This window comes from Giraffa tippelskirchi, chromosome Y (genome assembly GCF_054371585.1).
Source record: "Giraffa tippelskirchi isolate mGirTip1 chromosome Y, T2T-mGirTip1v1.2.pri, whole genome shotgun sequence".
NCBI classification, from domain to species: Eukaryota; Metazoa; Chordata; class Mammalia; order Artiodactyla; family Giraffidae; genus Giraffa; species Giraffa tippelskirchi.
Genome location: NC_137290.1, coordinates 26,528,587 through 26,600,675, shown reverse-complemented (window position 1 = coordinate 26,600,675; position 72,089 = coordinate 26,528,587). Strand labels below are relative to the sequence as shown.

Here is a 72,089-nt window from a genome sequence, read left to right as displayed (position 1 = left end):
CCCTAACCCTAACCCTAACCCTAACCCTAACCCTAACCCTAACCCTAACCCTAACCCTAACCCTAACCCTAACCCTAACCCTAACCCTAACCCTAACCCTAACCCTAACCCTAACCCTAACCCTAACCCTAACCCTAACCCTAACCCTAACCCTAACCCTAACCCTAACCCTAACCCTAACCCTAACCCTAACCCTAACCCTAACCCTAACCCTAACCCTAACCCTAACCCTAACCCTAACCCTAACCCTAACCCTAACCCTAACCCTAACCCTAACCCTAACCCTAACCCTAACCCTAACCCTAACCCTAACCCTAACCCTAACCCTAACCCTAACCCTAACCCTAACCCTAACCCTAACCCTAACCCTAACCCTAACCCTAACCCTAACCCTAACCCTAACCCTAACCCTAACCCTAACCCTAACCCTAACCCTAACCCTAACCCTAACCCTAACCCTAACCCTAACCCTAACCCTAACCCTAACCCTAACCCTAACCCTAACCCTAACCCTAACCCTAACCCTAACCCTAACCCTAACCCTAACCCTAACCCTAACCCTAACCCTAACCCTAACCCTAACCCTAACCCTAACCCTAACCCTAACCCTAACCCTAACCCTAACCCTAACCCTAACCCTAACCCTAACCCTAACCCTAACCCTAACCCTAACCCTAACCCTAACCCTAACCCTAACCCTAACCCTAACCCTAACCCTAACCCTAACCCTAACCCTAACCCTAACCCTAACCCTAACCCTAACCCTAACCCTAACCCTAACCCTAACCCTAACCCTAACCCTAACCCTAACCCTAACCCTAACCCTAACCCTAACCCTAACCCTAACCCTAACCCTAACCCTAACCCTAACCCTAACCCTAACCCTAACCCTAACCCTAACCCTAACCCTAACCCTAACCCTAACCCTAACCCTAACCCTAACCCTAACCCTAACCCTAACCCTAACCCTAACCCTAACCCTAACCCTAACCCTAACCCTAACCCTAACCCTAACCCTAACCCTAACCCTAACCCTAACCCTAACCCTAACCCTAACCCTAACCCTAACCCTAACCCTAACCCTAACCCTAACCCTAACCCTAACCCTAACCCTAACCCTAACCCTAACCCTAACCCTAACCCTAACCCTAACCCTAACCCTAACCCTAACCCTAACCCTAACCCTAACCCTAACCCTAACCCTAACCCTAACCCTAACCCTAACCCTAACCCTAACCCTAACCCTAACCCTAACCCTAACCCTAACCCTAACCCTAACCCTAACCCTAACCCTAACCCTAACCCTAACCCTAACCCTAACCCTAACCCTAACCCTAACCCTAACCCTAACCCTAACCCTAACCCTAACCCTAACCCTAACCCTAACCCTAACCCTAACCCTAACCCTAACCCTAACCCTAACCCTAACCCTAACCCTAACCCTAACCCTAACCCTAACCCTAACCCTAACCCTAACCCTAACCCTAACCCTAACCCTAACCCTAACCCTAACCCTAACCCTAACCCTAACCCTAACCCTAACCCTAACCCTAACCCTAACCCTAACCCTAACCCTAACCCTAACCCTAACCCTAACCCTAACCCTAACCCTAACCCTAACCCTAACCCTAACCCTAACCCTAACCCTAACCCTAACCCTAACCCTAACCCTAACCCTAACCCTAACCCTAACCCTAACCCTAACCCTAACCCTAACCCTAACCCTAACCCTAACCCTAACCCTAACCCTAACCCTAACCCTAACCCTAACCCTAACCCTAACCCTAACCCTAACCCTAACCCTAACCCTAACCCTAACCCTAACCCTAACCCTAACCCTAACCCTAACCCTAACCCTAACCCTAACCCTAACCCTAACCCTAACCCTAACCCTAACCCTAACCCTAACCCTAACCCTAACCCTAACCCTAACCCTAACCCTAACCCTAACCCTAACCCTAACCCTAACCCTAACCCTAACCCTAACCCTAACCCTAACCCTAACCCTAACCCTAACCCTAACCCTAACCCTAACCCTAACCCTAACCCTAACCCTAACCCTAACCCTAACCCTAACCCTAACCCTAACCCTAACCCTAACCCTAACCCTAACCCTAACCCTAACCCTAACCCTAACCCTAACCCTAACCCTAACCCTAACCCTAACCCTAACCCTAACCCTAACCCTAACCCTAACCCTAACCCTAACCCTAACCCTAACCCTAACCCTAACCCTAACCCTAACCCTAACCCTAACCCTAACCCTAACCCTAACCCTAACCCTAACCCTAACCCTAACCCTAACCCTAACCCTAACCCTAACCCTAACCCTAACCCTAACCCTAACCCTAACCCTAACCCTAACCCTAACCCTAACCCTAACCCTAACCCTAACCCTAACCCTAACCCTAACCCTAACCCTAACCCTAACCCTAACCCTAACCCTAACCCTAACCCTAACCCTAACCCTAACCCTAACCCTAACCCTAACCCTAACCCTAACCCTAACCCTAACCCTAACCCTAACCCTAACCCTAACCCTAACCCTAACCCTAACCCTAACCCTAACCCTAACCCTAACCCTAACCCTAACCCTAACCCTAACCCTAACCCTAACCCTAACCCTAACCCTAACCCTAACCCTAACCCTAACCCTAACCCTAACCCTAACCCTAACCCTAACCCTAACCCTAACCCTAACCCTAACCCTAACCCTAACCCTAACCCTAACCCTAACCCTAACCCTAACCCTAACCCTAACCCTAACCCTAACCCTAACCCTAACCCTAACCCTAACCCTAACCCTAACCCTAACCCTAACCCTAACCCTAACCCTAACCCTAACCCTAACCCTAACCCTAACCCTAACCCTAACCCTAACCCTAACCCTAACCCTAACCCTAACCCTAACCCTAACCCTAACCCTAACCCTAACCCTAACCCTAACCCTAACCCTAACCCTAACCCTAACCCTAACCCTAACCCTAACCCTAACCCTAACCCTAACCCTAACCCTAACCCTAACCCTAACCCTAACCCTAACCCTAACCCTAACCCTAACCCTAACCCTAACCCTAACCCTAACCCTAACCCTAACCCTAACCCTAACCCTAACCCTAACCCTAACCCTAACCCTAACCCTAACCCTAACCCTAACCCTAACCCTAACCCTAACCCTAACCCTAACCCTAACCCTAACCCTAACCCTAACCCTAACCCTAACCCTAACCCTAACCCTAACCCTAACCCTAACCCTAACCCTAACCCTAACCCTAACCCTAACCCTAACCCTAACCCTAACCCTAACCCTAACCCTAACCCTAACCCTAACCCTAACCCTAACCCTAACCCTAACCCTAACCCTAACCCTAACCCTAACCCTAACCCTAACCCTAACCCTAACCCTAACCCTAACCCTAACCCTAACCCTAACCCTAACCCTAACCCTAACCCTAACCCTAACCCTAACCCTAACCCTAACCCTAACCCTAACCCTAACCCTAACCCTAACCCTAACCCTAACCCTAACCCTAACCCTAACCCTAACCCTAACCCTAACCCTAACCCTAACCCTAACCCTAACCCTAACCCTAACCCTAACCCTAACCCTAACCCTAACCCTAACCCTAACCCTAACCCTAACCCTAACCCTAACCCTAACCCTAACCCTAACCCTAACCCTAACCCTAACCCTAACCCTAACCCTAACCCTAACCCTAACCCTAACCCTAACCCTAACCCTAACCCTAACCCTAACCCTAACCCTAACCCTAACCCTAACCCTAACCCTAACCCTAACCCTAACCCTAACCCTAACCCTAACCCTAACCCTAACCCTAACCCTAACCCTAACCCTAACCCTAACCCTAACCCTAACCCTAACCCTAACCCTAACCCTAACCCTAACCCTAACCCTAACCCTAACCCTAACCCTAACCCTAACCCTAACCCTAACCCTAACCCTAACCCTAACCCTAACCCTAACCCTAACCCTAACCCTAACCCTAACCCTAACCCTAACCCTAACCCTAACCCTAACCCTAACCCTAACCCTAACCCTAACCCTAACCCTAACCCTAACCCTAACCCTAACCCTAACCCTAACCCTAACCCTAACCCTAACCCTAACCCTAACCCTAACCCTAACCCTAACCCTAACCCTAACCCTAACCCTAACCCTAACCCTAACCCTAACCCTAACCCTAACCCTAACCCTAACCCTAACCCTAACCCTAACCCTAACCCTAACCCTAACCCTAACCCTAACCCTAACCCTAACCCTAACCCTAACCCTAACCCTAACCCTAACCCTAACCCTAACCCTAACCCTAACCCTAACCCTAACCCTAACCCTAACCCTAACCCTAACCCTAACCCTAACCCTAACCCTAACCCTAACCCTAACCCTAACCCTAACCCTAACCCTAACCCTAACCCTAACCCTAACCCTAACCCTAACCCTAACCCTAACCCTAACCCTAACCCTAACCCTAACCCTAACCCTAACCCTAACCCTAACCCTAACCCTAACCCTAACCCTAACCCTAACCCTAACCCTAACCCTAACCCTAACCCTAACCCTAACCCTAACCCTAACCCTAACCCTAACCCTAACCCTAACCCTAACCCTAACCCTAACCCTAACCCTAACCCTAACCCTAACCCTAACCCTAACCCTAACCCTAACCCTAACCCTAACCCTAACCCTAACCCTAACCCTAACCCTAACCCTAACCCTAACCCTAACCCTAACCCTAACCCTAACCCTAACCCTAACCCTAACCCTAACCCTAACCCTAACCCTAACCCTAACCCTAACCCTAACCCTAACCCTAACCCTAACCCTAACCCTAACCCTAACCCTAACCCTAACCCTAACCCTAACCCTAACCCTAACCCTAACCCTAACCCTAACCCTAACCCTAACCCTAACCCTAACCCTAACCCTAACCCTAACCCTAACCCTAACCCTAACCCTAACCCTAACCCTAACCCTAACCCTAACCCTAACCCTAACCCTAACCCTAACCCTAACCCTAACCCTAACCCTAACCCTAACCCTAACCCTAACCCTAACCCTAACCCTAACCCTAACCCTAACCCTAACCCTAACCCTAACCCTAACCCTAACCCTAACCCTAACCCTAACCCTAACCCTAACCCTAACCCTAACCCTAACCCTAACCCTAACCCTAACCCTAACCCTAACCCTAACCCTAACCCTAACCCTAACCCTAACCCTAACCCTAACCCTAACCCTAACCCTAACCCTAACCCTAACCCTAACCCTAACCCTAACCCTAACCCTAACCCTAACCCTAACCCTAACCCTAACCCTAACCCTAACCCTAACCCTAACCCTAACCCTAACCCTAACCCTAACCCTAACCCTAACCCTAACCCTAACCCTAACCCTAACCCTAACCCTAACCCTAACCCTAACCCTAACCCTAACCCTAACCCTAACCCTAACCCTAACCCTAACCCTAACCCTAACCCTAACCCTAACCCTAACCCTAACCCTAACCCTAACCCTAACCCTAACCCTAACCCTAACCCTAACCCTAACCCTAACCCTAACCCTAACCCTAACCCTAACCCTAACCCTAACCCTAACCCTAACCCTAACCCTAACCCTAGCCCTAGCCCTAGCCCTAGCCCTAGCCCTAGCCCTAGCCCTAGCCCTAGCCCTAGCCCTAGCCCTAGCCCTAGCCCTAGCCCTAGCCCTAACCCGACACCCGACACCCGACACCCGACACCCGACACCCGACACCCTAACCCGACACCCTAACCCTAACCCTAACCCTAACCCTAACCCTAACCCTAACCCTAACCCGACACCCTAACCCGAAACCCTAACCCGACACCCTAACCCTAACCCTAACCCTAACCCTAACCCTAACCCTAACCCGACACCCTAACCCTAACCCTAACCCGACACCCTAACCCTAACCCGACACCCTAACCCTAACCCGACACCCTAACCCGACACCCTAACCCTAACCCGACACCCTAACCCGACACCCTAACCCTAACCTGACACCCTAACCCTAACCCGAACCCGACACCCTAACCCGACACCCTAACCCGACACCCGACACCCGACACCCTAACCCTAACCCTAACCCTAACCCTAACCCTAAACCCTAACCCTAACCCTAACCCGACACCCTAACCCTAACCCTAACCCTAACCCTAACCCTAACCCTAACCCTAACCCTAACCCTAACCCTAACCCTAACCCTAACCCTTAACCCTAACCCTGACCCTGACCCTGACCCTGACCCTGACCCTGACCCTGACCCTGACCCTAAACCCTGACCCTGACCCTGACCCTAAACCCTGACCCTGACCCTGACCTTAAACCCTGACCCTGACCCTGACCCTGACCCTGACCCTGACCCTGACCCTGACCCTGACCCTAAAACCCTGACCCTGACCCTGACCCTGACCCCTGACCCTGACCCTGACCCTGACCCTGACCCTGACCCTAAAACCCTGACCCTGACCCTGACCCTGACCCTGACCCTGACCCCTGACCCTGACCCTGACCCTGACCCTGACCCTGACCCTGACCCTAACCCTAATATACATGTTTCAATGCTATTCTCTCAGAACGTCCCACCCTCACCTTCTCCCTCAGAGTCCATAAGACTGTTCTATGTATCTGTGTCTCTTATTCTGTCTCGCATATAGGGTTATCATTACCATCTTTCAAATTCCATATATATGCATTAGTATACTGTATTGGTGTTTTTATTTCTGGCTTACTTCACTCTGTATAATGGGCTCCAGTTTCATCCTTTCATCCCTCTCAATAGAACTGATTCAAATGTATTCTTTTTAATGGCTGAGTAATATTCCATTGTGTATATGTACCACAGCTTCTTTATCCATTTGTCTGCTGATGGACATCTAGGTTGCTTCCACGTCCTGGCTACTGTAAACAGTGCTGTGATGAACACTGGTGTACACGTGTCTCTTGGTTTTGTGAATTTTAAGGCAGATTTTCAGTATTCTCTTTACTCTCATCAAGAGGCTATCACCTTGTTGGTGATGTGGGTGTGGGGTGTGGATGTAACGGCTGGATGTAGGGGTTTGGATGGAAATGAAAGAGTTGAGGCTGCTCAAGGTTTTAAAGAGAACCCTCTCTCTCTGTTTTGTGTCCATCTGTAACCTTTTACTGGTGGGCTCTTATCCCAAATTGCTAGAACACAAAGCTTGAGGGTCAGGCTTGGGCCAGCTCTGCTCCTTTTAGTTGTGTGTTTTCCTTCTCCCTATCCTGGCACCTTTACCCAAATAAGAGAAGTACCCAAGGCATTTGGAGTTCACAAGCCTTCAAAGATCTGATGCTTTCCCTTGTATAGGCATCTGTGGTTCCACTCAGATGCAGACCATTGTCTTGACTGCCCCAGGTTTAGTGTGATGCAAAGATGTGGCATGAGCGCGGTTGAAGTATTTATTTACCTCAGCACAAGGAACACATCAACATGGCCGTGGAGCATCTGGAAGCTTCTGGAGCAGACTTGCCTCTGGAGCAGACTTTTACCCACCCTGCCTGGGATGCAAGCTGAATGTCCATGCATCTTTCTCCTGAGCAGTGTTTAGACTTCTCACTGATCTGTCAGGCCCAGTGGTTCTCCAGTCAGCCAAGGAGGATTGTTGACGTTACACAGGATCCAAGGATGAGACACTGTGTATCTCACTACTACTACTCATGGCAGTTGTTCAACTGTATGTTACCCTTTTTCTCTGAGTGCTTTCCCAGGAGTACACATCTTGGCCTGATTTACTTTCTTGTAATTATAAGTAACTTTCTAACACCTTTAGTTGTATAGGAGTCCTTCTATTAGTTTCTAGTGACAACTTATCTCTTATATAGATACATTTTTTAGTGTATTCCTTGGGAATGTGAGCTCTGTGTTTGCTTGCTCTGCTATGCTGATATCCCTCCTCCCTATTGAAGTTTGGCTTTGCATTTCCCTAATGGCTGATTACACTAATGTTGAGCAGATTTTGTGTTTATGACTTTCTTGGTCTTTTCTCTATCTTCTTGGCAAAAAGTCTATTGAAATCCTTTTAAATATTTGAAAATGTCTATTTAAAATTTTATATTATTTTTAAGTTTGGTTAGTTACCTCTTGTTGAAATACACAAGTTCTTTAATGTATGCTTAAAACCTTATCAAATGTATATAAAATACATGCAAAATAAGGCACATATTTTCTTCTACACTGCTTTTTGTTTTCATTCTTGTCAGAGTGGGTTAGTTGATGCACAAAAACCTTCAGATCTACTGAAATCCAATTTATCTGTTTTCCTGTGTTGCCATAGTTTTGACATTATATGCGAGAAGCTATAAAAGCCACACATATTTTGCCTTATGTTTTCTTCTGACAGTTTTATAATTTTACTTTGACACTTAGCTCTTTGATATGTGTGAATTAATTTTGTATATGAAATAAAGTAGGATTCAATTTTATATGTAGATGTTAAGGGATTGTTCTTTCCCTTTTAAATGTCCTTGTCAAATGTCAGTGGAATCATACATGTAAGTTTGTATTTCTGGGCTTCCAACTTTATTCTGTTGATCTGTATGTCTTCCTTATTCAGAATCATGCTGTTTTAATTGCTATGATCTAGGCTTTATTCCTTTTACCTACATTCTTTTTTCTGTCTAGTCCTCAGACTATATAATTAATTCTCTATCCATATTCCATTAGCTTAATGGTCAGCTATTGAGATTTGCTTAAGAATTCACCAAACAAGACAAAATAAAATGACTTTCCTTGACTTTAAAAATTAGATTTGAGGAAAGTCCCAAGATGGTGGAGAAATAGGAAAAGGAGACTACTTTCTCCTCAACAAATTCATCTAAGGATCAGTTGAATGTTGAACAGCTTCTACAAAACAACTTCTGAATGGTGGTAGAGGACACCAGGTACCCATAAAGACAGCCTAAACTCTTCAAAAGGAGTTAGGACAAAAATAGAGGCAAAAAGATAGACAAAAGAATTAGAGAAGGACACTCATCCTGGGGAGGGGCTCAAGAAGGAGGAGAAGTTTCCATACAATAGGAAACCCTTTCACAGGCATGTCTGTGGGGAACTTTGGAATCTCAGAAAGCAACAGAACTGGGGGGAAAAACACAGAATATATGCCTTACTGCAAATACCAGTGGAAAAATGGCTCAGACACTCGTGTCCACTGCCAGTGAGTAGAGGTTTTGCAGGGAAGCACAGGCTATATCATGGGTTCTTATGGTAAGAATCAGGCTTGAAGACCCAGAGGACAATCTGAGGGAGCTAACGTGACATAGTAACCCAAACCATGGGAGCCAGAGAGACATATGCATACAAAAAAGTTCCTTTCCCATGAAAGACTCAACACCACATGGTGACCCCTGGTGTGTTCATAGAAAAAAGTGATTACACTTTAAAGAATACCATAGAGGAGCAAGCCAGATGTCATTTAGAGCCCTCCCTCCCATGAGGCAGAGAAGCAGGTGTGAGACAGCCAGAGTGGGAAGGCAAGGGGCTGCCACAATCTAGGCCCCAAAGACTGCATCTTCCAGCAAACTGTGGACAGGCTGCCAGTTGTTAACCACATCTTCCTGGGATCCTGGATGATTCACGACTGCCAGGAATTTCACAACCTGAGATCAGCCCCGCAGGGAAGACATACAGCACACCTGGGACTGGTACACCTGGGAAACCAAGGTGCTGTGACTGGGGAGGTGCATAAGATGCACAGCCCACTTGGGACAATGTGCTTCCCAGGCAACCGGTCACCTGAGTGACTTGGACCTGGGGAGGGCACAGAACACACAGCTCATCTAGGCCTGTGCTCTTTCAGAGCACCTGAGAAACTGAGAGGTTTAGGACATGCACGAAATTCAGGGTCCACTAGGGACTGTGCACTAACAGAACACCCTGGAGCCAGAGAAGTGTGGACCCAGGAAGTACATGTCGCCTTGTGCTGTGGCAATCCCAGTGTAGTTGATCTACTTTGGGCTCTCCCTACACATACCAGTGATATTTATTTGCAGTGTCCCTCCCTCTCTACAGCACAACTAAACAAGTGAGCCTAAATAAGTGGTCACCTTCACCCCCTTGTTTCAGGGCAGAAGTTAGACACTGAAAAGACTTTCAGAGGAAGCCAAAATAAAAAGAAGGGTGAATAGATCTAAAAGTGACAGGTGAAACAGATTAAAATGCTCATTTAATGCTAAGATGGTGCATTTGAGGGGCAACTATAGAACTTAAGAAATAGTACAAGCTGGCATAAGGGATCATCTGACACTGAACTGATCCCATACTGCCCACAACAACTCCAGAGAAATTCCTAGGTATATTTTTGCCATTATCACTTTTTAATTTTTTTTTAAAAAAAAAGTTATCACTCCATCAAATTTCATTTTTATAGCCTACTATTATCTTTCAAATCCCCCCTATTTTTAAGAAAACAAGTTCTATATATATATATTTTTAATTTTTGAGATAGGCTTTGTTTTGTATGTTTTATATTGCATTTTTGATAATCAAACCTCTATTATAGCATTTTATCTTTGCTTTTTTGTATTCGTAATCAATTTTGTACCTTTACAAATCTAATCTTCATATCCACTTTTATTTAGGGTTTGATTACTGACCTGCTTGTTCTCTTCCCTTTTGACTCACCCTTTTCTCCTTCAGGTCACCTCTATCTCTTCTTCCCTCTTCCCTTCTCTATATAACACTATAAATTTCTCTGGATGTTCCCAGCTTTGGAGAGCACTTAGGGATTTGAGTACTGGCTTGATTGTTTTCTCCCCTTTTGACTCTCCCTTTTTTCCTCCTGGTAATCTATATCTCCCTTCCTTTTTCTCTCACCTGTACAACTCTGTGAATTCCTCTGAGTGTTCCTGGCTGTGGAGAATTGATTCACCATTAAACTAAAAGTTTTATCTTCTGTACTGTATGGATGGAGATGTCTTGAGGCTACTGAAGAGAAGGACCAAAACCCAGATGCAGGAATCTTAAGAATTTTAGATTATCAGAGAACTTCTGACCCCAGGGAATATTAGCAGAGAAAAGGTTACCCAAAAGTCTCCATACTTACACTGAAACCAAGCACCACCCAGGAATCAATAAGTTCCAGCTCAAGACACATCACACTAATTCTGCAGCAAAATAGGAATACAACCCTGCAAATTAAAAGAAGCCATTATAAACACATAGACTCCCCCATAAAACTCATTACTGGACACTTCATTGCACTCCACCCACAAGAACACTGACACAATTTCCCAAACTAGGACATCTTGACAAGCCACTGGTCCAACAGCACCCTCAGGGAGGAGACTCCATAATTAACAGGAACCACGACCATCCTATCTACAGAAAGGGCACCCCAAAAATCAATCAAAACAAAATGAAAAGGCAAAGAAATATTAAGCTGAAGGAACGTGATAGAAAATCACCAAACCAAGCGAAAGAGGAGATATATATCTGAAAAAGAATTCAGAAGAATGATAGTAGAGACAATCTAAAATCTTGAAAACAAAATGGGGTTACAGATAAACGACTAGAAAAAAGGAGTGAGGAGATGCAAGAAATGTTTGACAAGGACCTAGAGGAAATAAAGAAGAATCGATCAATAATGAATAATGCAATACATGAGATTAAAAGTACTCTGGAGGGAAGTAATAGTAGAATAACTGAGGCAGAATAGAGGATAAGTGAAGTGGAAGATAGAAGTGTGGAAATAGATGAAACAGAAAAGAAAAAAGAATGAAAAGAAGTGAAGACAACCTCAGAGACCTCTGGGACAATATTTAATTGCCCAACATTCTAAAAATAGGTGTCCCAGAGGAAGATAGAAAGGGAATTGAAGTATTTACTTCAGGTGAAAATAATTGAATACTTGCTTAAAATGGGGAATGAAATAGCCACAAACTCCAAGAAACCCACAGAGCTCCAAACAGGATAGACCCAAGATGAAACACCCCAAGACACATATTAATCACACTAACAAAAGCTAAACACAAAGAACAAATAGTAAAAGCTGCAGGAGATAAACAACAAATAATACACAAGGGGATCCCCATAAGGATAGTAGCTGATCTTTCAATAGAAACTCTTCAGGCCAGAAAGGAGTGGCAGAACATACTCAAAGTGATAAAAGAGAAAAACTTACAACCAAGATTACTTTACCCAGAAAGATCTCATTCAGATTTTAAGGAGAAAGCAAAAGCTTGACAGACAAGCAAATGCCGAGAGAATTCAGTAACACCTAACCAGCTCTTCAAAATGCTAAAGGATCTTCTCTAGACAGGGAACACAGTAAAGCTTTATAAAAGCAACCCCAAAACAACAAATAAATGGTAACTTGATCATACTTATCAATAATAACTTTAAATGTAAATGGATTCAATCCTCCAACCAAAAGACAAAGACTAGCTGAATACTTACAAAATGAAACATCTAAGTATGCTGTCTACAAGAGACCCACCTCAAACCTAAGGACACATACAGACTGAAAATAAGGGGATAGAAAAAGATATTTTATGCAAATGGTGGCCAAAAGAAAGCAGAAGTAGCAGTACTCATATTAGATAAAATAGACTTTGAAATAAAGGCCATGATAAAAGACAAAGGACACTACATAATGACCAAAGGATCAATCACTGAAGAGGATATAACAATTATAAATACATATATAGACACCCAACATAAGAGAAGACTTTCCTCGTGGCTCAGACAGTAAAGCGTCTGCCTACAGTGTGGGACACCCGGGTTCAATCCTTGGGTCGGGAAGATCTCCTGGAGAAGGAAATGACAACCCACTCCAGTATTCTTGCTTGGAAAATATCATGGAGGGAGGAGCTTCTATCCACAGGGTTGCAAACAGTCAGACACGACTGAGCGACTTCACTCCACATAAGAGAGCCTCAATGCATAAGGCAAGCGCTAACAAGTTTGAAAGGGGAAATTAACAGTAAAGTAATAATAATAGTGGACTTTAATAACACACACACACCTATGGATAGATTAAGCAAGCAGCACAGCAAATCAGCAAGGAAACACAAGCTTTAAATGATACAATGGACAACTTTGACCTAATGTGTATCTATAGGGCATTTCATTCACAAACAAAAGATTTCACATTTTCTCAAGGGAACATGGAACTTTCTCCAGGATAGATTACATCCTGGCCATAAATCAAGCCTTCATAAATTAAAACAAACAAACAAAAAAACTGAAATCATTTCAAGTGTCTTTTCTGATCAGTGTGGTAAGTTTAGATATCAACTACAGGGCAAAAAACCTATAAAAAGCACAAACATATGGTAGGTAAACATCACACTTCTGATTAACCAACAGAACACCGAAGAAATTAGAAAAGAAATCAAAATATGCATAAAAACAAATGAAAATACAACCCCAAACCTGTGGGATTCAGTAAAAGCAGTGCTAAGAAGGAGGTTCATGGCACTACAAGCCTACATCAAGAAACAAGATAAACATCAAATAAAGAACCTAATTTTATACCTAAAGCATCTAGAAATGGAAGAACCCCGAAGAAGTAGAAGGAAAGATATCATAAAAATCAGAAGAGAAATAAAGGATACTATAGCAAGGATCAACAAAATTAAATGCTGTTTCTTGGAGAAGATAAATAAAATAGACAAATCGTTAGTCAGACCCATAAAAAAGGGAGAAGAACCAGTTCAATAAAATTGGAATGAAAATGGTGAAACACAACAGACAACACAGAAATACAAAGAATCATAAGAGAGTACTATGAGCAATCATATGCCAATAAAATGGACAACTGGGAAGAAATGGACAAATTCTAGAAAAGTGTAACTTTCAAAAACTGAACCATGAGGAAATAGAAAATCTTAACCAATACTTCACAAATGCACAAATCAAAACTGTAATAAAAATCTTCCAACAAACAAAAGGTCAGGACCAGATGGCTTCATGGGTGAATTCTACTAACAATTTACAGAGAAGCCAACACCTATCCTACTCAAACTCTTTCAGAATATTGCAGAAGAAGGTAAACTCCCAAATGCACTCTATGAGGGCATCATCATCCTAATACCAAAACCAGACAAAGATGTCACAAAAAGAAAAAAAAAAGCCAATATCACTGAATGAATGTAGATGGAAAAATCCTCAACAAAATTCTAGGAAACATAATCCAACAACATATTAAAAAAAAATCATACATCATGACCAAAGGGGCTTTATTCCAGATTTGCAAGGATTCTTCAATATTTGCAAATCAATGTGATGCACCATATTAACAAGTTGAGAGATAGAAAACATATGATTATCACAATATATGCAGAGAAAGCCTTTGACAAAATTCAACACTCATTTATGATAAAAGTCTCAGAAAACAGGAATAGAACGAATGTAGCTCAACTAATAAAAGCCATATACAAGAGCCCCACAACAAACAATATCCTTAATGTGAAAATTTGAAAGCACTTCCTCTAAAAACAGGAACAAGACAAGGGTGGCCATTCTCACCACTACTATTCAACATGGTTAGAAAGCCCTAACTCCAGAAATCAGAGAAGAAAAAGGAAAGAAATCCAGCTTGGAAATAGGAAGTAAAACTCTCACTCTGTTTGCAGATGACATGATCATCTACATAGGAAACCCTAAAGATACAACTGGAAAATTACTAGAGCTGATCAATTAATATAGTAAAGTTGCAAGATATAAAGTTAATACATATAAATCTCTTAAATTCTTATACACTAACAATGAAAAAAACAGAAATTACGGGAAAGATGCAATACACCATTGTAATGAAAAGAATAAAATATTAAAAATTTACCTAAGGAAACAAAAAGACCTATGTACAGGAAACTATGAAATACTAATGAAAGAAATCAAAGATGATACAAATAGATGGAGAAATGTACCATGTTCATGGATTGGAAGAATCACTATAGTGAAAATGAGTATACTATCCAAAGCAATCTATAGATTCAATGCAATCCGTATCAAGTAATCAATGGTATTTTTCAACAAACTAAAACAAATATTTTCACAGTTTGTATTGGAACACTAAAAACCTCGAGTAGCCAAAGCAGTCCTGAGAAATAAGAATGGAACTGGAGGAATCAACCTACTTGGTTTCACACTGTACTACAAAGCTACAGTCATCAAGACAGTACTATGCTCAAAGAGAGAAATATAGATCAATGGAACAAAATAGAAAGCCCAGAGATCAATCCACACACCTATAGACACATTTTTGACCAAAAAAAAATGAAAAATATACAATGGAGAATAAACAATCTGTTCAACAAATGGTGCCAGGAAAACTCGTCAACCATGTGTAAAAGAAGGAAACTAGAACAATTTCTATAACTGTACCAATAAACTCAAATGGATTAAAGGTCTAAATGTATGACCAGGAAGTATAGAACTCTTAGAAGACAACATAGGCAGAACACTCTCTGACATAAATCACAGCAACATCCTCCACGATCCACCTCCCAGAGTAATGGAAACAAAAACAAAAATAAACAAATGGGACCTAATTTAACTTAAAAGATTTTGCACAATGAAGGAAACTATAAGCAAGGTGCAAAGGCGGTGTTTAGGATGGGAGAAAGCAATAGGAAATGAAAGAATTGACAATAAATTAATCCACAAAATATACAAACAGATTATGGAATGCAGTACCAGAAAAATGAAGAACCCAGGGGGAAATGGGCCAAAGAACTAAAACGACATTTGTCCAAATACATATAGATGGCTAATAAACACAGGAAAAGATGTTCAACTTCACCCGTTTTTCAGTTCAGTTCAGTCACTCAGTCAAGTCCGACTCTGTGACCCCATGAACCACAGCACACCAAGCCTCTTTGTCCATAACCAACTCCCGGAGTTCACACAAACTCATGTCCATTGAGTCGGTGGTGCCATCCAACCATCTCATCCTCTGTCATCCCCTTCTCCTTCTGCCATCAATCTTTCCCACCATCAAGGTCTTTTCAAATGAGTCAGCTCTTCACATCAGGTGGCCAAAGTATTCGAGTTTCAACTTCAACATCAGTCCTTCCAATGAATATTTAGGACTGATCTCATTTAGAATGGACTGGTTGGATCTCCTTTCAGTCCAAGGGACTCTCAAGAGTCTTCTCCAACACCACAATTCAAAAGCATCAATTCTTCCACTCTCATCTTTCTTTGTAGTCCAACTAGCACATGCATACACGGCTACTGGAAAAACAAAAGCCTTGACCAGACAGACCTTTGTTGACAAAGTAATGCCTCTGCTCTTTAATATGCTGTCTAGGCTGGTCTTAACTTTTCTTCCAAGGAGTAAGCGTCTTTTAATTTCATGTCTACAATCACCATCTGCATTGATTTGGAGCCCCCCAAAATAGTCTGCCACTGTTTCCACTGTTTCCCCCATCTATTTGCCATGAAGTGATGGGACCAGATGCCATGATCTTAGTTTTCTGAATGTTGAGCTTTAAGCCATCTTTTTTACTCTCTGCTTTCACTTTCATCAAGAGGCTCTTTAGTTCTTCTTCACTTTCTGCCAAAAAGGTAGTGTCATCGGCATATCTGAGGTTATTGATATTTCTCCTGGCAATCTTGATTCTAGCTTGTGCTTCTTCCAGCCCAGCGTTTCTCAGGATGTACTCTGCATATAAGTTAAATAAATAGGGTGACAATATACAACCTTGATGTAATCCTTTTCCTATTTGTAACCGGTCTGTTTTTCCATGTCCAGTTCTAACTGTTGCTACCTGACCTGAATACAGGTTTCTCAAGGGGAAGGTCAAGTATTCCCATCTCTCAGAATTTTCTACAGTTTATTGGGATCCATAGAGTCAAAGACTTTGGCATAGTTCATAAAGCAGAAATTATTAGAGAAATTCAAATCAAAGCCACAACAAAGTATCATCTCACATCGGTTAGACTAGCTGCTATCAAAAAGTCTACAAACAATAAATGCTGGATAGAGGGTGGAGAAAAGGGAACCCTCTTACACTGTTTGTGATAATACAAACTGGTACAGCTTCTATGGAGAACAGTGTGGAGATTGCTGAAACAACTGGATATAGAGCTGCCATATGACCCAGAAATCTCACTGCTTGTCATACACAGAGAAAACCAGAATTGAAAGAGACACACATATTCCATTGTTCTTTGCAACACTGTTTAGAATAGCTAGGACATGGAAGCTACCTAGATGTCTATTGTCAGTTGTGGTACATAACTTCCTCTATAAGGAAACTGTGGTACGTATACACAATTGAATATTACTCAGCTATAAAAAAGGATGCATTTGAGTCAGTTCTAATAAGATGAATGAAACTGGTGTGATGTAAGACTGAAAGAGAAATGCCAATACAAATACAGTATATTAACATATATGCGGAAGTAAGAATGATGGCAACAGCCATCCTATATGCAATGCAGACATAAAGAGCAGTTTTGGACTATGTTTGAGAAGGCAAGGATGGGATGTTGAGGGAAGAGCATTAAAATGTGTATTTGGTTACAAATAGGAAAAGGAGTATGTCAAACTGCATATTGTCACCCTGATTATTTAACTTATATGCTGAGTACCATGAGAAACGCTGGGCTAGAGGAAGCACAAGTTGGAATCAAAATTGCTGGGAGAAACATCAATAATCTCAGATATGCAGATGACACCACCCTTATGGCAGAAAGTGAAGAAGAACTAAAGAGCCTCGTGATGAAAGTGAAAGAGGCAAGTGAAAAAGATGGCTTAAAGCTCAACATTCAGACAACTAAGATCATGGCATTTGGTCCCATCACTTCATGGCAAATAAATGGGGGAAACAGTGGCTGACTTTACTTTCCTGGGCTCCAAAATTACTGCAGATGGTGATTGTAGACATGAAATTAAAAGACGCTTACTCCTTGGAAGGAAAGTTATGACCAACCTAGACAGCATATTAAAAAACAGAGACATTACTTTGCCAACAAAGGTCCGTCTAGTCAAGGCTATGGTTTTCCCAGTAGTCATGTATGGATGTGAGAGTTGGACTATAAAGAAAGCTGAGCGTGGAAGAATTGACACTTTTGAATTGTGGTGTTGGAGAAGACTCTTGAGGATGGACTGGTTGGATCTCCTTGCAGTCCAAGGGACTCTCAATATGGTCATTGGAAGTTCTGATGTTGAACTGAATGTTCATTGGAAGGACTGATGTTGAAGTTGAAACTCCAATACTTTGGCCACCTCATGCGAAGAGCTGACTCATTTGAAGAGACCCTGATGCTGGGAAAGATTGATGGCAGGAGGAGAAGGGGACGACAGAGGATGAGATATTGGATGGCATCATCGACTCGATGGACATGGGTTTGGGTGGACTCTGAGAGTTGGTGATGGAGGGAGTTCTGGCGTGCTGCAGTTCATGGGGCCGCAAAGAGTCGGACATAACTGAGCAACTGAACTACCCTGAGTGAAATAGATGACCAGTGAAAATTTGATGCATGAAGCAGGGCACTCAAAGCAGGTGCTCTGGCACAATTCAGAAAGATGTGGTGGAGAGGGGTTCAGGATGGGGGGGTCACATGTGCACCCATGGGTGATTCATGTGGATGTATGGCAAAAACTACCACAATATTGTAAAGTTAAAATTATCTTACTGTTAAAATTAATTAATTTAAAAAATGGGTTTGTATTGGGGAATTTACTGTTTTCCCATGATATTTCTAGCTCTGTATTTGCTTTTTCTCACCTCCTGGAATACAGCCTAAGGTTAAGTGTGGGTTGGAATTCGAGTTTTTTCAGTTCTTTTCTAAGAATGTGTCTAGTATCGGGCGTATGTGTGAACTTTTTGATTTCCTGTTATACACAGGTACTTTTCAAACCACTTTTTCATATGTATCTTTCCTAACCTCTGTACCTAGTTGTATTTTCTATCTGTGTGCTGGTGCTTATCCTGTTTGTTATTTTATTTTTTTTAACCTGAGGTAGCTAAGTGCTGTATATTTGCCTTTAAAATTTTTGACAAAATCTCCTCTTCTTTGAAGTAAACTTTAAGGCAGAAGGCAGAGACAAGTCCCCAAATCAAAATACACATTCTTTGAGAAGTTTCTGTTTTCCCCAGTGTTACCAGTAGGATATATCAAAATTGGGTTTGGTGCCCCCAGAGTAAATCAATAAATTCATACAATAAACTTTCTTAGAAAGAGAACAGCTTCATTAAATGTTTCTTTGTAATTTTTTCTTTGATTCCAGAGCTCTGAAAAAGTTTATTTTGACAAGTTTTGCCAGTCTAATGATTCATTTACAGAAGAGATACAGTGTTTTCTTTTTTAAAAAATAACACTTTTTAGATTTGCTCGATCTTCATTGCTGCAGATGAACAGTAACCAGGGGTTACTGTCTACTTGTAGTAAATGGTCTTCTTATAGTAGCTTCTCTTACTGTGGAGCACAGGCTATAGGGTGCTCAGGCTTCAGTGTTTGTGGCATGTGGGCTCAGCAGTTGCTGTTTCCAGGCTCTAGAACACAGGCTCAGAATTTGTGGTGCATGGGTTCAGTTGCTCCGCAAAATGTTGGATCCTCCTTGTTCAGGGAATGAACCCATATCTCCAGCATCAGTAGATGGATTCTTTACTACTGAGTTACTAGAGAAGCTGGTGATGTGCTTTTAAAGTACGTAACTTTATCATTTTTGGCAAGACCACTCCAGTGGTTGATGAGTAATATTATAGTATAAACTAAATGCTTTGTTTTATTATTCATTGTAAACAATTTGAATCACTTGTGTGTGGCTATAATGATTGTGCATGCTGTTTATATTTTTTTAATAATTTAAAATTTTAAAGAATATAAACTTTTAGAAACACTTGGAAAGGCAAGATATGAATCTATGCAGAATTTCAGGAAATTATTTTTTAATCAAAATTTTGATTGCAGTGACTTTTGGGGTTCTAAATCCTTAAATAAGTATAGCCTTGTATGCATAGATTTGGATAGACGAATCTTAAATACATTTTCTTGGTCTTTAAAGTATTGTAAATTTTGAAATAGATTTTTACTGTTTAATTGTGATATTAATAATGTATTAATATTTTTGTTGATTCATTAACCTATGTGAATAAGTTCATAATCAGTACTCAGTATTATTAACAAATGTGGAAAATAATTTGAACTGTTTAAATTTTTAATTAAATTAAAATCTTTAATTAAATTTTAAATTAATTTTTTAAAAATTTTAAAATAACTTTAAATCATTATTTTTAAACTTTAGTTTTAGTAAGCCACATATGCTTTTAATTTTTCAGTGTGTTGAATATCTTTGTTCCTACAATTTATCTGCAAATTTATATAAACAATTGAAGCAACTTTGTGAAGACCATATCAAAGCACAAATTCATCAATTTAGAGATATCCTTTTGTGAAACTACAGGCTTTAAATTATTTTCCTTTCCTTTCATACATTTTAATATTATATCATTTATAATTTCCATAAATGATAAAAAATGGGAAATTTTATTTTTAATTTTCATTTTTCATATCTAAAGATTCTCTAGGGAGTTAATATAAAATAACCTTTCCCCCCATATTTATTTGTTTTTCCTTTTTTGTCAAAATTTGTATGTCAGATCCTGCTGAGTGGAATAATTCATTTGATTGTGTATACTTAATGAATTTCATTACATGTTCTGTTGACATTTAGAGATGCTTAGATTTCTGCTTATCATTAAGCAGTTCACTAATTATTGTTTTTAAGACTTTTATATGCATAATGTACGTTGTTTTATAAACTTTATATATATACAGACTTTTTCTTAACATTACCCCATGGATTCTCTGGATAGTGTCCATTTTCTAAAGACAATGGATAAATGCTGGCAAAATCATGGCAGACATATGGTAGGAGTAAAAAATATATTTATTTGAAAGTAAAAATATAGAATGTGCTAAATAATATATGTTTTAAAAAAAATCAGAAATAAGTTAAAATGTGTATAGAAGTGCTTTTATGGTAGTCATTTATTCTCAATTCTTCAAAGTTCTATTCATTCATTTAAAATTTGAAAACTCAGGGTTTCTTTCAAAGAAAGATAATTATATATATTTTTAATTTATTTATTTATCTATTTGTTTACTTTACAATATTGTATTGGTTTTGCCATACATTGACATGAATCCGCCATGGGTGTCAATGTGTTACCTTTCCAGAACCCCTCTCCCACCTCCTTCCCCAACCCATCCCTCTGGGTCATCCTGGTGCACCAGCTCCGAGCACCCTGTATCATGCATCAAACCTGGACTGGCGATCTGTTTCACATATGATAATTTACATGCTTCAGTGCCATTCTCCCATATCATCTCACTCTCACCCTCTCCCATGGAGTCCAAAATACTGTTCTATACATCTGTGTCTTTTTTGCTATCTCGCATACAGGATTATCTTTACCGATTTACTAAATTCTATATATAAGCGTTAGTATACTAGGCTACAATTTCATCCACCTCATTAGAACTGATTCAAATGTATTATTTTTAATGGCTGAATAATATCCCATTGTGTATATGTACCACAGCTTCCTCATCCATTCGTCTGCTGATGGACATCTAGGTTGCTTCCATGCCCTGCCTATTATAAACAATGCTGTGATGAACATTGAGGTACATGTGTCTCTTTCAATTCTGGTTTCCTCCGTGTGTATGCCCAGCAGTGGGATTTCTGGGTCACATGGCAGTTCTATTTCCAGTTTTTTGAGGAATCTCCACCCTATTCTCCATAGTGGCTGTACTAGTTTGCTTTCCCACCAACAGTGTATTAGGAGAAAATCCACACCCTCTCCAGCATTTATTGCTTGTTGACTTTTGGATAACAGCCATCCTAACTGGCATGAAATGATATCCTATTGTGGTTTTGATTTGATAATCAGTGATGTTGAACATCTTTTCATATGTTTGTTAGCCATCTGTATGTCTTCTTTGGAGAAATGTCTGTTTAGTTCTTTGGCCCATTTTTTGATTGGGTCATTTATTTTCCTGGAATTCAGCTGCAGGAGTTGCTTGTATATTTTTGAAATTAATTCTTTTTCCATTGCTTCCTTTGCTAGCATTTTATCCCATTCCGAAGGCTGTCTTTTCACCTTGCTTATAGTTTCCTTTGTTGTGCAGAAGATTTTAATTTTAATTAGGTCCCATTTGTTTATTTTTGCTTTTATTTCCATTATTCTGGGAGATGGGTCATAGAGGATCCTGCTGTGGTTTATGTTGGAGAGTGTTTTGCCTATGTTTTCCTCTAGGAGTTTTATAGTTTCTGGTCTTACGTTTAAGATCTTTAATCCATTTGTGTTTTTTTGTGTGTGTGGTGTTAGAAATGGTCTAGTTTCATTCTTTTATAAGTGGTTGATCAGTTTTCCCAGCACCACTTGTTAAAGAGATTGTCTTTTCTCCGTTGTATATTATTGCCTCCTTTGTCAAAGATAAGGTGTCCATAGTGGGTGGATTTATCTCTGGGCTTTCTATTTTGTTCCATTGATCTACATTTCTGTCTTTGTGCCAGTACCGTACTGTCTTGATGACTGTGGCTTTGTAGCAGAGCCTGAAGTAAGGCAGGTAGATTGCTCCAGTTCCAATCTTCTTTCTCAAGATTTCTTTGGCTATTTGAGGTTTTTTCTATTTCATACAAATTGTGAAATTATTTGTTCTTGTTCTCTGAAAAATATTGTTGTTAGCTTGATAGGGACTGCATTGAATCTATAGATTGCTTTGGGTAGTATATTCATTTTCACTATATTGGTTCTTCTAAGTTCTAACCATCTCACCTATTCGAAATACATTCCTCATCTGTCTTTGGTTTCCTCAGCTATTTGATCATGTTTCTTACTATAGCTTTTAAAAAGTTTAGTTATTATCTCCTTTTATCATTTCTAATAGTATGAATAATTTAAATTTTATATTAATATATAACTGAGAAATAACATTGTAAATTTAAGATGTAAAATGTCATGATTTGATGCATTATATGTTGCTGAATTGCTCCATGTTATATATAGCATTAGTTAAAGCCTCTATCATATGACATATCTATGGTGTCTTTTTATTGTGAGAACATTCACAACTTAATCTTAGCAACTCTTAAAAATACAGTTAGATATTATTAAATGAAAACTCCATACTTTATATTAGATATTCACAATTTATTCATTTTATAACCAGAAGTTTGTATTCTTTGACCAGTGTTACTACTGTTTTAAAATTAAAATCATTAAACATATTAATAAATTAATATAACTCAAATAAAATATTTTCACTTAATTTTCTAGTATAGTAGAATCAGTAGATAGAACCCACAAAATGAAAATTTTAAAGAAATTATTTATTTATTTATAAATAAATTTATGTGCTGGGTATTCATCGCTGCATGCAGTGTTTAGCTGTGGCTGGCAGAATCTTCTCTTGTTGCAGAGCATGGACTTTAGGCACATGAGCTTCAGTAGGTTTGGATCATGTCTTAGTTGCTTTGCATCATGTGAGATTGTTGTTCCCAGACAAGGGGTCAAATTTGTGTACATACATTGTTAGGAGAGTTCTTAAAACACTTGACCACTGCTTTCCTGAAATGAAAGGTTTTTATTCCATCAATTTTAAAAGTATAAAGGGAACTTGAGACAAAATGTTTGAAAATTGCTGTTCTAGCCTATGTTCAAACTGTAATTATCTTAGATAATATATTCATAAGAAAAAATTATCTCTGTTGCTATTTGTGTCTCCAAAAAAAGTTACAGGATCTTAATATTTTTATGTAGTCTTGACATAAGTAATGGTTGCAGTTAAATATAATTCTTATTTTTGTTTTACTATCTGAAATTCAGTATTTTTTATGTTTTCATTCTAAAGTTGTACTCAGAGATTTTTCAAAGTTTTTTCTTTTTTGTCAAACTATTTTTAGCACTGATACTGATATAGCAGTAGTTTTTTTTAATTAATTAATTTTAATTGGGGGACAATTACTTTACACTACTGTGATGGCTTTGCTATACAATGACATGAATCAGCCACTGGTGTTTTTATTTAGATAATATTTTTATAAACTTTCTTCATGTATCTCCAGTAATTTTTACCTTTTAAGGAGGAATCTAGTCAGAACTAATGTGAAGTGAATAAAGATTGGAGGATTATCTTTCCAAAACAAATATATTATTATATAAGTTTGATTTAGCAGTTTGATAGTTGAATTTACAATTGCCAAAGCTAATGTGCCTTTCTTTAATATTAGATGTCATTTGTTGTTGTTGTTTAGTCACTCAGTTGTGTCCAGCTTTTTGCAACACCATGGGATTTCCCAGGCCAAAGATATTGGCATGGTTTACCATTTCCTTCTCTCTGTATGCATGCTTGCAAAGTTGCTTCCATATGTGTAACTCCTTGCAACCCTATGGACGTGGCCCACCAGGCTTCTCTGCCCATGGGATTCCCCAGAAAGAATACAGAAGTGTGTTGCCATTCCCTTTTCCAGGAGATCTTCTTGACACTTCTTGACAGTATGAAACTATGAAATCCATGTCTTCTATGTCTGGCAGATGGATTCTTTATCAGTACCACCACATTCTATAGGTGAATAATAACTTAAGGAAAACAAATGTTTCATATATTATGTTTTCTCTTTATTATATTTTTGACAGATGATGATTAGGAACATTTTTCTGTTCCTAGATAGAACTTACATGTTTCAGATTTCAATGTTGTCCTCCATTTGGTAAGAATGTCAATAATTACTTTAACAGAATTGTTATATATAATTTATAATTATGTGTTTTATCTCTCCTAGATGAAGTAAATAATATCAAGCGAAAAACAGTTTTGAAAATCTGTTTCTGTGTATCTATCGTAATATTTCAAAGTATGTTTTAAAATTATAGTAGCAAAGCTGTAGGTATTTATGCTTTTCATTTAGTATTCATTGACTGTCTTATTTAGGAAACTTACTAGGTTTAGAATAATATCCTAGGGTAATGAATCACATTTCACATGCTTTCTTATAAAAAAAAGTGAGAGAGTCACTAAATCAACAAACAGTTGTGCTTATTAAGGTTAAAAACATGTGGAACCTAAAATAAGACAAGTTTAGTAAACTTTAAATTTATTCTAAACATTGCTTTTAAAAATTGTCAAGCAACTTCTGCAGCTGAATTCCAGAAAAATAAACGACCCAATCAAAAAAATGGGCCAAAGAACTAAACAGACATTTCTCCAAAGAAGACATACAGATGGCTAACAAACACATGAAAAGATGCTCAACATCGCTCATTATTAGAGAAATGCAAATCAAAACCACAATGAGGTATCATTTCACACCAGTCAGAATGGCTGCTATCCAAAAGTCTACAAGCAATAAATGCTGGAGAGGGTGTGGAGAAAAGAGAACCCTCTTACACTGTTGGTGGGAATGCAAACTAGTACAGCCACTATGGAGAACAGTGTAGAGATTCCTTAAAAGACTGGGAATAGAACTGCCATATGACCCAGCAATCCCACTGCTGGGCATACACACCGAAGAAACCAGAATTGAAAGAGACGCGTGTGCCCCAATGTTCATTGCAGCACTGTTTACAATAGCCAGGACATGGAAGCAACCTAGATGTCCATCAGCAGACGAATGGATAAGGAAGCTGTGGTACATATACACAATGGAATATTACTCAGCCATTAAAAAAAATACGTTTGAATCGGTTCTACTGAGATGGATGAAACTGGAGCCCATTATACAGAGTGAAGTAAGCCAGAAAGAAAAACAACAATACAGTATACTAATGCATATATATGGAATTTGAAAGATGGTAACGATAACCCTATATGCGAGACAGAATAAGAGACACAGATGCATAGAACAATTTTATGGACTCTGAGGGAGAAGGTGAAGGTGGGACGTTCTGGGAGAATAGCATTGAAATGTGTATATTATCATATGTGAAACAGAACACCATTCCAGGTTCGATGCATGAGACAAAGGCTCAGGGCCGGGGCAATGGGATGACCCAGAGGGATGGGCTGGGGAGGGAGGTGGGTGGGGGGTTCAGGAAGGGGAACACATGTAAACTCATGGCTGATTCATGTCAATGTATGGCAAAAACTATTACAATATTGTAAAGTAATTAGCCCCCAACTAAAATAAATAAATTTATTTAAAAAATTAAAAAAAATAAAAAAAATTGTCAAACTACATATATGTCTGACAATATATTTTATTTTATTTTATTTTTTTTATAAATTTATTTATTTTAGTTGGGGGCTAATTACTTTACAATATTGTAATAGTTTTTGCCATACATTGACATGAATCAGCCATGGGTTTACATGTGTTCCCCTTCCTGGACCACCCACCCACCTCCCTCCCCATCCCATCCCTCTGGGTCATCCCATTGCCCCGGCCCTGAGCCCTTGTCTCATGCATCGAACATGGAATGGTGTTCTGTTTCACATATGATAATGTTCATTTGTTTTGATTGATTATTGACAATTAAAACAGAAAGTTATTTTGTTTTAACTGTATTATTGTCATTAAGATTTATAACATATTTTATTGTTTTTGTTAAATGTTTTTAACATTTTTATTCAGTTTTTTTTTTTGTTTTAGGGATATGGAGATTGAATTATTTAAAACATACATAATTTGTGATCAGAAGCTCCAGAGCAGGAGTATAGATGGAATTCTTCTTTTAATTGAAAGAGAAAGAAATGGTGAAATTGTTGATCAATGTTTGATTCAAAGGCTTTTAACAATGCTTTCTGATTTGCAGGTTAGTAATTACTTAACTTCTAAGAAATTGAAACATTTCTAACCTGATAGTTTAAAGATAAGCTTTAACTTGAGTTTCTTTAATATATTATATCTTAGGTTTACAAAGAATCTTTTGAGAATAAATTCTTAGAAGAAACATGCAGATTCTATGCAGCAGAAGGAAGAAAGCTAGTGTGAAAAAAAGAGGTACTTGAAATTAAGATATAGCTTAATTCTTTCATGGTTAATAAAGTAGATCATTATTTATATTTCCTATGTATGTTTTCATATACTTCACATGCTGTTACTTTTACTAAATTTATTTTTTTTATTGGTTACATTTGCTGAAGTTTTGTTAATTTATTGATCTGTATTATGGACCAGATTACTGTTGATTATTGTCTATTGTCTTTCTCATGTCTGCTTTATTAAATGCTGTGCTTCCTTCTCTTGCTTTGAGACTAATCTGCTAATTTTTCTGGTGTTTTCAAGTTGAGGGTTGGGTTATTATTTTGAATCTTTCTTTTTTAATGTAGACTTTTACAACTGCAGTTTTCCTCTGCATTCCTTAAATTGTGGGATATAGTGTCTTATCTTCCACATATTAAAATACTATTTATTTTTCCTTCTGATTTCTCCTTTGACACATAGATATTTATAAATGTTTCCTGAATGTATTTGTTAATTTTTGAGAATTTCCAAAATGTCCTTTTTTAAAAATTTTACTGCTTTTCCATTATAAAATACATTTTGATTTTAATCCTTTAAAATGTATTGACTTACATGTGTTCCCCATGGCTGATTCTTGTCAATGTATGGCAAAAACTATTACAATATTGTAAAGTAATTAGCCCCCAAGTAAAATAAATAAATTTATAAATAAAAAAAATAAAAAATAAAAAATAAATAAAAAAAAAAAATAAAAAAAAAAAAATGTATTGACTTGTTTAGTGGCCTGATGCAGTCGATCCTTGCTAATTTTAGTGTTGCTCAATTTTTCTGTTCCTTTGCTGATTTGTGTGTGTGTTTGTGTGTGAGTGTGCAATCCTATATGTAATGTAATGCTTTGGCCACCTGATGCAAAGAGCTGACTAATTTGAAACGACTTTGATGCTGGGAAGGATTGAAGGTGGGAGGAGAAGGGGACTACAGAGGATGATGGTTGGATGGCATCACCGACTCAATGGACATGAGTTTGGGTCAACCCCGGGAGTTGGTGATGGACAAGGAAGTCTGGAGTGCTAGAGTCCATGGGGTCGCAAAGAGTCGGACATGACAGAGTGACTGAACTGAACTGAATGTACATATATTTACTTATTGTATCATCTCCTATATATCATATATATGAACACAATATATATAGAGTTTTGAAGTTGCCACGTGCTTTCATTGAGTTATAAATCTCTCTGCTACTTTTTGATAGACTTTGTTTCATGTATTTCCCAGTTTTATTATAGTTATATTACAATCTCAAACCACATTTATTTACAAAATTTATGCAGTTTTATAATGTTTGACACTCTTACTCAAGAAATGAACAGATCATATAGGTGTTTTTCAACGACATTAAACTAAACTAGTGTAAGAAATGAGTGTTTGTTTGCTTTAGTGTTTACATATAAATTTATGCATAAAAGTCCTGTGATTTTTGGGAAACAGGAAGGTTAAAATTTTATTTTCAGATTCCTGGGTGTCTTTGCCACATAAAGAAGCTTCTTGAAGAAGAAGCAGACAGAGTTAGAACTTACTTATGCCTGAACACACAGTAAGAATTATGTGTTTACTTATACTTCCAATTCTCTTGTTATTTAAACAGGTCACTTCTTGTTTCCCTCTTTTTTTTTCTCCCTCTCTCCTTTATTTCCATCACAAGAGTGCTGTCATAGTTATTTCTTCCCATGTTTATTTTTAAGATTTTTTTTGATGGACTAGAGTAGAAGAATAAGTTTGGAAAAATCTCCTGTTGATATATGCCTAATTAATGATAAAAGAATATTTTTTATATAAAGCAGATGTCTATCATTACCAAATTACCTTCAGGAAGAAATGACAATTATAATCTATACTGAAACCAGAGAAATTCTTGCAATAAGTATTGATAGCTCTGAAGACCAAACTAGCAATTTTATGGCACTGATACGTGAGGAACAATACAAAACAAGAGGGCAAGCTTGAAGACATAAATTTTGGAAAGCAGTTTGAACTCTCTTGTATGAGAAAAATTTTGTAATTTAAAACTTTTTTTTAAACAGGAAGATATTAATTGCAATTGCAGGAAAGAAGCTTCTTGGTGAACATTTATCAGCAGTTATTCAGAAAGGTAAATAAGAAAATATGCATTATGAAAAAGATAGTTAAAAGGAAAAACTTAATTATTAAATACTGTATTTTGTGTCATAGTTCTTGTTTTAAATGGATAAATAAAATGAAATATCTGTATTTTTTTCTCATTTTCAGAAACTGTACAGTAAAAATATTCCTCATCCAAGGTTTCTCTTAGTACAGTAAAAAAAAGTTTATAATGTAAATAATAATGCATTATTAAGATCAGGGATCATGAGCACAGATGCTTGTGGCAAAATATAAGTGGGTTTGGTGCTTAGACAAAGAAGACTGATGCTTTAGACAATCTGATTAAAGGTGGGATATAAACAGAAACCTAAAATTGAAGGGAGTCAAATCATCAGGAGGAGGCACTGGGCCTACTGTTATCCTAGAAACAATGATAATAATAAAAAAAAATATTGCATATTTAGAGCAAAATTGGAAAGCTTGTATTACTGAAATACAGTGAGTAGGGTTTATAGAAGTATGGATATTTTAAATTGGGAAGGTATAAGTAGTTACCCATGTGGGCCTTTGAAGAATTTGATTATGCTTTAGGCATAATTGAAATGTTTCAGCAGAAAAAAGTTGAAGAAACACGTTTTGACTATGTAGTAATTTTAGTGAGTGTTGACGCCCTAGCCTTAGCTTTGGGGGAAGAAATTACCTAATTAAGCACCTTTATTGTTGGTTAAGGATTTTATTCATCTCTTAATTCAAAATGTTCTTATAATTTTACCTTTTGATTGTGTATGCAATAAATATTTGCATATTATCTTTCTTATTTATTTCAATTGATGTGTAGCGCACATCTATGAACTGAAATATAACTACTTTTGTGACAAGAATTGTAAAACAGAATAAGGAGAACACAAACACTGAGTTTTTTTTCTGGGTCAAAGGGACATTTACCATATCTGTCATCTGAAAGAGATTTTAAATATTCATGTCTAAAATTAAATATCAGAGAAAAGCATGTAAGTTTTAAAATTCTAATCAGATTTATTATTTTTTTGTTGTTGGAACATGATTGCAGTTAGAGAGACCCCCAGGATCATCCCTGAGTTTCAAAATAAACCAAAGAATTCAGAAAAGTTGTTATTCTCTGATTTATGAATTATTACAATGAAAAATATAGACTTAAGTCAGTAAGAGAAGAGGACCAGAGTCTAAGAGAGTGGGGCATGAATTTCCAGTCTTCTTCTCCCAACAGAGTTGGGTGGACAGAGCTTAACTCTCCCTGTAATGATAAGTAGTAATACACATACAAACTACTGCCAGTCACAGATACTCACTAAGTCTTGGTGTGCAGTGCTTTTATTGAGAAACTGGTTGCATTCATGTGGGTGACCTTCCAGGGATTCATTCCAGACATCAAGCTGGTCTTACTTGGCCCATAGTTCCCACCATAAATTCTTTAGACTAAGTTTGTTAATACTCTATCTAGCATGACATGTGTATGGCCCCAGCTAAACCAAACCTTACTGTGCTTGAAATACTAAGGGCTTATAGGTTATCTCCCAGGATCCATGCAAGGGCTAAAGTTTCTTTAGGCCAGGTTAATGATTTACCCCCCTTCATAAATCACAGCCTTGTAGTGGCACACGGGCTTGCATAACTCAGTGAATCAATGAGCCATATCATTCAGGGCCATCGAAGATGGGTGGGTCATAGTGAAAAGTTCTGACGTATTGTGGTCTACTAGATGTCCAGAATCCCATAAAGAGTTTGAAAAAACAAACAAACAAAAAATATGACACCAGAAGATGAATCCCTCCTTACCCCTCTGGTCAGAAGGTGTCCAGTATTTTTCTGGGGAAAAGTGGAGAGCAGTTAGTAATAAATAGCTCCAGAAAGGATAAAGTGTCTGAGCCAAAGTAAAAAATGAAGCAGAATTGTGGATGTGTCTGGTGGTGAAAGTACAAAGTCTGATACTGTAAAGAACAATGTTGCATAAAACTTGGATTGTTAGGTCCATGAATCAAGGGAAATTGAACACAGGTGAAGCAAGAGGTGGCGACATTGAACACTGACATCTAAGGAGTCAGTCAACTTAAATGTATGGGAATGGGAGAATTAATTCAGATTCACATTATATCTACTACTGTGAGCAAGATCACTTAGAAGAAATGGAGTAGCCCTCAGTCAACAGAAGAGTCTGAAATGAAATACTTGGGTGCAGTCTCAAAAACAACAGAAAGATCTCAGTTTGTTTCCAAGGCAAACCATTCAACATCACAGTAATTCAAGTCTATCCCCCAAACACTTATATCAAAAAAAAGCTGAGGTTGAATGATTCTATGATGACCTCAAAGACATCTTAAAACTATACCAGAAAAGATGTCCTTTTCATCATAGGGAATTGGAATACAATGATAGGAAGTCAAAAGATACTTGGAGTAACAGGCAACTTTGGCCTTGGAGTACAAAATGAAGCTGGACAAAGGCTAACAGTTTTGTCGAGAAAGCACACTGGACATAGCAAATGTCCTTTTCCACCACACAAGAGCTGACTCTACACATGGAAATCACTAGATAGTTAGTACTAAAATGAGATTGATTGTATTTTTTTTTGCAGCTTCAGATGGAGACACACTGTAGAGTTAGCAAAAACAAGACCTGGAGCTGATTGTGGCTCAGATCATGCACTTCCTTTTGCAAAATTCAAGCATAAATTGAAAAAAGGGAAAATTACTGGACCATTCAGATATGAATTATATAAAATTACTTATTATATAGTGGAGATGAAAAATAAATTCAAGATCTGATAGACAGGATGCCTGAAGAACAGTGGACAAATGTTCATAACATTGTACAGGAGGCAGTGACCAAAATCATTCCACTAAAAAGAAATGAAAGAAGGCAAAGTGGTTGCTTGAGGAGGATTTACAAATAGTTGAGGAAAGAAGAGAAGTGAAATGCATGGGAGACAAACATATACACAACTGAATGCAGACTTCCAGAGAATATCAAGGAAAGATAAGAAGGCCTTCTTAAATGAACAATGCAAAGAAATAGTGAATAACAATAGAATTGGAAATAATAGAGATCACTTCAAGAAAATTATAGATACTAAGTGAACATTTCACACAAGGATGGGCACAATAAAGCATCAAAATGATAAGGACCTAACAGAAGTAGAAGAGATTAACAATACATGGTAAGAATACACAGAACTTTATGAAGAAGGTCTTACTGACCTGGATAACCTGGTTACCCACCTAGAGCTGGACATCCTGGAGTGTGAAGTCAAGGGGGCCTTAGGAAGAATTACTATGAACAAAACTTGTAGAGGTAATGGAATTCCACCTGACATTTCAAATCTTAAAAGATGATACTGTTAACATTGTGTACTCAATATGCCAGCAAATATGGAAAACTCAGCAGTGGCCACAGGACTATAAAAGATCGATTTTCATTCCCATCCCAAAAAAGGGCGATGCCAAAGAATGTTCCAACTGTCATACCATTGTACGCATTTCACACGTTAGCAGGGTAATGCTCAAAATTCTTTAAGCTAGGCTTCCTCAGTATTTGAACTGAGAGATTCTGGATGTACTAGCAGGATTTAGAGAAGACACAGTAACCAGAGATCAAATTGCCACATTCACTGGATCAAAGAGAAAGCAAAGGACTTTAAAAAAAAAATGTCTACTTCTATTTCATTGACCATGCTAAAGCCTTTGACTGTGTGAACTCTGTGGATCACAACAAACTGGAAAATTCTCAGAGATGGGAATACCAGACCACCTTACTTGCCTCCTGAGAAACTTATATGCAGATCAAAAAGCAACAGTTAGGACTGGACATGGAGCAATGGACTGATTTAGAACTGGAAAAGTGTGACAGGGCAGTATATTGTCACTCTACTTATGCAAAAAAATACATATATTTATCAAAATTGTATAACTGATTCACATTTTTGTATACCTGAAACTAATGCAAAATTGTAAATCAGCTATATTTCAAAAAAAAAATAAACAATTTAACATGCAATATTGGCTGACTTTTAGCATATTCACAAGATGTTACCATGATCACCCTATGCATATTAGAACAACAAATGATTTTTTAATAAGTAAAAAAATTCAGGTGGCCCTTATTATTGATTTTTTGTGTTTAGAAATGTCATTAAACTTCATAACCTAATATATTACCTATTTTATGTTTCTTTATCTTAGTCTTTGTAATAAATTTGAATTTAAAATGCAAAAATTATACTTAAGCTCTAATAAAATACTAACCTGGTAGTGTGGATGCAGTAAAATCATATGACTTTATGACTTTCAGTTAAGACATGAGAGGTGACTCAGAATAGATAATTTTGTCTCTGAGTTGAAGAATGCTGATAAAATTCTTTTAAAAAAAACCCTTTTTTAAATACTTATATATTTCCTGGTAGACTTGGCAGCAAGTTCTTTTCAAGAAAAGTAGAGAAAAATAACATAAATATTATGGGAGAGAACTGAAGAGGTTTCTGAAATTTGTTAAGTCCCCTAAGCATCAACATGACTCTAATATATTGTATTAATATTACCTATTGGGAAATAGTTTATTTTCAGATTTCAGGTAAAATCCTAAAAGTCTCACAATACTCAATACTGAGAAGTGTTTACTGAAACACATCTTTACTTAAAATCACATCACTGGTAGTTCTCTAAGTATGCGTATTGTCTTGAAAAGGTGTTTATTGGTATTGACATTCAAGCTAGATTTATTAGATTTTAAATCCTGATTTTGTCACATTATAGATTTCTTCAAGGCAGATGTATTAGTTTCAATGTTGTGTTCTCATATGCAGATATTACCTGTTTCATGGAAATATAAAGATTAGAATAATTAAGAGTGCAAAAATTCTTCCCTGTGACTGCTTTAGTCAATATCTGCTAACTGTTTGTGTTAGCTGGTTGTGGTTTAGATTCAAAGCAAATCTATTAAACACACCATTGGACGGAGGTTCATGACATTCTAAGGAGACGGGGATCAGGGCCATCCCCAAGAAAGAGAAAGGCAAAAAAACCAAAATACAAAAATACAAAATAGCTGTCTAAGGAGCTCTTACAAATATCTGTGAAAAAAAAGGAAAGTGAAAAGCAAAGGAGAAAGGAAAGATATACCCATTTCAATGTAGAGGTCCAAAGAATAACAAGGAGAGATAAGAAAGCCTTCCTCAGCAATTAGTGCAAAGAAATAGAGGCAAACAACAGATTGGGAAAGACTAGAGATCTCTTCAAGAAAATTAGAGATACCAAGGGAACATTTCATGCAAAGATGCGATCAATAAAGGACAGAAATGGTATGTAGCCAACAGAAGCAGAAGACATTAAGAAGAGGTGGCAAGAAGACACAGAACTGTACAAAAAAGATCTTCATGACCCAGATAATCACGATGATGTGATCATACACCTAGAGCCAGACATCCTGGAATGTGAAGCCAAGTGGGCCTTAGGAAGTATCACTATGAACAAAGCTAGTGAGCATGATGGAATTCCAGTTAAGCTATTTCAAATCCTAAAAGGTGATGCTGTGAAAGTGCTGCACTCAACATGTCAACAAATTTGGAAATCTCACCAGTGGCCACAGGACTGGAAAATCTCAGTTTTCATTCCAATCCCAAAGAAAGGCAATGTCAAAGAATGCTCAAACTACTGTGCAATTGCACTCATCTCACATGCTAGTAAAGAAATGCTCAAAATTCTCTAAGCCAGGCTCCAGCAATACATGAACCATGAACTTCCAGATGTTCAAGCTGGTTTCAGAAAAGACAAAGGAACCAGAGATCAAACTGCCAACATCCACTGGATCATCGAAAAACCAAGAGTACCAGAAAAACATCTATTTCTGCTTTATTGACTATGCCAAAGCCTTTGACTGTGTGGATCACAAGAAACTGTGGAAAATTCTGAAAGAGATGGGAATACCAGACCACCTGACTTGCCTCTTGAGAAACCTGTATGCAGGTCAGGAAGCAACAGTTAGAACTGGACATGGAACAGACTGGTTGCAGGTAGTAAAGGGAGTATGTCAAAGCTGTATGTTGTCACCCTGCTTATTTAACTTCTATCCAGAGTACATCATGAGAAATGTTGGTCTAGAATAAGCACAAGCTGGAATCAAGATTGCCGGGATAAATATCAATAACCTCAGATATGCAGATGACACCACTCTTATGGCAGAAAGTGAAGAAGAACTAAAGGACCCCTTGATGAAAGTGAAAGAGGAGTGTGAAATAAGTTGGCTTAAAGTTCAACATTCAGAAAACTAAGGTCATGGCATCTGGTCCCATCACTTCAGGGAAGATAGATGGGGAAATAGTGTAAACAGTGGCTGACTTTATTTTGGGGGGCTCCAAAATCACTGCTGATGGTGATTGCAGCCATAAAATTAATAGACGCTTACTCCTTGTAGGAAATTTATGACCAACCTAGACAGCATATTAAAAAGCAGAGACATTACTTTGTCGCCAAAGGTCTGTCTAGTCGAGGCTATGGTTTTTCCATTAGTCATGTATGGATGTGAGAGTTGGACTATAAAGAAAGCTGAGCACCGAAAAATTGAACTGTGGTGTTGGAGAAGACTCTTTTTTTTTTTTTTTTTTATAAATTTATTTATTTTACTTGGGGGCTAATTACTTTACAATATTGTAATAGTTTTTGCCATACATTGACAAGAATCAGCCATGGGTTTACATGTGTTCCCCTTCCCGAACCCCCCACCCACCTCCCTCCCCCTCCCATCCCTCTGGATCATCCCACTGCCCCGGCCCCGAGCCCTTGTCACATGCATCGAACATGGAATGGTGCTCTGTTTCACATATGACAATACACATGTCTCAATGCCATTCTCCCAGAACGTCCCACCCTCACCTTCTCCCTCAGAGTCCATAAAATTGTTCCATGCATCTGTGTCTCTCATTCTGTCCCGCATATAGGGTTATCGTTACCATCTTTCAGATTCCATATATATGCATTAGTATACTGTATTGTTGTTTTTCTTTCTGGCTTACTTCACTCTGTATAATGGGCTCCAGTTTCATCCATCTCAGTAGAACCGGTTCAAATGTATTTTTTTAATGGCTGAGTAATATTCCATTGTGTATATGTACCACAGCTTCCTTATCCATTCATCTGCTGATGGACATCTAGGTTGTTTCCATGTCCTGGCTATTGTAAACAGTGCTGCGATGAACATTGGGGTACACGCGTCTCTTTCAATTCTGGTTTCCTTGGTGTATATGCCCAGCAGTGGGATTGCTGGGTCATATGGCAGTTCTATTCCCAGTTTTTTAAGGAATCTCCACACTGTTCTCCATAGTGGCTGTACTAGTTTGCATTCCCACCAACAGTGTAAGAGGGTTCCCTTTTCTCCACACCCTCTCCAGCATTTATTGCTTGTAGACTTTTGGATAGCAGCCATTCTGACTGGTGTGAAATGATACCTCATTGTGGTTTTGATTTGCATTTCTCTAATAATGAGTGATGTTGAGCATCTTTTCATGTGTTTGTTAGCCATCTGTATGTCTTCTTTGGAGAAATGTCTGTTTAGTTCTTTGGCCCATTTTTTGATTGGGTCATTTATTTTTCGGGAATTCAGCTGCAGAAGTTGCTTGTATATTTTTGAGATTAATTGTTTGTCTGTTGCTTCATTTGCTATTATTTTCTCCCATTCTGAAGGCTGTCTTTTCACCTTGTTTATAGTTTCCTTTGTTGTGCAAAAGCTTTTAATTTTAATTAGGTCCCATTTGTTTATTTTTGCTTTTATTTCCAATATTCTGGGAGGTGGGTCATGGAGGATCCTGCTGTGATTTATGTCGGAGAGTGTTTTGCCTATGTTTTCCTCTAGGAGTTTTATTGTTTCTGGTCTTACGTTTAGATCTTTAATCCATTTTGAGTTTATTTTTGTGTACGGTGTTAGGAAGTGTTCTAGTTTCATTCTTTTACAAGTGGTTGACCAGTTTTCCCAGCACCACTTGTTAAAGAGGTTGTCTTTTCTCCATTGTATATTCTTGCCTCCTTTGTCGAAGATAAGGTGTCCATATGTGCGTGGGTTTATCTCTGGGCTTTCTATTTTGTTCCATTGATCTATATTTCTATCTTTGTGCCAGTACCATACTGTCTTGATGACTGTGGCTTTGTAGTAGAGTCTGAAGTCAGGCAGGTTGATTCCTCCAGTTCCATTCTTCTTCCTCAAGATTGCTTTGGCTATTCGAGGTTTCTTATATTTCCATACAAATTGTGAGATGATTTGTTCTAGTTCTGTGAAAAATACCATTGGTAGCTTGATAGGGATTGCATTGAATCTGTAGATTGCTTTGGGTAGAATACTCATTTTCACTATATTAATTCTTCCAATCCATGAACACGGTATATTTCTCCATCTGTTTGTGTCCTCTTTGATTTCTTTCATCAGTGTTTTATAGTTTTCTATATATAAGTCTTTTGTTTCTTTAGGTAGATATATTCCTAAGTATTTTATTCTTTTTGATGCAATGGTGAATGGTATTGTTTCCTTAATTTCTCTTTCTGTTTTCTCATGATTGGAGTATAGGAATGCAAGGGATTTCTGTGTGTTAATTTTATATCCTGCAACTTTACTATATTCATTGATCAACTCTAGTAATTTTCTAGTAGAGTCTTTAGGGTTTTCTATGTAGAGGATCATGTCATCTGCAAACAGTGAGAGTTTTACTTCTTCTTTTCCTATCTGTATTCCTTTTATTTCTTTTTCAGCTCTGATTGCTGTGGCCAAAACTTCCAAAACTATGTTGAATAGTAGTGGTGAAAGTGGGCATCCTTGCCTTGTTCCTGACTTTAGGGGAAATGCTTTCAATTTTTCACCATTGAGGATAATGTTTGCTGTGGGTTTGTCATATATAGCTTTTATTATGTTGAGATATGTTCCTTCTATTCCTGCTTTCTGGAGGGTTTTAATCATAAATGGATGCTGAATTTTGTCAAAGGCTTTTTCTGCATCTATTGAGATAACCATATGGTTTTTTTCTTTCAATTTGTTAATGTGGTGTATTACATTGATTGATTTGCGGATGTTAAAAAAACCTTGCATTCCTGGGATAAAGCCCACTTGGTCATGATGTATGATCTTTTTAATATGATGTTGGATTCTGTTTGCTAGAATTTTATTAAGGATTTTTGCATCTATGTTCATCAGTGATATTGGCCTGTAGTTTTCCTTTTTTGTGACATCTTTGTCTAGTTTTGGAATTAGGGTGATGGTGGCCTCATAGAATGAGTTTGGAAGTTTACCATCTTCTGCAATTTTCTGGAAGAGTTTGAGCAGGATAGGTGTTAGCTCTTCTCTAAATTTTTGGTAGAATTCCGCTGTGAAGCCGTCTGGTCCTGGGCTTTTGTTTGCTGGAAGATTTCTGATTACACTTTCGATTTCCGTGCTTGTGATGGGTCTGTTAAGATCTTCTATTTCTTCCTGGTTCAGTTTTGGAAAGTTATACTTTTCTAAGAATGTGTCCATTTCTTCCAAGTTGTCCATTTTATTGGCATATAGCTGTTGGTAGTAGTCTCTTATGATCCTTTGTATTTCTGTGGAATCTGTTGTGATCTCTCCATTTTCATTTCTAATTTTGTTGATCTGATTCTTCTCCCTTTGTTTCTTGATGAGTCTGGCTAATGGCTTATCAATTTTGTTTATCTTCTCGAAAAACCAGCTTTTAGTTTTGTTGATTTTTGCTATGGTCTCTTTTGTTTCTTTTGCATTTATTTCTGCCCTAATTTTTAAGATTTCTTTCCTTCTACTGACCCTGGGGTTTTTCATTTCTTCCTTCTCTAGTTGCTTTAGGTGTAGAGTTAGTTGATTTATTTGATTTTTTTCTTGTTTCTTGAGGTACGCCTGTATTGCTATGAACCTTCCCCTTAGTATTGCTTTTACAGTGTCCCATAGGTTTTGGGTTGTTGTGTTTTCATTTTCATTCGTTTCTATGCATAATTTTATTTCTTTTTTGATTTCTTCTGTGATTTGTTGGTTATTCAGAAGCGTGTTGTTTAGCCTCCATATGTTGGAACTTTTAATAGTTTTTTTCCTGTAATTGAGGTCTAATCTTACTGCATTGTGGTCAGAGAAGATGGCTGGGATGATTTCAATTTTTTTGAATTTACCAAGGCTAGATTTATGGCCCAGGATGTGATCTATCCTGGAGAAAGTTCCATGTGCACTTGAGAAAAAGGTAAAATTGATTGTTTTGGGGTGGAAACTCCTGTAAATATCAATTAAATCTAATTTGTCTATTGTATCATTTAAAGTTTGTGTTTCCTTGTTAATTTTCTGTTTAGTTGATCTATCCATATGCGTGAGTGGAGTATTAAAGTCTCCCACTATTATTGTGTTATTGTTAATTTCCCCTTTCATACTTGTTAGTATTTGCCTTATATATTGTGGTGCTCCTATGTTGGGTGCATATATATTTATAATTGTTACGTCTTCTTCTTGAATTGATCCTTTGATCTTTATGTAGTGTCCTTCTTTGTCCCTTTTCACATCCTTTATTTTAAAGTCTATTTTATCTGAAATGAGTATTGCGACTCCTGCTTTCTTTTGGTCTCCATTTGCATGGAATATGTTTTTCCATCCTTTCACTTTCAGCCTGTGTGTGTCCCTAGTTTTGAGGTGGGTCTCTTGTAGACAGCATATATAGGGGTCTTGTTTTTGTATCCATTCAGCAACCCTTTGCCTTTTGGTTGGGGCATTCAACCCATTTACATTTAAGGTAATTATTGATAAGTATGATCCCGTTGCCATTTACTTTGTTGTTTTGAGTTCGTGTTGAAACATCCTTTCTGTGTTTCCTGTTTAGAGAAGATCCTTTAGCATTTGCTGGAGAGCTGGTTTGGTGGTGCTGAATTCCCTCAGCTCTTGCTTGTCTGTAAAGCTTTTGAATTCTCCTTCATATCTGAATGAGATCCTTGCTGGGTACAGTAATCTGGGTTGTAGATTATTCTCTTTCATTACTTTAAGTATGTCCTGCCATTCCCTTCTAGCCTGAAGGGTTTCTAGTGAAAGATCAGCTGTTATCCTTATGGGGATCCCCTTGTGTGTTATTTGTTGTTTTTCCCTTGCTGCTTTTAATATTTGTTCTTTGTGTTTGATCTTTGTTAATTTGATTAATATGTGTCTTGGGGTGTTTCGCCTTGGGTTTATCCTGTTTGGAACTCTCTGGGTTTCTTGGACTTCTGTGACTATTTCTTTCCTCAATTTAGGGAAATTCTCAATTATTATCTCCTCGAGTATTTTTTCATGGCCTTTCCTTTTATCTTCTTCTTCTGGGACTCCTATGATTCGAATGTTGGGGCGTTTCATATTGTCCCAGAGGTCCCGGAGGTTTTCCTCATTTCTTTTGATTCTTTTTTCTTTTTTCCTCTCTGCTTCGTTTATTTCCATCATTCTATCTTCTACCTCACTTATCCTATCTTCTGCCTCCGTTATTCTACTGTTGGTTCCCTCCAGAGTGTCTTTTATCTCCTTTATTTCATTATTCATTCTATATTGATTCCTTTTTATTTCTTCTAAGTCCTTGATAAACATTTCTTGCATCTTCTCAATCTTTGTCTCCAGGCTATTTATCTGTAACTCCATTTTGCTTTCAAGATTTTGGATCATTTTTATTATCCTTATTCTAAATTCTTTTTCGGATAGATTCCCTATCTCCTCCTCTTTTGTTTGGCTTTGTGGGCATTTCTCATTTTCCTTTGCTTGCTGAGTATTTCTCTGCCTTTTCATCTTGTTTAGATTGCTGTGTTAGGCATGGCCCTTCTGTATTCTGGTAGTATGAAGTTCCTCTTTGTTGTGGAGGTTCCTCACTGCGGTTGGGGTTGGACAGGTGGCTTGTCAAGGTTTCCTGGTTGGGGGAGCTTGTGTCGGTGTTCTGGTGGGTGGAGCTGGATTTCTGCTCTCTTGAGTGTAATGGAGTGACCAGTATTAATTTTTGAGATGTCTATGGATTTGGTGTGCCTCTGGGCAGCCTGTATATTGATGCTCAGGTCTATGTTCCTGCGTTGCTGGAGAATTTGCGTGGTATGTCTTGCTCTGGAACTTATTATCTCTTGGGTGGAGCTTGGTTTCAGTGAATTTATGGAGGCTATTGGATGGTCTCTTATTAATTAATGTTTCCCCTGGCTTTCAGTCTTATTCTTGCAGTAGCCTCAAGACTTCTCCTTCCATACAGCCTCAATAATAAAACTTTTAGGTTAATGGTGAAAAGATTCTCCACAGTGAGGGATACCCAGAAAGGTTCACTGAGTTACATGGAGAGATGAGGTGGGGGGGGTGGGTTGAAGTGACCAGGAGGGGAAGAGGGGAATTCAAATGTGGAGAGAGCAATCTAGCCAGTAAGCACTTCCCTCTGTGCTTTCCACAGTTTGGAACCCTCAGAGTGATTCACAGAGATACATAGAGAGGGGGGAGGAAGGTAACAGAGGTGAGCATGAGTAGAAAGGGAGGAATTAAGAGGGGAGAGAGAGATCTGGGCAGTATCCTGTTCCTGAAGTGTTCTCCGGTACCCAGAACACCCTCAGAGATTCACAGAATTGGGTTGAGAAGAGAAGGAGGAGGGTGGGAGATAGAGGTTCCCTGGGGGAGAAGAAAGAGCATCAATAGGGGGAGAGAGTGATCAGGCCAGTGATCACACTCCTGAGTAAAAATGGGTCCTAAAGATTGGGTTCTTAAATGTACAAAGTTGATATCAAATATGTAAAACACAGATTAAAAATCTAGAGTAGAGGTTAGACTCTTATAAAACTTACAATCTAAAAAAAAAAAAAAAAAAAAGAAAAAAGGGAACAGTGTAACAAGAAAAAAAAACAGTAAAACAGTAAAAAAAGAAACAGTAAAAAAATGTAGAACAGGAAAAAAACATTAAAAAAAAAAAACACAAAAGGTATAAGATATATGTATGTAGTTTGCTTCAAAAATAGGGGTTTTTTTTTTTTTTTGCAAGTTAATAGTGGGTTATGAAAATGAAAGTTAAAGGTGTAATAGAGGACTTGAAGAAAAAGGAAAGAAGAGAAAAAAAAATTTTTTTAATTAAAAAAAAAAATTAAAAAAAGAATTAAAAAAAATAATAATAGTAAAAAATATATATATCCCGGACTTTCTCTGGAGCTGTTGTGAGCAGTGTGGGATCTGCTCAGTTTTAGATAGATCCTTATTCCTGCTTATACTTTTCAAGATCTGTAGGTCCTTTTTAATGCAGTCGGTATTAGCTACAGGGATCTTAATCTGTTGGCCTGTCCCTTCCAAAGCACTTCCCTCTGTTTATTTGGCTTCTGTTTGGAGATCTCTTCAGTATCTAATTTCCGCCCTGCAACAAAGCGGTGGAGGTGATCTCTTTAGGTTCGCTTGTTCAATCGTGCTGTGGGGAGGAAGGAACACTGCAATTCTGGCGTGTGTGTGGTAAGCTCGCAGTGTCTCGGCCGCCCCCGCTCACGGCGTGTGTGCTTTCCCCGTCTACCCTGCTCAGGCTTCAGGTTACTCGGCCGGGGAGCGGGCCCTGAGCTGCGTGCACTTCCCAGGACTAAGCCGCTCAGGTTCAGGCTCCCGGTTACTCCACAAAGGCGCAGACTCGATTTTGCCCGCGGCTTGTGCCGTTCCCGGTCGGAGCTGCCCAGGCGGCCAGGAGTTTGGCGAGGGCGCTGTCCCCTGTTGGGGCGGTGCGGCTTATCACCTCCCTGGTCCCCGCCTCGGTTTACGGGCGTGCCCGGCTCCGGTGTGCTTTGTGTCGGTTCTGGGGAGCTGGTCTCTGGCTGCGACCCTCCCGGCTGCTGTCGACCCTCCGGGATCTCAGGCAGTCTTTGCTTAAAAACTGGGAGCCTGTTTGCAGTTTGGTAGGGGGTGCCCTCTCTGGAGCCGAGTTTGCCCCTTTCCGGCTCTGGCGGGCCCCGCCTGCCCGCTGTGTCCGGCGGGGGATGGCGCAGTCCGCAGCCGGCTAGCTCTCCTCTGGTATCGCTCAGTCCTTTGTTCTGTGAGCGGGCCGGCAGTGCCTTAGATTTGGGCTTTTCACGGGATAGTTCTCTCTCTCTGGCTGTCCCACAGTTTAGGTTACTATCTCACGTTAGCTCCCTCAGATTGCCCTCGGGGCACTCGGGCCCGGTCCTTACCCTAGGCAATGCCGCCCGCTCCTCTCCGTTCAGCCCCCACTTGCTGGTGGCGGATGATGCGAGCGTCTGGGGTTCTTTGCTGGGAGTTGCTTTAGGCACGTAATCTGTCGATTTTATTTATTTTTTCCTCCCAGTTACGTTGCCCTCCGAGATAAAAAATCCTCCCCCACACCCGCCGGTGAGAGGGTTTCCTGGTGCTTGGAAATTCCTCCTCTTTTACGACTCCCTCCCCGGGACGGGTCTCCGTCCCTAACTCTTTTGTCTCTCTTTTTATCTTTTATAATTTCTCCTACCTCTTTTGAAGATAATGCGCAGTTTTTGTGAAAGCCTGACGTCCTCAGCCAGCCTTCAGAAGTAGTTTTGTGAAGTTTGGTCAGCGTTCAGATGTTCTTTCGATAAATTTGTGGAGGAGAGAGTGGTCTCCCCGTCCTATTCCTCCGCCATCTTCTGCTCTCCCCCCGGAGAAGACTCTTGAGAGTCCATTGGACTCCAGGAGATCCAACCAGTCAATCTTACAGGAAATCAGTCCTGGTTGTGCATTGGAAGGCCTGATGTTGAAGCTGAAACTCCAATATTTTGGCCAACTGATGCGGAGAGCTGACTAATTTGAAAAGACCTTGATGCTGGGAAAGTTTGAAGGCAGGAGGAGAAAGGGACAACAGAGGATGAGATGGTTAGATGGCATCACCGACTCAATGGACATGAGTTCAGGTAAACTCCGGGAGTTGGTGATGGACAGGGAGGCCTGGCATACTGCAGTTCATGGGGTCACAAAGAGTTGGACACAACTGAGAGACTGAACTGAACTTGCAATTATATTCAAGGTGGTCTACTATAAAATAAATATCAAAATTTCAAGGATAATACAACTGTCATTGCTTTAGTTCAGATTTTAAGAGATTTAAATTTTATTTCAACTATGTCATAACTGTTTTAAGTCATTTTTGATTTTACTTATATTCTCTTTTTTTCTGATTCATCAAAGGTTGTTTCGATAACATTTCATTGAGACTATACTATCATTTATGTACTATACTATACTATAATCTCTTTCCTCATGTATATTTCATGTCACAAGGCAAAGTTAAAAGACTTTCTTGGTGTGTTCACACATATTTCATTCACAAGTCTCTGAAATGTGTAAGATGTGAATATGTTCTATATACAATGAGTAAATAATCTTGATATAGAAAGATTACCCTGTGTTACCTGTGTGAGCCCAGTGTAGCTATAAGGGTTCATACAAGAGGGAGGGGTAGAGTATTTATAGTTAGAACAGCAGGTGGAATGACAAAGAAAAAAGAAAAAAAAAGAAGAATTGAGACTTGCATACACAGATTTAAAAGTAATAGATATATCCTGAACTTAAAGATGGAGGAAGGGAGTGAAGAGCCAAAGAATGAGGCACACTTTAAAGCTGAAAAAGGTAAATGATTCCTCAGAGCCTCCAGTAAGGAATGTAACTCTGCTAATTCTTTGATTTGCAGATATTCAGATACTGAGTGAAGTAACTCAAGCAGAGAAAGGCAAATACCATGTGATATTGCTTATTTGTGAGATTAAAGAAAAAAAGATGCACAAGTGAACTTACCTACAAAATAGAAATAGAGTCACAGTAGTAGAAAACAAACTTATGGTTACCAAGGTGGATAAGGGGATCAGTGATAAATTGAAATGTTTGGACTGACATATGCACACTACTATATATAAAACATAGCAAGAACCTAATGTATAGCACAGGGAACTCTACTTAGTACTCTGCAATGAACTGTATGGCAATAGAATTTAAAAAGATTGGATATACATATACACATATGTGTATTAACTACTTTACTGTACATCTGAAAGTAACACAACAGTGTAAATCAACTATACTGAAATAAAAATCAAATTATACATTTGTTTAATTATACATTATACATTATACAGAGTGAAGTAAGCTAGAAAGAAAAACAACAATACAGTATACTAATGCATATATATGGAATTTGAAAGATGGTAACGATAAACCTATATGCGAGACAGAATAAGAGACACAGATGCATGGAACAATTTTATGGACTCTGAGGGAGAAGGTGAGGGTGGGACGTTCTGGGAGAATAGCATTGAAACGTGTATATTATCATATGTGAAACAGAACACCATTCCATGTTCGATGCATGAGACAAGGGCTCAGGGCCGGGGCAATGGGATGACCCAGAGGGATGGGATGGGGAGGGAGGTGGGTGGGGGGTCCAGGAAGGGGAACCCATGTAAACCCATGGCTGATTCATGTCAATGTATGGCAAAAGCTACTACAATATTGTAAAGTAATTAGCCCCCAACTAAAATAAATAAATTTATAAAAAAAATCAAACAAAAATAATGACATTCAGATCTTTAAGATAATTTGGATTTTTTTGACAAGTAACTTTATGGTCAAAATAATTTCATGGCTAGAAAAGTTCCATATAGTCAAGGCTATATAGTCTTTCCAGTAGTCATGTATGGATATGAGAACTGGACAATAAATAAGGCAGAACAATGAAGAATTGATGCTTCTGATCTGTGGTGCTGGAGAAGACTCTTGAGAGTCCCTTAGCATGTAAGGAGACCAAACCTAAAGGAATCAGTCAATCCTAAAGAAATCAATCCTTAATACTCACTGGAAGAACTGATGCTGAAGATGAAGCTCCAATACTTTGACCACCTGAAGTGAAGAGTTGACTCATTGGAAAAGACCCTAATGCTGATAAAGATTGAGGGTAGAAGGAGAAAAAGGGTGGTAGAGGATGAGATGGTTGGATGGTGTCACTGATCAGTGGACATGAACTTGGACAAATTGTATTGAAAAAGGTGAAGGACAGAGGAGCCTGGTATGTACAGTCCATGGGGTTTCAAAGAGTCAGACACAACTGAACAACAACAAGTTTTTGGTAATTTGTTACAGTTGTCACAGAAAATGAATACAGATTTTTACTTCTGAATGGGCTTTGGGAAGAAACTAGAAGAATTTTGAAGAGTGTGTAGAAGAAACACACTGTCTTTGAGAACGTCTAAATGTTGGATAAATATGTCCTCTAAAAGTGGTATTGGTGAAGAATAGAAAATTATGAGCACATTTTTGTAGATTGTAGAAAACTAGAGATGGTAGGGTGACTGTTTCCTGTGATAGAAAGTTTAGCAGGATGGTAACTTACTTTTAAATGGAGAATAGTAGGAAGTAGTAGGAAGTAAACTTGCATATTTAGCTGAGGATATTTCCAAGGAAAGTTTTGAAGATGTAGACTGTTTTCTCCCTGCTGTTCATTAAATATGAGAAGTTAGAAAAAAGATTGAGAAACAAAAAAATAAAACAATACCCAAAATGGAATCAGAACATGATAGCTTTGGAAATTCTCAACCTATTCATATGGCAAATAGTGCTAAATTTGGAGATTCAATCTCAGGAAAACATTCTTTTGAGAGAAAACTGAGGCATTGTTGGGCCTTTCTTAAGACAGTAGAATATTCAGTCAGATATAGTGCTCTTTGAAGAGATAAAATATGTGATTTGGGGTCTTCCTCAGGCACTTCATTGGTATCTCAGAATAGACATGGGATGATTTAGAAAAGATGCAGTTTTCTAATATAATATGTCCTCAGGAAATGCATAGGAGACTACAGGAGTCTTCATAATGGTGTATCTGTATAAATAGCTTTGACTGAAAGTAGCTGAAAGAATGAAATTAAGGAATATTATTTGACTCCAAGATGCCTATAGGTGGGAATAGGCTGATAAAACTATGTAGTTACAGACAAGTGCTGGCAGAAGCCAAAATTATGGATAAAGAGGATACACAGGTACAGAAGGCAGAGCCTTGAAAAATGGAATATCATTCCCAGGCTTAAAAATCCTAACGCAATTGCCCTTCTGGATCTTGGCATTTCTTTGAATTGGTGAATTCTTGTTTTCTCTCTTTTTTTTTTCTTTAGAACAGGAGTGTCTATAGCTGTTCCTGTTCCTACATTGTAACCTGGAAGCAGATAATTTATTTTCTGGGCTTCCTAGCTGGCTCAGTGGTAAGGAATTCTGCCAATCCAGGAGTTGCAGGAGATGTTGGTTTGATCTCTGGGTCAGGAAAATCCCCTGGGAGAGAAATAGGAACCTACTCTAGTATTCTTGCCCGGGATATCCAATGGACAGAGGAACCTGAAGGGCCACAGTCCCTGTGGTCAGAGAAGAGCCAGACAAAACTTGGTGACTAAATAACAACAAAAAATTCCAGTTTGGCAGTTCCATAGAACTACTAAAGAAGAATTTTGTTCCATGATGGGTCAAGTTCTCACTAAATTATCGGTCACTAAATTATCGGTCAATTTGATTATGAGTTTTAAAACTTTCGAGATGAGATTTTTACTTAGAATTGATTCTTTAATTGGTTGAGACTTTTATGTAAGTTGGGATGGAGTCAATTTTTTCCACATATAGGATAATGTGAATACTTGTGGATCAGAGGGTGTACAGTAGTAAACAGAATAATATCCCTCAATGTGCAAGTCCTTGGATGTTGCAGTTGTGATTAAATTCATAATGAGAAGATTATTCTGAATATCTGGATGGACTCAAAATCATCACCTGGGTTTGATAAAAGAGGAAGTAAGGAAGATCACTCAGAGTAGATAGGATCATGGAAGCAGAATGTAAAGAAAGAGATTGAGATGTAAACATTCTAGATTTAAAGTACACAGATGACTCCTCGAAACTGAAAGAGGCAAGGAAACAAATTATTTCTTAGACTTTCCAGAGAATTCAACTCTAATGACACCTTGATTTCAGTACTTTTGATCTTCAGAACTTTACAGTAATAAATTTGAGTTTTCTAGGAATATCAGACTGTGTTACTACTCCATTCAGGTATGACCTAAATCAAATCCCTTATGAGTATACAGTGGAAGTGACAAATAGATTTAAGGGACTAGGTCTGATAGACAGAGTGCTTGATGAACTATGGACAGAGGTTCGTGACATTGTACAGGAGACAGTGATCAAAACAATCCTCATGCAAAAGAAATGCAAAAGAGCAAAATGGCTGTCTGAGGAGGCCTTACAGATAGCTGGGAAGAGAAGAGAAGTGAAAAGCAAAAGAGAAAAGGAAAGATATTCCCACCTGAATGCAGAGTTCCAAAGAATAGCAAGGAGAGATAAGAAAGCCTTCCTCAGCGATCAGTGCAAAGAAATAGAGGAAAACAACAGATTGGGAAAGACTAGAGATCTCTTCAAGAAAATTAGAGATACCAAAGGAATATTTCATGCAAAGATAGGCTTGATAAAGGACAGAAATGGTATGCACCTAACAGAAGCAGAAGATATTAAGAAGAGGTGGCAAGAATATACAGAAAAACTGTACAAAAAAGATCTTCATGACCCATATAATCACGATGTTGTGATCACTCACCTAGAGCCAGACATCCTGGAATGTGAAGTCAAGTGGGCCTTAGAAAGCATCACTACGAACAAAGCTAGTGTAGATGATGGAATTCCAGTGGAGCTATTTCAAATCCTGAAAGATGATGCTGTGAAAGTGCTGCACTCGATATGCCAGCAAATTTGGAAAACTCAGCAGTGGCCATGGGACTGGAAAAGGTCAGTTTTTGTTCCAATCCCCAAAAAAGGCAATGCCAAAGAATGCTCAAAAGACCGCAGAATTGCACTCATCTCACATGCTAGTAAAGTAATGCTCAAAATTCTCCAAGCCAGGCTTCAGCGATACATGAACCGTGAACTTCCAGATGTTCAAGCTGGTTTTAGAAAAGGCAGAGGAACCAGAGATCAAATTGCCAATATCCGCTGGATCATCAAAAAAGCAAGAGAGTTCCAGAAAAACAACTATTTCTGCTTTATTGACTATGCCAAAACCTTTGACTGTGTGGACCACAATAAACTGTGGAAAATTCTGAAAGGGATGGGAATATCAGACCATCTGACCTGTCTCCTGAGAAACCTGTATGCAGGCCAGGAAGCAACAGTCAAAACTGGACATGGAACAACAGACTGGTTCCAAATAGGAAAAGGAGTTCGTCAAGGTTGTATATTGTCACCCTGCTTATTCAACTTATATGCAGAGTACATCATGAGAAACGCTGGGCTGGAAGAAACACAAGCTGAAATCAAGATTGCCGGGAGAAATATCAATCACCTCAGATATGCAGATGACACCAACCTTATGGGAGAAAGTGAAGAACTAAAGAGCCTCTTGATGAAAGTGAAAAAGGAGAGTGAAAAAGTTGGCTTAAACTCAATGTTCAGAAAACTAAGATCATGGCATCTGTTGTCATCACTTCATGGGAAATAGATGGGGAAACAGTGGAAACAGTGTCAGACTTTATTTTTGGGGGGTCCAAAATCACTGCTGATGGTGATTGCAGCCATGAAATTCAAAGACGCTTACTCCTTGGAAGGAAGGTTATGGCCAACCTAAATAGCATATTTAAAAGCAGAAACAATTCTTTGCCAACAAAGGTCCGTCTAGTCAAGGCTATGGTTTTTCTAGTGATCATATATGGATGTGAGAGTTAGGAGGTGAAGAAAGCTGAGCACCGAAGAATTGATGCTTTTGAACTGTGGTGTTGGAGAAGACTCTTGAGAGTCCCTTGGGCTGCAAGGAGATCCAATCAATCCATCCTAAAGGAGATCAATCCTGGGTGTTCATTGGAAGGACTGATGTTGAAGCTGAAACTCCAATACTTTGGCCAGCTCATGCAAAGAGTTGACTCATTGGAAAAGACCCTAATGCTGGGTAGGATTGGGGGCAGGAGGAGAACGGGACGTCAGAGGATGAGATGGTTGGATGGCATCACTGACTCAATGGACATGGGTTTGGGTAGACTCCGGGTGTTGGTGACGGACAGAGAGGCCTGGCATGGGGTCGCAAAGAGTCGGACACGACTGAGCGACTGAACTGAACTGAACTGAGAAACCTTATGTGGGTTTAGAAGCAATGATTAGAAACCTGTATGGAACAACTGACTCCTTCAGGATTCAAGAGTACAACAATGCTGTTTACTGTCACCCTGTTTATTTAACTTTTTCATGGAGCACATCATGTAAAATAATGGGCTGGGTGAGTTATAACATGGAATTAAGTTTGACAGGAGAAACATCAACAACCTCAGTTATGTGAATGCTACCACTCTAGTGGCAGAAAGTAAAGAGGGACTAAAAAGCTTCTTGATGAGGGTGAAGGAAGAGAGAGAAAAAGCTGGCTTAAAACTCAATATTGAAAAAAAAAAGACACTAAGATCATGGCATCTAGCTTCATTACTTCCTGACAAATAAAAACAGAGAAAGTGAAAGCAGTGACAGACTTCCTCTTCATGGCCTCTAAAATCACTGTGAATGGTGGCTGAAGCCATGAAATTAGAAGATGATTGTTTCTAAGCAGGAAAGCTATAAAAAAACTAGACAGTATGTTAAAAATCAAAAACATCACTTTGTCAACAAAGGTCCCTATAGTCAAGGCTATGGTCTTTCCAGTATTTTTGTATGGATGTGAGAGCTGGACAATAAGGCAGAACACTGAAGAACTGATAATTTTGAACTGTGGTGTTGGAGAAGATTTCTGAGAGTTCCTTGGGAAACAAGGAGATCAAACCAGTCTATCTTAAGGGAAATCAACCCTGAACACTCTTTGGAAGGACTGATGCTCAAACTGAAGCTTCAAGACTTTGGCCACCTGATGCACCACCTCATTGGTAAAGACTCTGATATTGGGAACGATTGAAGACAGAAGGAGAAGCAGGCGACAGAGGATGAGATGGATGGATGGCATCACCGAATCAATGGATATGTCTTGGGCAAACTCTGGGAGATGGAGAGGGACAGGGAGGCCTGGCATGGTGCAGTCCATGGGGTTTCAACAGTCGGACGCAAATTGGAGACTTAATAACAACAACAAAGCCAATGTATTTGTGGTAATTTGTTACGATGTCCATAGAAAATGCATACAAACACCTTTAACAAAATTGAAACAGCTAAGAATATAGTATGATTTTGAACTTTAATGAAGCTCATGCTTTATATAAAGCTTTTATATAGTGTATAAATGTCAGTAGTTTAAATATTACTCCCGTTTTCATGTACTGTTTTCTTTTTTTAAAAAGTCATGTTTTAAATATTTAAAGAAATTTGATTACCTTTTAATTGAAATATTGTTGCTTTACATATTGTGCTGGTTTCTTCTGTACAGAATATTAATCAGTCAAAAGTGAAGTGAAGTGAAGTGAATTCGTTCAGTCGTGTCTGACTCTTTGCGACCCCATGGACAGTAGCCTGCCAGGCTTCTCTGTCCATGGGATTTTCCAGGCAAGAGTACTGGAGTAGGTTGCTACTTCCTTCTCCAGGGAATCTTCCTGACCCAGGGATGGAACCTGGGTCTCCTGCATTGTAGGCAGACGCTTTATTGTCTGAGCCACCAGGGAAGTCCATAAATCAGTCATGTATACACTTCCCTCTGTAGTCTCCCTCCCATCCCCATCCTACCTCTTTAGGTCATCACAGAGCATTGAGCTGAGCTCCCAGTGCTATGACAGCAGCTTCCCACTAGCTATCTATTATATACATAGAAGTTTATATATGTCAGTGCTACTGTCGCAATTCAATGCACCGTCTCCTTCCTCTACTGGATTCATAAGTACTTTCTTTATATCAATGTTCCAGCCCTACAACTAGGTTCATCGGTACCGTTTTTCTAGAGTCCATGTTTTATGTGTTCCTATATGATATTTCTTTTTCTCTTTCTGGCTTACTTCACTTTGTATAAAAGGCTCTAGATTCATCCAGTTCAATCCAACTGACTCACATTTGTTCCTTTTTATAGCTGAGTAGTATTTCATTGTATATATAGCCATTCATCTGTTGGTGAACATCTAGATTGCCTCCATGTCCTTGCATAAATAGTGCTGCAATGAACATTAGGGTACACACGTCTTTTTCCATTATGGATTTCTTGGGGTATATGCCCAGAATTATGATTTCTGGAATGGACTATTATCCTCCATAATATTGTATGTAAAAATAGGAATCATTTGGATTAAAAATTCTGTTTTAATAATAATAAAGAGCAGGGACAATTGTTTGATATCGTCTGTAACTGCCCTTAACAGCATAAGTACCAGTGATTATGTTTATGTTTAGCCATGTTAATAGAATTTAGAAGAGATGTATTAGTGAAAGTTTTATGATTTGTAAATTTTTTCTTCCTTTAGTTTTTGCCTTCCTATTTATACAGGGTGCATTTGGAAAGTAGGAATAATGTTTTACTGTGTTGTTTTATGTAAAAAAAAACATATTTTTCTGTTAGCTTCTCTATGTATGTCAAAGCAATAAAACTGAAATGTTCAAACTTTTATTTATTTTTTAAAAATTTTTAACAAGCGTATAAGAGGCAAAATATTTTCCCATTACCTGAGGCTGATAAATGACTTAAATATATTTTTGCATTTGCATTCTAATGTTTCTATGTTCATGCATTGAATGACTAAATTTGCCCATAGATTTGGACATACTGCATAGTATCCATTTTCAGTTTGACTATCATTCACATTTTTGTTCTTATATAAAAAGAAATATCTGATGTTTAATGTTTCTAAGATAGTTTTTTTCTTCATAGTAGTGTATATATTACCAAGTTGGTTACTATAATTATTTTATATATTTTTGGAAGCAAAAATTTTAAAAATGTGGTATGCAAAGATAATAGCTATGATTTGGAAAAACAAATAATCTAGCAATATAGCTAGCCACTTTTTAAAATATCTATGTCTTTGGGAGGGGGGGAAGTTACTAGTATTGCTCTTATTTGTAAACTTTAGGTATTTACTACTTTTAATCCAGAGTAAATTTCAGAAAAATATTTCAGGTTAGTGAATTATTTAATGTATACCTTGATTAGGTATTTATATTTCTAATTTTGCATTCATACTTCTAACATTTAGGTTTAAGCTGTCTTCTTGATGAAAACAGAATTGAAGATTTGTCTCTGCTTTACCAACTGTTTAGTAGGGTAGAATGTGGAATTCAAGTTCTTCTCCAACATTGGATTGATTATATAAAGGTATTAATTTAGAGAAGATATCATTAAATCAATTTAGATTACTTAATGCATTATTTTGATCCTTTAATAATATATAAAATATTTCTGTTTAAAATTTTCTATTTTCTCATTTAAGAACTGTTTATTAACTTGAAATTAATGAAGTGTCTATATTACAACCCTTTATTTAACTAATTTGTCCAATATATGTCCTCCAGCTTTTCTGTCCAAGTAGTACTTGTTTTCTTGGGTGAGAAGAGTGGGGACATCATTTGTGTGAGTTTTTTTTTTTTTCACCTCTCATTGCTACATTAGCAATAGCAATTTGTAATTGATAGGCACTGTCAAAGACAAATTATGCCAAACCACATGGTCTTTTGTTTCTGAATTTCCTCACTTAACCTAATCTTTCTTGAATGAATTAGTTCCCTGATGGTTCAGATGGTAAAATATAATAACAATAATCAATCTGCCTTCGGTATGGAGGGGTAGGTTTGATCCCTGGGTTGGGAAGATCTCCTGGAGAAGGGAATGGCAACCCACTGCAGTATTCTTGCCTGGAGAAGTCTATGAAGAGAAACTATAGTCCATGGGATCAGAAAGAGTCAGACACAACTGAGAGAGTGATACTTTCATTCTTTTTAATGGTTGAGAAATACTCCGCTAAGTGTGTCAGCCACATTTTGTTTCCCCATTAGTCAGTAGCTCCACACTTGGATTTTTTTCTACCTGTTCTTTTGGATATTGTTAATAATTCTGGAGTAAAACTGAGAAACTGAATTTTGTCATATTCTACATAGTGGAATTCCTAGATCATTGTGTAGTTTAGCATTCATTAAACTATTTTCCAAAGTGCTGAACCTTATTTTATTGCCACCAGTCCTGTGGTTCCTGTTACACTGTTTATTGAAAGAGGTTAAGATTTAGTGGTGTTAACTTTTGCCCTAAATCTTCAGTTAAGTTTGTTGGTAAAGCTATCCATGTGGTTCTGTGCTTTCTGTGTGGAGGGTTTTTTTTTTTAATAAGTGATTCAGTCTTTTTATCTAAGTATTTTATTATGGTAGTGGGTGTGCTTCTTCAAATGGGTCTTTTTTACCTGGGTTGTCTAGTTACTGTTGTAAAATTTCTCATTATTTTGACTAGCATGTTCTTACTATCTCCAAACCTAGCCCCTGGTAACAACCATCCTATTTTTTTTCCTACGAGTTAAATTAGATTCCATATGTAAGTGATACCCAAAAGGAGTTGTCTTTATGTATCTGACTGTATCGCTTAGCTTAATATATCCTTCAGGTGTATCAATTTTGTTGCAAGTGGCAATATTTACTTCTTTTTAAGATGAAATGATGTTATTATCTTTATATGTAACACATTTATAAATCATGCATTGGTAAACATGTAGGTGTTTTAATACCTTGGCTATTAATGAATAATATTTAATTAATATAAGTGTGTATATTTCTTTAATAACCATTTATTTCCGTTGGGTGTATATACACAGTAGTGGCATTGCTGGATCACATGATAATCCTGTTTTTAATTCTTGGGGAATCTCCATAATGTTTTCCATTTGTGCAGCTTTACCACTTTACATTCCTGGAAAGTACTCAAGGGATCTTGCTTCTCTTCTTCCTCAACAGCACTTGTCTCACTCTCTCACTTTTTTTTTTTTTTTTGATGACAGCCATTCTAAGAGGTTTAAGAGGATATACATCATTGTGGCTTTGATTTGCATTTCCCTGATGATGATATTGATGGTATTGTCATTTTTCTGTTGCCATTGATCATATGAAGAAATGTCCCTATGTTCTTTTCCCATTTTTTTAAACTGGCTGTTTTTCTATTGAATTATATATTTCTTATATAATTTTGAATATTAATCCCCCATATATGACTTGCAAGTATTTTCTCTGATTCTGTAGTGTGCCTTTTCATTTTTGACTGTTTCTTTTGTTGTGCAGGAACTTTTTGGTTTGATACTATTGCCTGTGATATAAGTATCATATCCCCCATTTATTGCTAAGACCAATTTTATATAACATTTTCTTCTTGGACTTTATGTTTTCATGACTTCTGTAAGTTTATTGTGTATTTTTGGGTTTATCTCTGTTCAGTTCAGTCTCTCAGTCATGTCCGACTCTTTGCAATGTCATGAATCACAGCAGGCCAGGCCTCCCTGTCCATCACCAACTCCTGGCGTCTACACAAACCCGTGTCCATCGAGTCAGTAATGCCATCCAGCCATCTCATTCTCTGTCTACCCCTTCTCCTCCTGCTTCAAATCCTTCCCAGCATTTGGGTCTTTTCCAATGAGTCAACTCTTCACATGAAGTGGCCAAATATTGGAGTTTCAGCTTCAACATCAGCCCTTCCAATGAACACCCAGGACTGATCTCCTTTAGGATGGATTGATTGGATCTTCTTGCAGTCCAAGGGACTCTCAAGAGTCTTCTCCAACACTACAGTTCAAAAGCATCAATTCTTTGGCTCTCAGCTTTCTTCACCAATCAACTCTCACATCCATACATGACTACTGGAAAAATCATAGCCTTCACTAGACGGACCTTTGTTGGCAAAGTAATGTCTCTGCTTTTAAATATGCCATCAGGTTGGTCATAACTTTCCTTCTAAGTAGTAAGCGTCTTTGAATTTCATGGCTGCAATAACCATCTGCAGTGATTTTGGAGCACAAAAAAATAAAATCTGACACTGTTTCCACTGTTTCCCCATCTATTTCCCATGAAGTGATGAGACCATATACCATGATCTTACTTTTCTGAATGTTAAGCTTTAAGCCAACTTTTTCACCCTCCTCTTTCACTTTATCAAGAGGCTCTTTAGTTCTTCTTCACTTTCTGCCATAATGGTGGTGTTATCTGCATATTTGAGGTTATTATTATTTCTCCCGGCAATCTTGATTCCAGCTGTGTTTCTTCCAGCCCAGCATTTCCCAAGATGCACTCTCCATATAAGTTAAATAAGCAGGGTGACAATATACAGCCTCAATGTACTCCTTTTCCTATTTGGAACCAGCCTGTTGTTCCATGTCTACTTCTACCTGTTGCTTCCAGACCTGCACACAGGTTTCTCAAGAGACAGGTCAGGTGGTCTGGCATTCCCATCCCTTTCAGAATTTTCCACAGTTTACTGTGATCCACACAGTCAAAGGCTTTGGCATAGTCAATAAAGCAGAAATAGAGGTTTTTCTTGTACTCTCTTGCCTTTTCGATGATCCAGCAGTTGTTGGCAATTTGATCTCTGGTTCTTCTGCCTTTTCTAAAACCAGCTTGAACATCTGGAAGTTCACGGTTCACGTATTGCTGAAGCCTGGCTTGGAGAATTTTGAGCATTTCTTTACTAGCGTGTGAGATGAGTGCAGTTGTGCGGTCGTTTGAGCATTCTTTGGCATTGCCTTTCTTTGGATTGGAATGAAAACTGACTTTTCCAGTCCCGTGGTCACTGCTGAGTTTTTCAGATTTGCTGGCATATTGATTGCAGCACTTTCACAGCATCATCTTTCAGGATTTGAAATAGCTCCACTGGAATTCCATCACCTACACTAGCTTTGTTCATAGTGATTATTCCAAAGGCCCACTTGGCTTCACATTCCAGGATGTCTGGCTCTATGTGAGTGATCACACCATCATGATTATCTGGGTCGTGAAGACCTTTTTTGTACAGTTCTTCTGTGTATTCTTTCCACCTCTTCTTAATATCTTCTGCTTCTTTTAGGTACATATGATTTTTGTCCTTTGTCAAGCCCATCTTTGCATGATGGGTATATCATATATACCCATATATATATATCTTGGTATCTCTAATTTTCTTGAAGAGATCTCTAGTCTTTCCCATTCTGTTATTTTCCTCTATTTCTTTGCATTGATCGTTGAGGAAGGCTTTCTTATCTCTCCTTGCTATTCTTTGGAACTCTGCATTCAGATGGGAATATCTTTCCTTTTCTCCTTTGCTTTCCACTTCTCTTCTTTTCACAGCTATTTGTAAGGCCTCCTCAGACAGCCATTTTGATTTTTTTCATTTCTTTTCCATGGAGATGATATTGATCCTTGTCTCCTGTGCAATTCCACAAACCTCTGTTCATAGTTCATCAGGCACTCTGTCTATCAGATCTAGTCCCTTAAATCTATTTGTCACTTCCACTGTATAATCATAAGGGATTTGATTTGGGACATACCTGAATGGTCTAGTGGTTTTCCTTACTTTCTTCAGTTTAAGTCTGAATTTGGCAATAAGGGGTTCATGATATGAGTCACAGTCCACCCCTGGTCTTGTTTTTGCTGACTGTATAGAGCTTCTCCATCTTTGGCTGCAAAGAATATAATCAATCTGATATGGGTGTTGACCATCTGATGATGTTCATGTGTAGAGTCTTTTCTTGTGTTATTGGAAGAGGGTGTTTGCTATGACCAATGCGTTCTCTTGGCAAAACTCTGTTAGCCTTTGCCCTGCTTCATTCTGTACTCCAAGGTCAGTTTTCCTGTTACATCAGGTATTTCCTGACTTCCTACTTTTGCATTCCAGCCCCCTATAATGAAAAGGACATCTTTTTGGGGTGTTAGCTCTAAAAGGTCTTGTAAATCTTCATAGAACCATTCAAGTTCAGCTTCTTCAGCATTACTGGTCGGGTCATAGACTTGGATTACCGTGATATTGAATGGTTTGCCTTGGAAACTTACAGAGACCATTCTGTCGTTTTCGAGATTGCATCCAAGTACTGCATTTCGGACTCTTATTGACCATGATCACTACTCCATTTCTTCTAAGGGATTCCTGCCCACAGTAGTAGATATAATGGTCATCTGAGTTAAATTCACCCATTCCAGTCCATCTTAATTCACTGATTCCTAGAATGTTGGCATTCACTCTTGCCATCTCCAGTTTGACCACTTCCAATTTGTCTTGATTCGTGGATCTAACATTACAGGTTCTTATGCAATATTGCTCTTTACAGCAGTGAACTTTGCTTCTATCACCAGTGGGTTTACTTATATACTCTTAATTCTGTCCCATTGATTTATGTGTGTTTTTATTCCAGTGTTACACTGGTTTGGTTAAATCATCTTTGTAATACACTTTGAAATCAGGACGTGCAATGCCTTCATTTTTGCTCTTTCTTAGGATTGTGTGGGCTTTCAAGATCTTTGTCACTCCATATGAAATTAAAATTGGTGTTTCTGTTTCTGTGATAATGCCATTGAAATTTCATTAAGGAGTCTATTGAATCTATATATGGTGGATAGTGTTAGCATGTTAATTATAAATTTTTCCAACCCATGACACAAAATATCTTTCCAGTTATTCTGGTCTTCAGTTTCTTTTATCAGTGTTATCATTTCCAGTGTGTAAATGTTCACCTCCTAGCTTAAATATATTTCAAGGTATTTATTCTTGTTGCTATTGTAAGCATAATTGTTTTCCTTATTTATTTTTTCAGATAATTCATTGTGTTTAGAAATTCAGGTGATTTTTTATGTTGATTTTGTATCCCACAGCTTTTCCTGCTTTCTTTTTTTTTTAACTTTTTGACTTCATTTCAAACAATTTGTCTTGAACTCACTGATTATTTCCTCTGCTTGACTGACTCTACTTGAAGCTCCCTAATGAATTTTTCACATCAGATATTGTATGCATAAGTTTCAGGCATTATATTTGACTTTTTAAAATCATTTCTGTATGTATGTTGAATTTCTCATTCTGTTTATTCATGCTCATTGAACACTTTGGGAAGATTATTCTTAATTCTTTTACAATTGGTTCATAGTTCTACATATCTTTACAGTGGTTATTTTACCTTTATCAATTTTCTTTGGTGCTCTTGTGTGCCTCTGATTTCTTTTCATACTTTTATCTTTGCATGATGCCTGAATATTTGAAAACATGGTTATGTCTTTTTTAGTTTACACGTTTGTCAGGAGAGAACATCACCAGTCAGCCCAAGTTAGGTTTTTGGATAGAGTAGCTGACAGTGTCCACAGATCAGCAAGTTTTATTTCTTGGATCTTTTTTTTTTTTTTTTTTATAAATTTATTTATTTTACTTGGGGGCTAATTACTTTACAATATTGTAATAGTTTTTGCCATACATTGACAAGAATCAGCCATGGGTTTACATGTGTTCCCCTTCCCGAACCCCCCACCCACCTCCCTCCCCCTCCCATCCCTCTGGATCATCCCACTGCCCCGGCCCCGAGCCCTTGTCACATGCATCGAACATGGAATGGTGCTCTGTTTCACATATGACAATACACATGTCTCAATGCCATTCTCCCAGAACGTCCCACCCTCACCTTCTCCCTCAGAGTCCATAAAATTGTTCCATGCATCTGTGTCTCTCATTCTGTCCCGCATATAGGGTTATCGTTACCATCTTTCAGATTCCATATATATGCATTAGTATACTGTATTGTTGTTTTTCTTTCTGGCTTACTTCACTCTGTATAATGGGCTCCAGTTTCATCCATCTCAGTAGAACCGGTTCAAATGTATTTTTTTTAATGGCTGAGTAATATTCCATTGTGTATATGTACCACAGCTTCCTTATCCATTCATCTGCTGATGGACATCTAGGTTGCTTCCATGTCCTGGCTATTGTAAACAGTGCTGCGATGAACATTGGGGTACACGCGTCTCTTTCAATTCTGGTTTCCTCGGTGTATATGCCCAGCAGTGGGATTGCTGGGTCATATGGCAGTTCTATTCCCAGTTTTTTAAGGAATCTCCACACTGTTCTCCATAGTGGCTGTACTAGTTTGCATTCCCACCAACAGTGTAAGAGGGTTCCCTTTTCTCCACACCCTCTCCAGCATTTATTGCTTGTAGACTTTTGGATAGCAGCCATTCTGACTGGTGTGAAATGATACCTCATTGTGGTTTTGATTTGCATTTCTCTAATAATGAGTGATGTTGAGCTTGGATCTTTTATTAAGAAGAATCACTTACCACAACCTGAAGTCAACTGTGGGTATAGGATGTATGTGAAGAGAGCAGAACACAATGTGGGGTCCTTTTTAGGAAGGGCTTCTTGCTAAATTTTGTGGCTAGTTTGAACTGAATACTGACCTCTATGTATAAGAAGACCATTGGGAGTGATCTATAGTCAGATGGGCTTGCAATTGCCTTTGCTTGGATGAGGCCTCAAGGTGTGTTGCCTAACTGGGTAGTGGGTGCCTCTGCAGGCTGTGCCCTGAACTTAGGTGGGATCTGTTTCTGGGCCTAGACTGCTGAGTGTTTGGTAAGGAAGAGTTGCTGGTCTGATTCCCAAATTATGGGGTCAAATTAGTGTTGGTATTTGGGGTTTGTAATTGGATAAGGACATAGGCTGTACTGTATAGTCAGATTTCCTAGTTGTGGGGATGCTGCCAAATTTTTGCCTGGGAGTCTCGTGGCCTGGGTTCCCATGCCAAGCCTATAATGCTGGTTGGTGACCTGAACTGGAAGAACTGCTGACATGCTTCATGGTTAGGTGGAGCCCCAGCTATTTCCTATAGTTGACTGGAAGTGCTGACTGACTTCCTGACTAGGCAAGTTTGCTTGCATCAATGCAGTGCTACTGACATGATATTAACCGTGAGGTGACAGAAAGAGGTCTCTTCCTGGGTATGCCTTAGAGCATTGGGAATGCTTAATCTGTGTCCTTACATTTTTGTCCCCCCACCACCACTACCCCCGCCTCCCGCCCAGTGGAGAGGATATAGGCCAGGAAACACTCTCAATTGGTGCCTAATGGGCCTAAGGGAAAAGTGATGTATATTTTTGAATGTGGTTATGATAGCCCTGGGCTACGCATTTCAATATTACTGATATCACTCGTCAGTCAATTTTGTTTGTCAGTGACACATTTGGTTTCACCTCTTTCTTTCATTTTTCTATTCTCTGTATTTTCTGTGTTTCCTCTCTGGTCTTTACTATTTGTTTCATGTGCTAGTGTGTCTTTAGTTTTTTTTCTTTTCTAATGCTTATGCTGTGAAGTTAGATTTTTTATTTAAAATCCTCTACTGTACAACTATAAATTCCCCTTTTAGCCTCCTCTTGTGTCATGTTTTGTGTATTCATTTCCATTTGTGTCTTAAGTATTTTAAGAGTTCCTATGTGATATTTTTCTTTGAAACAAGAGTGTGTCTTGTTTACTTTTACATATTTGTGATTTTCTAGGTATTTTTTTTCTGAAAATCATTTCCATTTTCTTTCCATTTTGCTCAGATAATATACTTTGTATAATTTCAGTGTTTTGAAATTTACTAAGATTAGTTTTGTGACCTAAAATATAGTCCATCCTGATAATGTGTCAACTACATTAAAAAATTTTGTATTCTGATATTGTTTAGTGAAGTGTTTGCATATGTTATCTGGTCCCATCACTTCATGGGAAATAGATTGGGAAATAGTGGAAACAGTGTCAGACTTTATTTTGGGGGGCTCCAAAATCACTACTGATGGTGATTGCAGCCATGAAATTCAAAGACTCTTACTCCTTGGAAGGAAGGTTATGGCCAACCTAGATGGCATATTTAAAAGCAGAAACATTACTTTGCCAACAAAAGTCCATCTAGTCAAGGCTATGGTTTTTCCAGTGGTCATGTATGGATGTGAGATTTGGGTGGTGAAGAAAGCTGAGCTCCGCAGAATTGATGCTTTTGAACTGTGGTGTTGGAGAAGACTCTTGAGAGTCCCTTGGACTGCAAGAAGATCCAATCAATCCATCCTAAAGGAGATCAGTCCTGGGTGTTCATTGGAAGGGCTGATGTTGGAGCTGAAACTCCAATATTTGGCCAGGTCATGCAAAGAGTTGACTCATTGGAAAAGACCCTAATGCTGGGTAGGATTGGGGGCAGGAGGAAAACGGGACGAAAGAGGATGAGATGGTTGGATGGCATCACTGACTCAATGGACATGTGTTTGGGTGGACTCCGGGAGTTCGTGATGGACAGGGAGGCCTGGCGTGCTGCGGTCATGTGGTTGCGAAGAGTTGGAACATGACTGAGCTACTGAATGAACTGAACTGATACGTATTGTTTAATGCATAATCCTTAAGTCATATATGATAAAAGGAGTTAAAAGATCCAGATAAAGCATAGTCGCTTTTATATTTACTTATGTAAATATATTTACTAGTAGTTTGTTTTTTCCATATAAATTCAATTTGCATATTATATTTTTCCTTTTTAAACCCCTGTAACTCCTTTAGTATTTATTGTTGAGCACGTCTAGTAGTAAAGAACTCTCAGCTTTTGTTTGTCTGATTATTTCTTAATTTCCCTTTAATTTTGAAGAACTGTTTTTCTGGATATAGAATTGTGGATGTATTTTTTTTCTTTAACTTCTTAACTTCCATAGTTTCTAAGGTCTTTTGACATAATTGAGGATCCATTGTATGTGAATCATTTCTCCCCTGTTTTTGTATCTGTACTGTTGAGAGGGAAATGGTAGTTAATTAAGAAATTTAAAATGTCAGGATGCTCTCATTTTAATTTCGATGGATTTCTCTATTAACCTGCTTGTGCTTGTAAGCTTTTGACTGGATTCCAGTATTCCAAAAAGTTGAAACTGACAGTTTTTGATAGATTAGTCATTGCCTTAATGCCTGGAAATGGAATTTTACGGTTCTCTTTTTGCCGCTTTTGTTGAGCCTCTCACGTTTTCTCTTTTTCAGATGCTTTCTTCTAGTGTTTAATTTTTTGAATGCAATATGTTTATGGTTCTTTTTTGATTTATTATTTAGGAATTGTAGACTTCCATTTCTGATTCCCTAGTTTTTCTTTTGTTTTACTATTATCATATTGTCTTAAATGAAATAGTATTCCTTCATTATGTGTACACAATTAATAGTCATTTAGCACCGTTTATCAACATAATTTTTCATTTTGAACTTTTCCCTCATATTAACAATCAACTCACTTTTTTACTTGTAGGTTACTTTGCCTATTTATCCCTGATTTTTCCAACAGATATCATGATGGTCTTGGTCAGTTGTTTCTATTAGTATTCTCCACTTAGATACTCAGTTGTTTTACATTTATTTCTGTTGGTTTCAATTCCGGAGTACTTCACCTTTATCCAGCAATATCTTTTTATTTTGAGGCCTAATGTATAATTGATGTTCTGCGATTTCCTTGTAACTGAAGTTAAAGTCTCCATTAAGTTTATGATGATTTTACTAGCTATATAAAAGTAGTGACCTCGGATAATTTTATTTTTCAGAAATTTGGTAGCAACATAGTTGTTAATCCGGTGAAAGATAAGACAATGGTTCAAGAACTTCTGGATTTTAAAGACAAGATTGATTTTATTATTGAAAACTCCTTTCTGATGAATGAGAAGTTTATTGTTGCTATGAAAGAAGCTTTTGAGACATTTATTAACAAAAGACCTAACAAGCCAGCTGAACTTCTAGGTATGGTTTCCAGTTTCCAGTTTTGTGGAATATATGCTATTTTTTTTTCTGATTCATTTTTCAGTTACCTAACAAGAATGAGATCCAATCTCCTAATTTATTAGCATAATTTATTAGTAGAAGATTGATTATCAGTGATTGTAAACATGTATTTTTCTCAAAATCATTTTTCACAAAACATTATTTTCCTGTTGCTTAACTTACTCTCAGTGTTTCTTTTACAAAACAGATTGGGACATTGGTAGTGAAGAAGTGATTCTGTTGTATCATTTGGACATTGAATTATAAAAATATTAAAACCACTTAAAATAAATATTTTGTGTTTTATTTATCCTTTCATTCATATGTCCATCAACTCTTATTCATTTTCTGTTTTACAAAAGTCGGTGCATCTGCTATTGGGCAAAGTATGTCTGAAGAAAGGGGTTTTGTTTGTGCTTTATACTAGAAAATAAACTGCATTACTTAGTAAATTCTTCTTTTACATTTTAGCAAAATATGTGGATTCAAAACTTCGTACAGGTAACAAAGAATCTACAGATGAGGAACTAGAAGAGTTACTAAATAAAATAATAATTTTATTTAGGTTCATTTATGGTGAGTAATTTTTTTTAATATTTGATTTAACGTCTATTTTATTTTTTTATTTTTTTTCAAATAAATTTATTTATTTTAGTTGGGGGCTAATTACTTTACAATAGTGTAGTCGTTTTTGCCATACATTGACATGAATCAGCCATGGGTTTACGTGTGTTCCCCTAACTGGACCCACCTCCGACCTCCCTTTCCATCCCATCGCCCTGGACCATCCCATTGCCCCAGCCCTGAGCATTTGTCTCATGCATTGAACATGGAATGGTGTTCTGTTTCACACATGATAATATACATATTTCAAGCTATTCTCCCAGAACGTCCTACCCTCACCTTCTCCCTCAGAGTCCATAAGACTGTTCTATCCATCTGTGTCTCTTATTCTGTCTCGCATATAGGGTTATCATTACCATCTTTCAAATTCCATATATATGCATTAGTATACTGTTATGGTGTTTTTCTTTCTGGCTTATTTCACTCTGTCTTATGGGCTCCAGTTTCATCCATCTCAATAGAACTGCTTCAAATGTATTCTTTTTAATGGCTGAGTAATATTCCATTGTGTATATGTACCACAGCTTCCTTATCCATTCATCTGCTGATGGACATCTAGGTGGCTTCCATGACCTGGCTATTGTAAACAGTGCTGTGATGAACACTGGGGTACACGCGTCTCTTTCAATTCTGGTTTCCTCGGTGTGTATGCCCAGCAGTGGGATTGCTGGGTCATATGGCAGTTCTATTCCCAGTTTTTTAAGGAATCTCCACACTGTTCTCCATAGTGGCTGTACTAGTTCGCATTCCCACCAACAGTGTAAGAGGGTTCCCTTTTCTCCACACCCTCTCCAGCATTTATTGCTTGTAGACTTTTAGATAGCAGCCATTCTGACTGCTGTGAAATGGTACCTCATTGTGGTTTTGATTTGCATTTCTCTAATAATGAGTGATGTTGAGCAACTTTTCATGTGTTTGTTAGCCATCTGTATGTCTTCTTTGGAGAAATGTCTGTTTAGTCCTTTGGCGCATTTTTTGATTGGGTCGTTTATTTTTCTGGAATTGAGCTGCAGGAGTTGCTTGTATATTTTTGAGATTAATTGTTTGTCTGTTGCTTTGTTTGCTATTGTTTTCTCCCATTCTGAAAGCTGTCTTTTCACCTTGTTTATAGTTTCCTTTGTTGTGCAAAAGCTTTTAATTTTAATTAGGTCCCATTTGTTTATTTTTGCTTTTATTTCCAATATTCTGGGAGGTGGGTCATGGAGGATCCTGCTGTGATTTATGTCAGAGAGGGTTTTGCCTATGTTTTCCTCTAGGAGTTTTATAGTTTCTGGTCTTACATTTAGGTCTTTAATCCATTTTGAGTTTATTTTTGTGTATGGTGTTAGGACGTGTTCTAGTTTCATTCTTTTACAAGTGGCTGACCAGTTTTCCCAGTAGCAATTGTTAAAGAGGTTGTCTTTTCTCCATTGTATATTCTTGCCTCCTTTGTCGAAGATAAGGTGTCCATAGGTGCGTGGGTTTATCTCTGGGCTTTCTATTTTGTTCCATTGATCTATATTTCTATCTTTGTGCCAGTACCATACTGTCTTGATGACTGTGGCTTTGTAGTAGAGTCTGAAGTCAGGCAGGTTGATTCCTCCAGTTCCATTCTTCTTCCTCAAGATTGCTTTGGCTATTCGAGGTTTCTTAGATTTCCATACAAATTGTGAAATGATCTGTTCTAGTTCTGTGAAAAATACCATTGGTAGCTTGATAGGGATTGCATTGAATCTATAGATTGCTTTGGGTAGTATACTCATTTTCACTATGTTAATTCTTCCAATCCATGAACATGGTATATTTCTCCATCTGTTTCTGTCTGCTTTGATTTCTTTCATCAGTGTTTTATACTTTTCTATATACAAGTCTTTTGTTTCTTTAGGTAGATATATTCCTAAGTATTTTATTCTTTTCATTGTGATGGTGAATGGTATTGTTTCCTTAATTTCTCTTTCTGTTTTCCCATTATTGGAGTATAGGAATGCAAGGGATTTCTGTGTGTTAATTTTATATCCTGCAACTTTACTATATTCATTGATTAGCTCTAGTAATTTTCTGGTAGAATCTTTAGGGTTTTCTATGTAGAGGATCATGTCATCTGCAAACAGTGAGAGTTTTACTTCTTCTTTTCCTACCTGCATTCCTTTTATTTCTTTTTCTGCTCTGACTGCTGTGGCAAAAACTTCCAAAACTATGTTGAATAGTAGCGGTGAAAGTGGGCATCCTGCAGCTGAATTCCAGAAAAATAAACGACCCAATCAAAAAATGGGCCAAAGGACTAAACAGACATTTCTCCAAAGAAGACATACAGATGGCTAACAAACACATGAAAAGATGCTCAACATCACTCATTATTAGAGAAATGCAAATCAAAACCACAATGAGGTACCATTTCACAGCAGTCAGAATGGCTGCTATCCAAAAGTCTACAAGCAATAAATGCTGGAGAGGGTGTGGAGAAAAGGGAACCCTCTTACACTGTTGGTGGGAATGCAAACTAGTACAGCCACTATGGAGAACAGTGTGGAGATTCCTTAAAAAACTGGGAATAGAACTGCCATATGACCCAGCAATCCCACTGCTGGGCATACACACCGAGGAAACCAGAATTGAAAGAGACGCGTGTACCCCAGTGTTCATCACAGCACTGTTCACAATAGCCAGGTCATGGAAGCCACCTAGATGTCCATCAGCAGACGAATGGATAAGGAAACTGTGGTACATATACACAATGGAATATTACTCAGCCATTAAAAAATACATTTGAATCGGTTCTATTGAGATGAATGAAACTGGAGCCCATAAGACAGAGTGAAATAAGCCAGAAAGAAAAACACCAATACAGTATACTAATGCATATATATGGAATTTGAAAGATGGTAACGATAACCCTATATGAGAGACAGAATAAGAGACACAGATGGATAGAACAGTCTTATGGACTCTGAGGGAGAAGGTGAAGGTGGGACGTTCTGGGAGAATAGCATTGAAACATGTATATTATCATGTGTGAAACAGAACACCATTCCATGTTCAATGCATGAGACAAATGCTTAGGGCTGGGGCAATGGGATGGCCCAGAGTGATGGGATGGGGAGGGAGGTGGGAGGGGGGTCCAGGAAGGGGAACACATGTAAACCCATGGCTGATTCATGTCAATGTATGGCAAAAACCACTACAATATTGTAAAGTAATTAGCCCCCATCTAAAATAAATAAGTTTATTTTAAAAAAAAGAAAAAGAAAGGTAAATAATTTTAAATTTAAAAAAATGGAAAATAAAGCATATGGCTCTTATTATGTTGAATGATGTTCCTTCTGTGCCTACTTTCTGGATGGTATTTATCATAAAAGGATGTTGAGTTTTGTCAAAGACTTTCTCTGCATTTGTTAAGAAAATCATATGGTTTTTATCTTCCAATTTTTCATATGGTGTATCATGTTGATTGATTTGCAAATACTGAAGAATCCTTGCACCTGTGGTATAAAGCCCACTTAGTCATGATGTATGATCTTTTTAATATGTTGTTGGATTCTGTTTGCTAGAATTTTGTTAAGGATTTTTGCTTCTATGTTCATCATTGATATCAGCCTGTTGTTTTCTTTTTTACGGCATCTTTGTCTGGTTTTGGTTATTAGGGTGATGGTGGCCTCATAGAATGAGTTTGGCAGTTTACCTTCCTCTGCAAATTTCTGGAGGAGTTTGAGTAGGATAAATGTTTGCTGTTCTCTAAATTTTGGTAGAATTCAGCTGTGAAGCAGTCTGATCCTGGCCTTTTGTTTGCTGGAAGATTCAGTGACTGAACTGAACTGAACTGTGTTGTCTTTCCCGTGTTCCTTTGGGTAAATACACAATTTTCATATTTCCTTCTAAAGGGAAGGTTTTAAATATCTCACTAGTACACAAAGATACCCTGACCCCACACTAGAGAGGAGTGATTCAAAGTCAGAAGTGACTCCAGAAGGTGGAAATTGCCTCCAAACTCTATCTTCCTAGGACCCTCAGCAGCACTGACATGAACATTGTGGTACACGTGTCTTTTTAAGTTATTTTTCCCTTAGGATGTATGCCCAATAGTGGGAATCATTGGCTATATGGTAGTTTTATTCCTAGCTTTTTCCCTCAATACTGTTTTCCATTGTGGCTGTTATCAATTTGCATTCCCACCAGCAGTGCAAGATGGTCCACTTTTCTCCACATCCTTTCCAGCATTTTTGTTTGTAGATATTTTGATGACGGCATTCTGACTGGTGTGATGTGATGCCTTATTTTAGTTTTGATTTGTCTTTCTCTAACAATTGATGCTGGGCACCTTGTTATGTGTTTATTAGCCATCTGAACCTAGCATCTTTTGTCTTCCTTCAGGAGAGCACCGAGAAAAACTTACAAGTACATACATTTTTCTAGAAAGAGAGTCCACAGCTGCTCATTTCCCCTGGCATAGAGCCAGTGTTCAACATTTGTGTGCTGGATTGAATTGAGGCCAAGTTGGAGGTGGGGCAGTGGGTCTCAGAGGGATAACGATGGATCTCTGTTTATCCAGAAGAGCACCCTGTGAGGAATGACCCCCCTGTACTAACAGTTGCAGTCTCAGCCATGGTGATTCAGAGAACACAGGTAGAGGTTGAAGAGCAGGCCAGGAAAATTTCATGATGGCTAGATAACCTGTGACCATTTCGTACCATCACAGTATGAAGAGGCAAAACGATATGACACTGAAAGATGAACTGCTCAGTTCAGTAGGTCCAAATATGCTACTGGAGGAAAGTGCATAAATAGCTCAGGAAAGAATGAACAGGCTGAGGCAAAGCAAAAACAGTGCCCAGTCATGGATGTGACTGGTGATGGAAGTAAGTCTGATGCTGTAAAGAACAATATTGCATAGGGACCTGGAATGTTGGGTCCATGAATCATGGTAAATTAGAAGTGGTCAAACAAGATGACAAACATGAACGTTGACATTTTAGAAATCTGTAAACTAAAATGGACCAAAATGGGTGAATTTAATTCAGATGACCATTACATGAAATGTTGCAGAAACCAGTAATCCAGAAACCAAGCACCACACTCGGAAAGTTGGGGAACTCAGGTTTATTATGCCCATGGGCCCAGAGGAGTTAACACTCCAAGCTCTGAGTCCTAAGCAAAGGGGTTACAGAGCTTTTACAGACAGATTATAGTGGATAACACTAGCTGCTAATAGGCTGGTTTAGACTGAAGGGTTTTGTGCATGCAGTAACAGCAGTCATGATGGGGAGGGTGATGCCTGACTCCTTACATGGATAGGCATGATTAAGCAGGTTTGAGGGGTCTGGGCAATTGCAAACAGCAGGACAAGGGTGAGTAAGATAAGCTCCAGTTCCTGGTATTGTGAATTCCCACTTTCTGAGATTATGTGACCAACGTGATCCAGACTTTGCAAGGAGCAAGCTGAGTTACAGAGACAGAAGAAGCAGGTTATGTAAAATTTTATCTTTTCCTCTTCATTCCCCACTCTTGACACTTCTATCACTCATTGTAGAAAGCATCATCTCATGTTTTGGCAGGATATTCAGAGCTCCCCATCATTTAGGGGGCTATATTGAGCTATTACCATTTGTAACTTTATGGATTCAGTCCAAGAGGTTATCAACTCGGTAACTGCATTGAGAATACAAGGGCCAAACAAGAGCACCACAAAGAACATGAAGGGATGACTGGTTAAAGGGGAAAGCCATGATGCCCAGCTCCAGATATTGTTCCAGTTACCTTAGGAATTAGCTAGTTTCTCCCTCCTTTTAATGATTTGTTCCCTTGGCTGTTGGTCCATGTCCCTGACTGTTTCTGATTGGATTACATAAAAGCAGCATTCTTCATTCAAGAAGAGGCAGAGTCCTCCCTTTTCAGCTGTCAGTAGGTCTGGCCTTCTCCTATTCTGTAAAACCACCACAGCCAGTGAGTCTAGTTCGTCTTGTCATGAAAAGTACAGCAATAATATTGATTAGGGATAGAGGCCAGGGTTGACAAAGAAAATCCATCAATATTTCGATAGCCAGATCCTTAAGCTTCTACCATGCTTGACCAACCAGCTCCCAGAGTGTGGCTAGAGCAAGGCTGAAGAAGCCTCAGGCTTTTGCCTTGCATTGACTAGTCAGCATCCACAGTGACTAGAGCAGGGCTAAACATCCATCGTGGATGAAGGCCATTGTCTATGGAACTGGACTTTGAGGGGGGTTTGGGGGTCCCAAACTGCTTTCCAGGTGTCCTTATCACAGGAGTCAGTGCCTTCTTGAATGTGGTGTGGTGGATCCGAGGGATGACACCTATAACTTAAACAGCAGTTAAAGTTGTTTAAAGTTTAAGTTGTTTAAGGTTGTTTAAAGTTAAACAACCCCTGTCCTGGGGTTTCCAGGACAACCATGTGAGGGCCTGTGCAAACTGGCTAAAGTTGTTCCTTTTTTCAGTCTGTAATCCATACCTCATCTCCTGGCTGATAGGGCTGAACCCAATTGTCCATGGGAATGGGTGTCCTTTCTGAGGTTTCTCAGGTGATATGGTGGACCTGGAAGTATCAGGACATCTCCAGATCAGCTAGTTGGTGGTGGTCTCCTGTGAGGTTTTTTATCACTAAGGGGGATATCCCATATTATATCTCATATGGAGAATAGCCTGAGGACCCCAGGGTGCATTTACTCGGGGTGATAAGTGTCCACAGAATAAGGTAGATTGTTCTAGCATTGTCTGGGCATTGGCCGGGGGAAGTTCTTGTCGTATTCTACTTAGAGAAACAAACTTAATGCAAAAGTTAAAGATACAAATTTATTTATTTTAGTTGGGGGCCAATCACTTCACAACATTGCAATAGTTTTTGCCATACATTGACATGAATCAGCCATGGGTTTACATGTGTTCCCCCTCCTGGACCCCCCACCCACCTCCCTCCCCATCCCATCCTTCTAAAAAAAAAAAAAAAAACATAAAATATGTTATTGCATATTTTTGATAGTAATGTGGGAAGGTATAGGTGGGAGGCGTAATCTATGGAAGTTAGGGAAGGCTTTCTGGAGGAAGCAGCAGATAAGGATGAATAGGCATTGGAAACAGAAAGTGAAGGGTGCAGAAGAAAGAGGAAATGAATCAGATCAAGGTACAGAGTGCACACTGTGGCTTGAAGAGGGAAGAGAAGAAAGGCTGTGACAGAACAATGGCTGAGGGGAAGAGCAAGGGATGTTACTGGAAATGGAGCTGGGGAGGAAGGCCTGACCAGGCCTCACAGGCCTTTGAAGGCCATGTTAAAGATTTTAGTCCTTATCCTAAAGGCAATCGGAGATTAGTGAAGGGATTTAATTAGGATTGTTATTTAATTAGATAACACTCAGATTTATGGTTTAAAAAAGTCATTCCAGGACTTGCAGAGTGGTCCAGTGGTTAAGAATCTGCCCTCCGATGCAGGGGACATGAATTCGATTCCTGGTCTGGGAAGATTCCACATATTGCAGAGCAAAGAAGGGCCTGTGCCACAGCTACTGAAACTCACGTGCCCTGGAGCCTGTGTTTCACAACAAGGAAAGCCACCACAATGAGAACCCTGTGCACGGCAGCTAAAGAGTAGCCCCTGCTCTTCACAACTAGAGAAAGCCTGTGCCCAGCAATGAAGACTCCACACGGCCATAAATAAAGAAATAAATACAAAAAAAAAAAAAAAGTTAAAGATATATGGCCCAAAGATTAATAGATGTAGGAAAACTGTTGTGGGGCTAGCCAGGAAAACCAGGTCCAGACATTGATTCTTGAATTAGTGTTTCTCTAGGTATGAGAAGATGCAAGA

The 72,089-nt window shown here is 38.6% G+C and overlaps 1 protein-coding gene across 1 annotated transcript; it reads left to right on the top strand.

Annotated features, from left to right (window-relative positions):
• Positions 1-20,272: 20,272 nt before the first annotated feature.
• On the top strand, positions 20,273-64,260 carry LOC145537571 (cullin-4B-like). The gene is given in 10 exon segments (XM_081568266.1): positions 20,273-20,393; positions 20,803-20,882; positions 24,656-24,729; positions 26,608-26,770; positions 26,869-26,958; positions 28,434-28,516; positions 29,004-29,071; positions 53,151-53,269; positions 63,463-63,655; positions 64,148-64,260. Coding segments are annotated over 10 exon segments (1,104 nt in total).
• Positions 64,261-72,089: the final 7,829 nt, after the last annotated feature.